The 72089-nt window shown below is 40.2% G+C and overlaps 3 protein-coding genes across 4 annotated transcripts; all 3 read right to left on the minus strand.

Annotated features, from left to right (window-relative positions):
* Positions 1–8507: 8507 nt before the first annotated feature.
* On the minus strand, positions 8508–20318 carry LOC126041560 (pancreatic alpha-amylase). The gene is made up of 11 exons (XM_049807415.1): positions 20229–20318; positions 15798–16013; positions 15057–15203; positions 14663–14860; positions 10691–10921; positions 10160–10293; positions 9959–10081; positions 9742–9841; positions 9405–9526; positions 9169–9294; positions 8508–8825 (listed from the first exon to the last, which is right to left on the minus strand). The coding sequence occupies exons 2-11, from the start codon at positions 15963–15965 to the stop codon at positions 8636–8638; spliced, it is 1539 nt and encodes a 512-aa protein (XP_049663372.1). The 5' UTR covers positions 15966–16013; positions 20229–20318; the 3' UTR covers positions 8508–8635.
* Positions 20319–20383: 65 nt separating this feature from the next.
* LOC126041559 (pancreatic alpha-amylase-like) lies at positions 20384–27919 on the minus strand. Its single transcript, XM_049807414.1, has 10 exons — positions 27749–27919; positions 26043–26189; positions 24149–24346; positions 22567–22797; positions 22036–22169; positions 21835–21957; positions 21618–21717; positions 21281–21402; positions 21045–21170; positions 20384–20701 (listed from the first exon to the last, which is right to left on the minus strand). Exons 1-10 carry the CDS (start codon positions 27914–27916, stop codon positions 20512–20514), a joined length of 1539 nt encoding a protein of 512 aa, XP_049663371.1. The 5' UTR covers positions 27917–27919; the 3' UTR covers positions 20384–20511.
* Positions 27920–34025: 6106 nt separating this feature from the next.
* RNPC3 (RNA binding region (RNP1, RRM) containing 3) lies at positions 34026–50545 on the minus strand. 2 transcript variants are annotated; one of them, XM_049807413.1, is made up of 15 exons: positions 50324–50545; positions 49020–49067; positions 47764–47882; positions 46532–46612; positions 45634–45745; positions 45077–45145; positions 43332–43477; positions 42240–42365; positions 41203–41339; positions 40190–40351; positions 39921–40015; positions 39785–39843; positions 39139–39271; positions 38105–38177; positions 34026–34254 (listed from the first exon to the last, which is right to left on the minus strand). In XM_049807413.1, the coding sequence occupies exons 1-14, from the start codon at positions 50543–50545 to the stop codon at positions 38118–38120; spliced, it is 1569 nt and encodes a 522-aa protein (XP_049663370.1). In that variant the 3' UTR covers positions 34026–34254; positions 38105–38117. The 2 variants fall into 2 exon arrangements, with proteins under 2 accessions (XP_049663370.1, XP_049663369.1); XM_049807412.1 differs by having other exon boundaries at positions 34026–35189.
* Positions 50546–72089: the final 21544 nt, after the last annotated feature.

The raw sequence follows: 72089 nt of genomic DNA on the forward strand, positions 1-72089 counted from the left end.
CGGATTTCGGTAACAAGACCACTTGTTTCCTAATCTTTTCAGGGTAGAGAGATACAGTGAAATAAGGTTATACCTGCAACGATTACAGCTTAACTAACAAAGTTTGTAAGTGTCACATCACGTGAGGCCAAAAATCTACTCAATCATGCAGGATTAGAAAAATTCTGTTACTAGATTTTTGTGTCTAGCTTGATAAAAATAAGGAAGGGAAAAATGAAAGTGGCTTTCACTTTGTGACAGTGTACTTAATTCTAATTGATTTATACTACACTGACATTCAGCACACACTTAGTTTCTCCACTACTGATAGTAAATATTTTCAGGGGAAAAACAAAGCATTATTTAAGGTGATTAAAGACTAATGAACTATGATAACTTAAAAATGTAAAATTTAGCTTACTGATAGAAATTTGCCTATAAAGTCCATTAGGCAGTAGAGTAGCTTTTCAAAAGGTGCATCAACAAAGCTGTATTCAAAGTAGAACAGATAAAACACTTGAGATAAATGGAGAGGATCATCTTGTAATTATGGTGCAACTCAAATGATCCCAATGGTTTTATCCAACCTTCTGATCTCTAAGTGTGGGATAAACAGAACATGGCTTTTGCATGTGAATCTCAAAAGAACAGAAAGCCACCTTTGACACTAGAAGATGAAATTTTTTTCCAAAGTTAGCAGACATAGAAAGAGAAATTGTATTGCATCCACGGCAAATAGAAAGATAGTAGTAATTCAGGCCTGGATTACATGATGTTTCCTTCTTCTAGAAAAACACAGCCCTCCACTGTGAAGTTATATCACTCCTCCAGTGTGTCAGCTTTATAAATAAGCTGCAGACTTGTTGAGACAAGCCTTCTCTAATCTCATGTGAGGTCAGAAAATGACTTGACTGATTGTACAATGAGTTCATCATATTCACACAGTGCCGTGAGGGAATATCAGCACAGACAACATGTGGGTTTCCACATGAAAAGGTGTAGAATGCATTTTTCCCACAATGTAGAAAAATCACAAAAGTGATTTTTATTGCAGCTGTTTTGAGTTCTGGTTTCGCATGTGTAGGGGCTTCTTACGCAGAACCACCACGTTGACTTCCCTTGGCAAGCAGCGGATAACTTATCTAGAGGCCACAACTTAATCAAGGCTGGCAATGAAAGTAGTTAGCTATTATATGTAAAAGATGAGTAATTTAAAAAAAAATAAAATCTAGAAGCAGATACTGAAATGGATTCCAAAGAAAAGTAGAAAACTAGATCCAATTCCACTGCTTAATGTTTTCTGCTATATTTCCTTCTGTCTTGTATCTTCTGAGGTCTCCTATCAAGAGGTTTTAACATCCCATTCGTCTTACAACATAAGGTCATTACTTTTATTTTCATAGAGTAAATGGACAATTTGCTACAGGTTACAGCCTTACAAATTTCTATCAATCACAGCTATTGTAAGAGAGATAAGAAAAGACTTTCTTTTCCCAGTTAAAGCATGAAAGTCCTATCTACAATTCATAAACATGATTCTTGCTGATCCACTTGCCTTAGTCCTGTCTTTTTGTTGTTTCAGTCATGTGTAATTCCAACTCATGGATACATAGTTTGGTGCTTTAGAGTAGTCATCCAGAAGCAGTTTGCCTATTCTCTGTTTGTGTTCTATCTTGTTATCTATCATTTGCATTTATTCATCTTGTCAATATCTTCTTTTTTGTCAACACTGTTATTCATTTTAGCTTACCACCCATCTAATTGTTCTGCCATGCTCTCTGTCCACCACTGACTATTGTGTCCTGTCACTGTCACCGCTGTTCATAGCAGCTCTCTATCACTAACTGTGCTGTCTAGTAAAGGGTATATTCAAGGCATAGCTGTACAAAGCTAGACATGTGCACAGAAGCCAGACTGAGAAAGCTCACGTTTTTCCTTATGTGTTATTAGCCTTTATTGCCTCAGGTACTGCTATACCCCATTATCTGTCCTGATTGATAGGGTTCAGAGGAACTTGAGTTGCCATGAGAGCACTTCACGGAAATCCACATTCATTCTATGCCACTTTAGCCATCCTAGGGTATATCTCAACAGAAAGGTTCTGACATGTTATTGATCACTCTATTATCTTCCTGCATCATCATAGTCATTGTCCTGCCAATTTCTACAAGCCCATGCAAATTATATGTGTTTAAATAGAATCAAAATGTAGAGATATTCAGATGTCCTTAGAGAGGTGTGGGTATATCTTTGTGAAGCTGTGTCATGGTTTCAGCCCAGCCGGTAACAAAGGACCACGCAGCCACTCGCCCACTCCTCCCACCCCCCTCCAGTGGGATGGGGAGAAAAATCAGAAAGGAGAAAAGAAAAAAAAAAAAAAAAGGAACCTTGAGGGCTGAGATAAGGACAATTTACTGGGACAACACAAGAAGAGAAGTTACAACAACAACACTACTATTGAAAGGATATACAAAATGAGTGATGCACAGTGCAACTGCTCACCACCCGGAACCCGACGCTCTGCCACTTCCCCCACCGAAAGTTGAGAGTGCTCCCCCCAGCCCGCTCCCCATTTATATACTGAGCATGATGGCACATGGTATGGAATAGCTCCTTGGCTAGTTCAGGTCAGCTGCCCCGGCTTTGGCCCCTCCCAGGTTCCTGTGAAAATTAACTCTATCCCAGCTGAACCAAGGGCAACTTGCCATCATTTCCAAGAAACTTCCTTTTAGGAAAATGCTATTCTTCCAATTGTATTGCTTTCCGATAAGCATTAGTAGTTCTCCAGACCAAGACTGCTACTGCATCTGTTGTGCTTTTAACAGCGGGCTGTGACCCTATCACTTCTTAAAAAAATGCTTGTTTACTTCATTATTCTTGCTAACTAAGGCCAAGAAGCTTTTTCCATTTGCTTTGGGTTTAGTGCCAGAAAAGAAGAAACAGGAAAAAACAAGAAGAAAACACCTGAAAAAAAAAAAAAAAGAGAAGAGAAGAGAAGAGAAGAGAAGAGAAGAGAAGAGAAGAGACAAAGAGAAGGGAAGAAACGAAGGGAAGGGAAGGGAAGGGAAGGGAAGGGAAGGGAAGGGAAGGGAAGGGAAGGGAAGGGAAGGGAAGGGAAGGGAAGGGAAGGGAAGGGAAGGGAAGGGAAGGGAAGGGAAGGGAAGGGAAGGGAAGGGAAGGGAAGGGAAGGGAAGGGAAGGGAGAAGAGAAGAAAAGAGAAGAAAAGAGAAGAAAAGAGAAGAAAAGAGAAGAAAAGAGAAGAAAAGAGAAGAAAAGAGAAGAGAAGAAAAGAAAAGAAAAGAGAAGAAAAGAAAAGAAAAGAAAAGAAAAGAAAAGAAAAGAAAAGAAAAGAAAAGAAAAGAAAAGAAAAGAAGAAGAAAAGGCAAAATTACCCTTTTAGTGTTAGTGTTAATCTGACCAGCTCAATGTTCTTTTCCTTTTTGTAAACATTATGACTGGTGAGATACAACTTGATTAGTATCTAAATTCAGTCAATGGTTATTCTGCAAGTCAATGTTTTTATCCTATGAGCTCAGGCAGCAATTATTTAAGCTTAGTCTTGACAACCCCCAAGACACTGATATGCTTACAAAAAATCTTATAGAAAATAAGATGTGTAACAAACAGTTCAGCTTAAATACAGATGAATTCCAATATTTTAAATATACCACAAGGTCCTGTAAGATAATGAATAAAAAATTTAGTGACTACTTCCCACACAGACTATAAGGGAATCACACAGCAATAATACCAAAGTAAATTAGGCCAAAATCTGAATGTTCATTATTGTAAACATAATGAGTTCCCCGCAGTCATCTTGCTGAAATTCTAAAGGTTAACTTTTTCCAAGGGTCTTCTGACTGACTTCATGCTCCACAGAATATTCAGACCATTGCAGTTATTACCATTTGTCAACTACGAACACTCAGAAATTGCTAAGCTTCCAAAGGATTTCTTCACAACTGGAAAGAAAAATAAAATATGATGGTAGCATATTTTTACCATGACATCGCCCTTTCTTTTTTCTGGAGGGAAGAAAAAAAATCCTTGTAATAATAAGGAAGTATAATGCAGTTAATTAACTGGGCTACTTCTCAGTCTTGGTGGCTGGATAAGGCTATCTAATTCATAGTTTAGGACGGAGGAAGATAATAGAATTTCATTGTGTGACAAACGTTTGGTATTTCCATTTTCAACTCACAAGTGCCACAGACACTCTCACACTTTATTCCTCTCCTGCAGGGTGTAAGTCACTTTCTTAATGGTACATTAAATGCTCTGCCTCTTTATCTCAGAGCTCTTAGTCTCCGAACTGGTTGAAAAAAACAAGCACTTTCACTTTGGCTCTAGTAAGTGGTTATAATTCTACCATTACCATCTCAAACAGAATTCTGCTAGGTATGGATAAAACTAGTAGTAAAAAGTTATGCAAGAAACAACTATGTTCAGTGCACAGGGTAACGAACGAAGCCATGAAATATATAGTATTTGAAATGAGTAATGTTTGTGAACTTGCATTTTATGGTATTACTTCTAATATATTTTTGAATGAACAAAGACACTGTCCATTTCCATCTCTGAGATTTTGCTATGGTCAACTGGCTACTTAAACTGAAGACATCTTTGTAAAATATAGCATATATAGGTCTCCTAATTGATTACCACTGGTTTAGTCTGCATAAGTAAAAGTATTCTACTATAAATATTCACTGAAAATATAATACTGCTGTGACCAGATCAGGCAACACAATAGCTGACAATTTATACCATAATAGGTCATATAGCTCTAGGCTCAACATTTCTTGTTAGGTTCTAAGGGAACTGACGATCTTTCCTTTTGTAAGGGCATTGCTATACTTTACTTTCCTCACATAAACTACTGATAACATTAAAGATGTCCAATTTATAACTAACCTAGATAGTTTCTCCAGTAGTAAAACACTGTGTTTTGTTTAATTAAGTGCAGTGTGTTTTGTTTACATGTATTCAGGGAACACATCAACAAAAGAAATGTACATAACAACAAAAAGACATTTATTGCTATGCTTCCTTTTTCTGTTCTTTCTCTCTTTTTTTGTCAGAAGTTTAAGAGACCAAGTGTTTTATACTTACAAAACTGACAAGATTCCATTGCCTTTCCCACCTCAGTACACTTAAAACACCTCATCACAACATTTATTTAAAAAGTAAAGGACATTTCTTTCTTTATCACCCAATTAAACACAAGTATGATTAATTAAATGAGAAAAATAGAAACTATTCCTCATTGATTTTGCAAGTGTTAACTGTTCAGAATATAACGCAAGCCCCTAAACTTACTTAGTGTAGAAATCACAGAATTTAAGATGGTAAAGTAGAGGACCATAATAAAATATACAGAAAGAATTGGTAAAATCTTAACCTTTCTCTGGAAAACCATTTAACTACTGTCCCTAAAATGTTCTCTAAGGGATACAATTGCCCAATAATGGATACTTATACACCATATGGTTGAAATAACTCAAGAAATTTTTCTCTTGAACACTGCAAATTAATTATCTCTTCTTTGATCTTCCTTCTGTTCCAGAATACATCCCTTAAATGCCTCCATATGTTGTATGGCACAAAACAAACCATGCTCAAACAATATGTTGATATATACTAAGTTCTGCTTAGTTTCAATTACGGTACCTATGACATGTCTCTATTCCAAATGATACCATTGTAGGCTTCATATTCCTTGAAGTTACAGTCTCATTCCACTCTCGCTCCAGCCCAGTATAAAGAAAATACCAACTTGTTTCTTATTTAACATTCAACATTGCTAGCTACTTCACGTGATCATTTGATGTAAAATCAATGCAAAAGCTTCCACAAAACAGTAATTGCTTCGGGTGTTGTTTGTCTTCTGCGTTATCCAAAAGGGCACTATAATGCTCTAAAAACATAAAGTTGGTCAAACAGTGGTCAAAATTCCCATCATACAAACATTTGATATGGATTTCTTATCTCACAAACTAAACAACTATAAAGAGCATTTCCTTTTCATGACTGCATAACTCTGAAACAGTTCCTCTGAACTTTACAAAAAGCACAAATGAAGATCTGACTAGGAACAAAATGGTACTTGGCATGTGACAGAAGAGACAGACGAGCACAAAAAGCAAAAGTGGGGGAAGTCTAGGAGAAGAGAGTAGAACAGAGGGGAGCTTGACGAGCCAGACCAGAGACAAAAGAAGGAGGAAAGAAAAGAAGGTTACTCAGCGGTGCTGTTTTCTTATTTCTCTTAACTGAGGATGGACAGATTTATCTCCTGCCTGACAAATGTCAGCTGAGTGGTGCCTCATGATCCAGAAACTGCATTCATGCTCTTCTGCAGTGAAGCAACTGAAAAGGAAATTCTGTAACAGAACTAGTTAAACTTCCCTGGAAGAGAAATCTCAGAGATCCAAAGGAAAATAATTTACTACTAGCCATCATTTTTCCTCCATTCACTTTAGAACTGGCCTGATAACCTGATCGTAAGTGAACCTTTCCTCAAAGTCAAGCTGTTTCCAATCAGCTACATGGCATAGCCCTAAAAAAGGAAATATTTAATTTTATGTGCTTAATCCCAGCCAGTTAGGATTGGAGGACTTTACCATGTTTAAATTCTAGACCAACTTTCAAAATAAAATATAAAAACAAGAAGACATTTTACCTGAAAAACTGAAAACTTGGTGTGAAAATAAAAAAAACCCTCTAATTCGAACCATTACTTTCTTTTAATTCTCAGTATTTGTAGAGTTTCAGATATTATTTTGCAAGGCTTGATACATGCGATATTGCAACAAAATTTAGAATATCAGCTATAAGAGGTTTTGGTAGTAGTCTGTTAAACTCAGATTGGCCAATGAAACTGACCACTACTTGGCAACAGAAGATGAAATATTGCATAATGCCCACAATATTCTAATATCTTACACTTCAGCAGATACAACCTATTGAGCCCCAGCAAATATCTTAGTTTAACCATGATAAGTTTTACAACAGGACTTGAAATTTTTATTCATTAACAGCATACAAAATTCCTTACTGACATAAATTACATATAGAAGACTAGCAAAAGAGATGATAACAATAACTACAAAAATTTGCTATTTCTAATAATTTCTAAAGAACTCAAAGATCAATGCGTTCATGACTAATCTCAAAGATATGGTGTTGATTTCTTCATCTTCTTTCCTCTCAAAATTATAAGGCAAAGTGTCAAAAAACTGAAATAAAAGAAACAAGAAACCAAAATCTGGATGCAGGTCTTGTGCTTTCACTTGAGTTAACATCTGGCCCACAATGTTCCCTTACACCTAAGGAAACTGTCTCACGATTGTTTTTTCTCCACCTTATATTTAAGTGCACTGTTAAAAAGGAGCTATTTTAGTCTACATCATCTCCTATTAATGGACACCTTGGCACAATACCTGTCATTTCAAACATTTATCAAAATACCTCGGTGTCCTGGTGGTGGATTTATAATTTTTTAAAGGTAGGCTGACTATTACATAGGGCTTTAGGTAATGTTCGAATAATAGATAGTACAGCGCGACATAGTTACTGAGGGTTAGAGCAGAATGCATGAAGTAAACACACAAGGGAGCAGTAAACTAGAAAGAGACAGCAGTGCTAATATATTTCAAAGAGGCAGGAGGGCTCCCTGGCCTGACCATGGCGGGGCGGGGGCAAACAACAGGTTTGCAATGGCTATTAACATCCTGCCACACGGGCGTCTCAATCTTTGACACCGCTCCAGTGAGCAGATCCAGGGGCTGCGTTTTGCCAGCAGGCCCCCTGCCCTCAGCAGCGCGGCGCGCTCTCACGTTTACCTCGGCATTTTCTCACGGCTGACAATGAAATTGGGAAAGGTGCCAAGTCCACGCGCCGCCTGCGTAATTCTCCGAGATATGACCGAATAAGCAAGCCTAACGCACCACAGAGACAAGAGTAGGCTGTGCTGCAGCCACCGTGACGAGGTCCAAGCGATGCTTGGATGTACAGCGTGCTGCTCCTCAGCCGCCTTTGGAACAGCCACAGCGAGCGCTAGTTTGCAGCAAGCCGTTGGGGCTAACGATGGAAGATCTGTTTCTCGATTTGTACAGGCACAAGCTGACTGTGAACCAGGTAACCCGCCAGCTTGACTGCTGTCGTAGGCTGGAATAATTGATTGGCACGGCCCAGCTTCCTCTGCTGACCCAGACCCCGGGTTTGGTTTGTCACAAGAAACAGATAAACTGCCTGTGTGCATAGGCACTGCACGCAGCTGACCGCCCACAGTGTGTGTGTGTCTGGCTGCTCTGGGATACAGAGGGGGCGGGGGTGTCTGTGTATTGGCCTTGGAAATACTGCATTTTAACCTACCCAGGTGTTGGTTTGGGTTCTTCTGTTCGTTTTATCGTCTCCTGTGTTTCTGTGATGCGGGAAGTGGAGTGCTGCACTGCCTTAAAACCCGCCACTGCGTTGCCACTAGTTATGACGTGATAAAGTTACAATCCAATGCACTACGGGAAAAAGCATTACTCTTCAATTTGATTGCCATTTATTATTCACTAGATACAGAGTCACTCATGCTCGAATACCAGGGAATCACATACAGGGGAAACAGTAATGCACAGGCCAAACGGAGAAGGACATTTCTCCTGTGTTACAACTTGGCATTAACATGAATTGCAACGAATGGATCTTCAGCATTGTTACTAATCTGGAAATTAGCCATTCCATCACCAGAAACATGCACCTCTTTTCCAGTGCATCGGTCGTCCTCCTTTTGTCCAGAAATAACATCGCAGTAGGTACCAGCAGGCAGTCCGGTTTGCACATTGACATTCATATTCCTGCGTGAAAATAAGTGAACGCTATTTACCCATTGTTTTCCAAAGAGGTACAGAATAATACAAGAGGTACAAAATAATACCAATCCTGGGTACAGGGTTTTTGAACCTGCTGCTACCCCCTTACTTTGAAGGGCAACGTACAGTGTGAGCTTTCTGATCCTATCCCCGCTTTGCTCCCTACACTCCCGTTCTGGCTCTCTAGACCTGGCATGCAACGGAATGACTAGCTCAGGCTGTAGTGATCACTCTCGTCAGGAGAAGAGGACATTCCCCTTCCCATCAGTATGGCGGATGAGGAACGCTGTGCTTCTCCCTGGGGACACCGCCTCTCCCACTGACTTACCAGTCGTCATTATTAAAGACGATGAAGCCTTTATCACCGCGGCCAAAAGCTACTTGATTGCTGCCGTTGTCCCACCAGTTGGAGAAAGGCTGACCGTCCACCACGTTGCGGAAGATAACCATGTTCCTGAAAATGCAGGGAACTGCTCTCACTGTGGCTGCAAGAGCTCTAAGGCCACAAGGAACATGAAGCAAAAGCAACTGCTTTCACTTATTTTTTTCTCCACAGTGTCCTACTTTATTTGACGCCAGCGATGTTCACAAACCCAGTCGTTGCCACAGGTAGTGTCTGCATTGATTGCAACAGGCTTTGTTGACCCATCCGAGTTACTCGGTGGTCCAACCCAGTCATTGACGTCCTGTAATTAAAAAGAGAACTTTAAAACTTCTTACTGAACATGCAGAGAGCCTCTCTGTAGAGAAAAGCTAGATGGAGCATCAGATTTCCACCTGCTAGATCCAACATGGGACAGAGAAATCACTTCACAAATTGAAATGCACTGGACTGCTTCTCCGGCCCTGTTCTGATCCTTACGCACCATGAATGTATCTATCTTCAGTGTTCCCAGCTTACCCGTCCATTCACAAAAGATCTTGGCCAGCGAAAACTTGACATCACACGTGTGAACCCATATGGGTGAGCAAGCATGAAACCAACGGCCATTTTATAAAGCCTGTTCATTAGACAAAGAAAGGAATGAGACGTGGAAAGAGAAACCATGCCAGAGAACAGAGAGACAAACAAGCAAAAGCAAGAAGCATTGCCCTGACAAGACCAATCCCTTCCTTACCTGGAGTCCCAGAAGGTTAGAATGGAAGCTCCACCAGCCCCATGGCCCCGCTGGTTGTCGTGATTATCCACAAAGACCAGGGCTCTGTCGGAAGGCACGAAGCCCCAGCCTTCTCCCCAGTTCCTAGCCAAAAACACAAAGACTTGAAGCTACCCTGTCAAATGGTGTATCCCGGATAAGTTGCAGCATCGTCATCCTTACTTTAAGTAGGCCATCTTCTCTCCATTCCACTTGCGGATCACTGTCCCCAGTTTTGCACCGTATTTGAACTCTGTCACTCGGCCGTTTCCAAAGTAGTCACTGCCCTTGATCGGCTCTCCACCCAAGTCAATTACCTGGTACAGGAAACAGAAACCGTGCATCTGTTCTTGTCTCAAGAGAGACAAAAATTGCAGTGGACAGTCCTCGACATTAGGTCTCGCTTTACACTGAGAGGAAAAAATACTCGAGTGTGTTTATTTCTGCTATGTAGATCAACTCAAAGTCGATTTAATACATGAGGCACACAGGCAAAGAGATGAGTCAAGAAAGAAAAGGTAAAGTTAAATGACAATCTCTTCTGGACCCATTTTTAAAAAGCAAAACTACTTGTGTTTGCAGGGCTGCTCCAAAGAAATGGCTAGCTTTTTCTGGGGTAAAGTTGGATCAAGATGTATTACTGCCCGTACTCTGAAGGAGGAAGGTAAAAGAGATAGCAAAGACAAACATAAAGGAAAAAAACATGGGGATTACCTCCTGGTAAATGAAAGGTTTTGCTCCTGCAGAAAACCATTTCGTATTTAGATCTTTCAGCTTGTCTAAAATTGCCTTCACATCCCCAGGCCACATATGCTTGGCAGCATCAATTCGGAAGCCTGCTACGCCGATATCAATGAGGTAGTTCATGTACTCGGCAACTTTTGAGCGTACGTAGTCCTTCTCTAGGGCCAGATCAAGAAGGCTAACCAAGCGACAGTCACGGACCTGTGTAATGGAAAAGAGAAAGAAAAAAAGTTTTGAGGTGCCAAACTGTCAGTTTGCAAAACCTTTCAATGAAATGTTTGCATGTTTCCAGCCACAGAATCAATTCTGCTTGGATATCCAATTTGCATAGAAGAGAATTATGCCAAGGTCTGTATGCTGGTTTGGGGTGGGATATAGTTAATTTTCTTCACAGTAGCTAGTATGGGACTATGTTTTGGATTTGTGCTGAAAAGAGTTTTGATAACCCAGGGACGTTTTCATTATTGCTGAGCAGTGCTTACACAGAGCCAAGGCCTTTTCTGCTTCTCACACCAGAAGCTGGCAGGGGACACAGCCGGGATGGCTGACCCCAAGTGACCAGAGGGATATTCCAGACCATATGACGTCATGCTCAGCGTATACAGCCGGCAGGGGAGAAGAAGGAGGCAGGAGGACGTTTGGAGTTATGGCATTCATCTTCCCAAGTAACCGCTATGCGTGATGGAGCCCTGCTTTCCTGGAGATGGCTGAACACCTGCCTGCTGATGGGAGGTGGTGAATGAATTCCTTGGTTTGCTTTGCTTGCATGCACGGCTTTTGCTTTACTTATTAAACTGTCTTTATCTCAACCCGCAAGTTGTCTCACTTTTACTTTTCCGATTATGTCCCCTATCCCACCACGGCGGGAGTGAGCAAGTGGCTGTGTGGTGCTCTAGTTGCCTGCTGGGGTTAAACCACAACAGTCCTTTTTGGCACCCAATGTGGGACCCAAAGGATTTGAGATAGTGACAGGTTTGATTGGAATCTGCTAGGTCGAATTTATAGCTGTGATTGCTGTTTAGCTATTAATTGGCAGGCTCCTGTGCTTGCCATGGGGCTTGCTTGCCTTACTGTATATTAGACTCTAGTGCTTGTTAGTGGCTGCTTTTTTTTTTGGTTTTGCTGTTTGCTGTACTGCTTATCATCTTACTCTACTGTACTTGGGAACAATTTGCTGACAGCAATGGCAATGTGCCTGGCCTGGCAGATGGCCAGGCCATCGCTACTGTTTCTGTGCTGCTGTGCTGGACAGGCTGAAACTCCAGTGTGAACTCGAGTCGAAGGGACCATGACCTGTGGATGAGTCCACGTGGGAGCAGGACACTCCGAAGCCTCTGTGGCCGTGGATAAGCCCATGCCAGAGCAGGTACATCTCGAAGCATCTGTGGCCATGGTTATGTCTGTGCCGCAGCAGGTATACCTCTGAAGGGATTGTGGCCCAAGGATAAGACCATGCTGGAGCAGGTGCACCTCAAAGCGACTGTGGCTGTGGATGAGTCTATGCCGCAGCAGGTGTACCCCTGAGGAGACTGTGGCTTATAAATAAGACTCCACATGGAGCAGGTACAACCCTAAGAAACTGTAGTCTGTGGAGAAATCCAAGCCAGAACAGGGGCAAGGGCAGGAGTTCATTGCAATGTTAAACCCTATGGCGTGGTCCAAAGGGACCAGGGGTGGAGATTGTAATGGAAATACCTTTAAATTTTTGGAACCTGAGATTTGAGTTGCACATTATAGGCGCTCCCATAGCAGGAACCACCTGATCAAATGGAGGACAAGCCTTACAAGAAGCAGTACAAGTGCAGCAGTGACCCAAACTGAGCTGGTTTTGGTGCCCAATAATCACACAACATGCCACCTCTCCTGTCTTGAGTGACTACCTGTCCTGGTTTTGGCTGGGATAGACTTAATTGTCTTTCTAGTAGCTAGTATAGTGCTATGTTCTGGATTCAGTATGAGAAGAGTGTTGATTACACACTGATGTTTTCAGTCGTTGCTAAATAGTGTTTATACTCAGTCAAGGATTTTTTCAGCTTCTCACGCCCAGCCAGCAAGAAGGCTGGAGGGACACGAGAAGTTGGGAGGGGACACAGCCAGGACAGCTGACCCAAACTGGCCAAAGGAATGTTCCATAACATGTGATGTCACATCTAGCATAGGAACTGGAGGGGGAGAATTGGCTGGGGAGGGGCAGATCGCTACTCAGGGCCTGACTAGGCATCGGTCGGTGAGAAATTGCATTGTGCATCTCTTGTTTTGTATATTCCAATTCTATTATTATTATTGTTGTTGTTGTTATTATATCATTGTTGTTGTTGTTGTTGTTGTTGTTATTGTCATTTGATTATTATCATTATTATCATTATTATTTTCTGCCTTTCTGTCCTATCAAACTATCTTTATCTCGACCCACAAGTTTTACCTTTTTTTCCCGATTCTCTCCCCCATCCCACTGGTTGGCAGAGCGAGGAGTAAGCGAGCAGCTGCGTAGTGCTTAGTTGCTGGCTGTGGTTAAACGACAACACCACCATAACAGATGGAGCCCAAAGTCATGGTCTAAATGAACTCAGTGGCCATTTGTGGACATTTTAAAGACATTTTACAGGGGTGGTCCACAGACTAAGGGAAGGATATCTGTGTATATATTAAAGGATGAGGAGGGTGGTGGTGGCTAATGAGGTTGTCTTGGATAGTGTGGTACCTGAGCATGGCATAAATGGTATGGAATAAGGGGTGGAGAACGTGCTGGTTTGGGGTGGGATAGAGTTAATTTTCTTCACAGTAGCTAGTATGGGACTACGTTTTGGATTTGTGCTGAAAAGAGTGTTGATAACCCAGGGACGTTTTCGTTATTGCTGAGCAGTGCTTACACAGAGCCAAGGCCTTTGCTTCTCACACCACCACCCCCACCCACCCCCCCCCCAGCGAGCAGGCTGGGGGTGCACAAGAAGTCGGCAGGGGACACAGCCGGGACAGCTGAGCCCAAGTGACCAGAGGGATATTCCAGACCATATGACATCATGCTCAGCATATAAAGCTGGGGGAAGAAGAAGGAAGCAGGGGGACATTTGGAGTTACTGCATTCAACTTCCCAAGTAACCGCTATGTGTGATGGAGCCCTGCTTTCTTGGAGACGGCTGAACACCTGCCTGCCGATGGGAGGTGGTGAATGAAGTCCGTGGTTTGCTTTGCTTGTGCATGTGTGGCTTTTGCTTTACTTATTAAACTGTCTTTATCCCAACCCGCAAGTTTTCTCACTTCTATTCTTCCAATTCTCTCCCCTATTCTGCCATGGCGGTGGTGAGTGAGCAGCTGTGTGGTGTTTAATTGTTGGCTGGGGTTAAACCATAACAGTCTGCAGCAAGACATAGGTAAATTTACTGTACAGCTCAATACTCAAGTTAGGACATTTGGTGAAGGATATCACCTGTCCCTGTGCAGGTGTCATCAGAACTGAGAATGAGAAAAAGCATGGTCTATTGTAACAAAGCGGCCAAAGGAAGAGCAGTAACCTTGAGAAAGTACTGCCACACATTCCATCTACAAAAAGAGAAAGTCACTCAACCAGGGTACCGTCTTGCACTGCTGTCATCTTCTGGGGGAGTGGACGGGGGGCTCATTCTCAAGATCAGCTGAGTTTAAAAGCTACAAGAAAGAGCTCACCAGCTGAGCTGAGTACACTGGGCTCAGTTCAGGAGCAAACTGCCGACATACATGCCAATGTGAAACATGCGGGAGGGTCCTTGATTTCTCAGTACTGAAAATATTTTGCATCATGAGTACCCCTCCTGTACCTATTTTCACTATTTCTGTCACTTGGCAGATGACTAAGCACAGGTTTTGTGAGAAACTACCCCTTTTGGACTTACTGTAACGTTTATGGAACAGGTTAAAAAAAAAAATAATGAAAAGAGATTTCAAACTTTTGCCAGAGAAAGTTACCTGATAGATATCGCCATAATTTTCAATTTCTCCACTTCCAGTTTGACATTTGCCATCATTGAAATCCCAGCCAGAGTATGGCACAGCTGGAAAATCTCTGTTCCCAGCATCAAAATAACTTCCACAAGTAGAATGCGTGCCTGAGCCACCCGCAGCCCCACACATGTGGTTGACAACAGCATCCACATAAATATGAACCTGGAAAAGCAGTAAGTGCATTTCAGTATGTTTTGTAATGATGGTGAAGTGATAGCCAGAGCTTTACCACATCACTATTAGTTCCACCTTTTTTTCCCCCTTCAGTTTATGCCTCCTTTGAGGACAGCAGCAATAACTTCCCTCAGCTGATGCAGCACTTCTTGCCGTATCAGATACAGATTTTCAAGGCACTTACTCCAACATTGTTGCATCTGGTCACCATGTCTCTGAATTCATTTTCATTTCCTGATCGAGTACAGAGCTTGTAGCTGACAGGCTGGTACCTCTCCCACCAGGGTCTGTTTGGGTTAGTAATGACAATATTTTCATTTGGAGGTGAAACCTGCAGATGAAATTGTGCACTTTGATAAGAAATCAGTTGGGTTTATTTCAACCTTTTAAGGGCAAAACCGGCGCTCAGCACCTCTGCCCTCAGAGAAAGGCTAGCGCCCAAGCCAGTCTCTCTCCCACAGCATAAGCTCAGGTCTGGGAGATGTCCGTCTAGTAGACAGGCAAGAAAGCTTTCTTTTCCTTCCTGTGGGCTGCCCAGATCCAGCATGGGCCTGCTTTCAAGGACACATGCATCAGAGGGTGAAGACACAAGAATTATTTTTACCTGGAATAGTGGCATCCTTGGGAAAGCCAAAACTCACTGCTTATGCACTTCCCTCAGGACAAGGTTAAAGAGGAAAACTTAGCTTTGCAGGGGAAGCATTTCAGAGGAAAGCATGCCCCTTTGTAACTGACCTGCTGGAGATACAATGTCACTGGCTGGCCCTGCAGGCTCTACTACTTACACACACACACACACACACACCCCGCCTCTACTTCCAACACCAAAGTTACTTGGAGCCGGCTATCTCTGACTCAGGCTTTTTGATTTATTAATCAAATGCTACAGTGCAATTTGCCTACCTACTTACAGGCAACAACTTACCTGAACGCCTCCAAATCCATTAGGCGCTAAATAGCGTTCACACTCAAGAGCAATATCCACCCAGCGCCATTCAAAGAGATGGACAATAGACGTCCTCCCAGCCTGAGTATTGGGGTCGTACTGCGCCCAGCAAAACCCTACAGCTGTGAGTAGGAGAAGGACTTGCATGATGCCTTCAGTATGAGGCTGTGATCTCTCCACTAGCAGTTTATACACCTGCAAGAAGACAAAGTTCCTATTGCAGCTGTCGAAATTCACAGAGATCAATGTTATCAGCTATTATTCAGCTAGCTAGCTCGATATCATTGTTCTGTTTTGTTTTTTCCTGGATTGCCCAACAGCTGAAGATAAAATACCTTTTCACAGTGATTATACATTATCATAAACCCAGCAGTCTGTGAGCAGTGCACCCCAATTCAGAATTGTACTCCTTCCAATCATGTAAACAAAGATACTTTATCAAAAGTATTCCAAAACATAACACATAGGCCCTCAAAGAGGGCTCTGGAAGGTGAAAGGAAAGGGAGGTAATTAAAAGACAACTGCAAATCTAACAGCTATAGGAGAATGAATGAGTTTGCCAGCACCCAGGGGTATCTAGCTCTCAGGACTGGTCCAAGCTCAAACCAGGGTACCTGATCAGCCACTCTCAGTCAATAGCAGCTATAGCATGCAACACGTCCTGGGGCTTCACCAGGTGAATCACACTGGTAACTAGAAACTGACCCCTTCTCATGCCTGAAGTTTTTCAATCATCGTTGCCCCATCCCTGCTAGGAACTGTTACAGGTTTTCTTCACGTGGTCTTGCAGAGCAACTTTTGCTCTACCTGATTGAAAGCGATCAGACCTGCCAGTGTTTTCCTCTCCAACGGAGACCTTGCATAAGCTTTCATCTCACTTTGAATGACCAATGAGTCACCTGAATCAAGGCAGGCAACCCAGAATCAGAGGTAAAGTGATACTGCAGATGAATTTTAGCTGCCTGACATAAAACTGAATTTGAAAGCGAGAGCTGTGGCCCAAGTGCCTTCTGGCTTTTCCTGCAATTTCCTGCTTCAAAAAAAACCTGCTGACTTTTGCTGATGACTTAATTTCAGGTCCTCATTTGGAACTGACTTATAGGATTGAGGTCTAAGCACCAATGCTTCATGAATAAGCTCAAGTCATGCCAGTGATAAAACAACACTCTGAGAGAATACAAAGACCAGAAAATCCCTGACGTCTGATGAATATCTGGGAGGAAAACAAAAAGTTCACAAAACGGCACATCTACTCCAAGAGAAAAGAAACCTCAGTGCGCTTTGTACCCGAACTGCCTCTAGTATGTTCTTTCTGAAAGTAGCCATGCCATTGAATATGTCACATGCATCCTTCTTTTTCCCAGAATTTGTCCTCAAGGACAAAACGCAGAAGCAGCTTCCATTTACCCACCTGTTCATTTCCATATCCCAGACCATCTGAAAGGTCTCTTTTTTCACTACAGCGATGAAATAGTAAATTACTGCAAATGATCTTGCCTACTCCCTAACAGTAAGGTACCAGTGAGATGATTGCACCTTGTGATTACTAATTCAGTGAGAAGAGACGCGCCACCCCCACCCCCTCAATATTACCAAGAGCAACCAAATGTGCCTGAGGTTAATTTTTACATCACCATTCCCTGTGGGGTTCCACTGATGTGATAGCATGTCACTGCATAAAATTCAGCTTCCAGTGTCATGCATTTGCCACTGAAATACATTGCTATCAGCCCAGGAGGGTAAGGCCCCATCCCTGATAGCCTGATGCGATGGATGGCCAGTCCACTGGCAAGGGAACTGGGAGCCTTCACGTGACAGGCTGCTCAGCAGCTCAAGCTGAACAGGCTGCAATATTTTAGCATGCTGAGGAAATGCCTGAGGGCAGGAGAGGTGGCCATCCAGCACCGATGATTTATGAGTCTTTCTGAAGTATAACCCCAAGTAGAAAGTATTTAACGTGCAGTTTCAATCACAGCATCTGTTGTGGTATGGTAAAATTGTCAGGTGCTTCACAAATTGGCTCTGATCTTCAGGGGAGTTGAAGCTTTGGGCAGACAAGACATTGGAGGGGTTTGGCTTTGTTTTGAAAGCCCATGTTTTAATTCATTTGATCCCCCAGTATCATTGGAAACCTGGTTGTGAGAAACGGGAGGATGTGGGTTCTAGACATTGAAAAGAGAGCCTTTTATTTGCAAGCTTTTGCACTGCAAACCTAAAAAGGCAGGCCTGCTTTTATATGTCCTTATATGGTCATGGCACAGCTCTGTCAATCAAACACACAATCGATGCCTTGCTGCAACGCCAGCATTTTCCCAACACGCTGTTGCAGTTTCACAAGACCTACCAGCATGTGACTGACCGATAAGCCCCTGTAAAGGAATAAGGCTCAGAGGGGACAGGCAAGAGTGACTTGCCCAGGAAGCTCAGGGAATAATGCAGGCTGAGACTGTCCACAGGTGTTGCAAAGAATGCTGACTTTATCTCAACACAGAGAGGGCTGGAAGGTGGCCTTTATTTTAGATAAGCAGCTATGTCAGCTGCGTGCGTCAGCTGGCAGTGTAACTATTTCTCCCCGAGTTAATTAAAAGAGTGACTGTCTCCCTGGTTTAGCCACACCAGCATGGGGAGGAGTGTACACATGACTCAGCACAACCGAAATTATAAAAACTAAACAATTAACAGAAGATTTTTGGAGATAGCAACAGGCTTTAGCTGGATTCAACCCACATATTCCTTTCCAGTGACTGGGAACATCCAGCATCCTGATGGTGAGTATATTATAGAGATCACATCGATACTGTGATTGAACTGTACATTGCAACTGTTTTATTCTTGCTAAGTGTAACTTACATTTGTCTTGTGATTTCAGTATATTTTGTATCACACTGCTAGAGGAAGTATCTAGCACCAATTATCTTAAAGTAAGTGAATTTGACGTTAAACTTGACAACCTGCACATGTGGAATATCTAAAAGGAGCTGATCAGAGCATATGGGACTCTGACACAGCCAGAGCAATCTCAATGCAGTTGTCTGCCTCCCTGCTGTTTAGCTTGACCAAATGAATACTCAATATTGTTGTGCTCTGTCATAACAATGGCTTGAGGGGCTTCAAAGATGGTTAAGTGTCCCTGTGTATTAAACACAGCATTCAACTATTCCCAGACAGGTTGTTAAAACCAACGTAAAAGACTAAGGGAGATGACGGTCTTAAAGATGCCCAGTTAGTGATATTAGATTTGAATTATCATCTTTTAAAAGAAGAACATGTCTACATTTATTGCTACTCACCAGACAGGTGAGTATCATAACATGCTGCAAAGTTAGAATTGTCCTCCTCTCAGTAAAGAAACAGTTCTCAAATTTCAGTGGTATCTGCCATAGCAAGTCCACTGGAAATCCCAGGAAGGGTGGGAAACAGTTGTTTCAGAGAAGCAGAGAAAGAGCCAGTACAAGAAAAGATTAAACCATCATAGCTGTAGGACCTAAAAAATCATGACAATTTCCACAACATCTTGACTGTAAATTCTCAGCCACCAGGATACTGCCACTATCGCACACTACGTGAGAGGTCATGCTTTTGGACCAGCTTTCCCAAAAATTGACTTTGGGGATGTTCTAGCACAACATAGGTGCAAACCCATCCCTTTATCACCCCAGTTTGCATGAACAAGTGGAGCCAGTCTGTTTCAAAGAGGCAGGAGGGCTCCCTGGCCTGACCATGGCGGGGCGGGGGCAAACAACAGGTTTGCAATGGCTATTAACATCCTGCCACACGGGCGTCTCAATCTTTGACACCGCTCCAGTGAGCAGATCCAGGGGCTGCGTTTTGCCAGCAGGCCCCCTGCCCTCAGCAGCGCGGCGCGCTCTCACGTTTACCTCGGCATTTTCTCACGGCTGACAATGAAATTGGGAAAGGTGCCAAGTCCACGCGCCGCCTGCGTAATTCTCCGAGATATGACCGAATAAGCAAGCCTAACGCACCACAGAGACAAGAGTAGGCTGTGCTGCAGCCACCGTGACGAGGTCCAAGCGATGCTTGGATGTACAGCGTGCTGCTCCTCAGCCGCCTTTGGAACAGCCACAGCGAGCGCTAGTTTGCAGCAAGCCGTTGGGGCTAACGATGGAAGATCTGTTTCTCGATTTGTACAGGCACAAGCTGACTGTGAACCAGGTAACCCGCCAGCTTGACTGCTGTCGTAGGCTGGAATAATTGATTGGCACGGCCCAGCTTCCTCTGCTGACCCAGACCCCGGGTTTGGTTTGTCACAAGAAACAGATAAACTGCCTGTGTGCATAGGCACTGCACGCAGCTGACCGCCCACAGTGTGTGTGTGTCTGGCTGCTCTGGGATACAGAGGGGGCGGGGGTGTCTGTGTATTGGCCTTGGAAATACTGCATTTTAACCTACCCAGGTGTTGGTTTGGGTTCTTCTGTTCGTTTTATCGTCTCCTGTGTTTCTGTGATGCGGGAAGTGGAGTGCTGCACTGCCTTAAAACCCGCCACTGCGTTGCCACTAGTTATGACGTGATAAAGTTACAATCCAATGCACTACGGGAAAAAGCATTACTCTTCAATTTGATTGCCATTTATTATTCACTAGATACAGAGTCACTCATGCTCGAATACCAGGGAATCACATACAGGGGAAACAGTAATGCACAGGCCAAACGGAGAAGGACATTTCTCCTGTGTTACAACTTGGCATTAACATGAATTGCAACGAATGGATCTTCAGCATTGTTACTAATCTGGAAATTAGCCATTCCATCACCAGAAACATGCACCTCTTTTCCAGTGCATCGGTCGTCCTCCTTTTGTCCAGAAATAACATCGCAGTAGGTACCAGCAGGCAGTCCGGTTTGCACATTGACATTCATATTCCTGCGTGAAAATAAGTGAACGCTATTTACCCATTGTTTTCCAAAGAGGTACAGAATAATACAAGAGGTACAAAATAATACCAATCCTGGGTACAGGGTTTTTGAACCTGCTGCTACCCCCTTACTTTGAAGGGCAACGTACAGTGTGAGCTTTCTGATCCTATCCCCGCTTTGCTCCCTACACTCCCGTTCTGGCTCTCTAGACCTGGCATGCAACGGAATGACTAGCTCAGGCTGTAGTGATCACTCTCGTCAGGAGAAGAGGACATTCCCCTTCCCATCAGTATGGCGGATGAGGAACGCTGTGCTTCTCCCTGGGGACACCGCCTCTCCCACTGACTTACCAGTCGTCATTATTAAAGACGATGAAGCCTTTATCACCGCGGCCAAAAGCTACTTGATTGCTGCCGTTGTCCCACCAGTTGGAGAAAGGCTGACCGTCCACCACGTTGCGGAAGATAACCATGTTCCTGAAAATGCAGGGAACTGCTCTCACTGTGGCTGCAAGAGCTCTAAGGCCACAAGGAACATGAAGCAAAAGCAACTGCTTTCACTTATTTTTTTCTCCACAGTGTCCTACTTTATTTGACGCCAGCGATGTTCACAAACCCAGTCGTTGCCACAGGTAGTGTCTGCATTGATTGCAACAGGCTTTGTTGACCCATCCGAGTTACTCGGTGGTCCAACCCAGTCATTGACGTCCTGTAATTAAAAAGAGAACTTTAAAACTTCTTACTGAACATGCAGAGAGCCTCTCTGTAGAGAAAAGCTAGATGGAGCATCAGATTTCCACCTGCTAGATCCAACATGGGACAGAGAAATCACTTCACAAATTGAAATGCACTGGACTGCTTCTCCGGCCCTGTTCTGATCCTTACGCACCATGAATGTATCTATCTTCAGTGTTCCCAGCTTACCCGTCCATTCACAAAAGATCTTGGCCAGCGAAAACTTGACATCACACGTGTGAACCCATATGGGTGAGCAAGCATGAAACCAACGGCCATTTTATAAAGCCTGTTCATTAGACAAAGAAAGGAATGAGACGTGGAAAGAGAAACCATGCCAGAGAACAGAGAGACAAACAAGCAAAAGCAAGAAGCATTGCCCTGACAAGACCAATCCCTTCCTTACCTGGAGTCCCAGAAGGTTAGAATGGAAGCTCCACCAGCCCCATGGCCCCGCTGGTTGTCGTGATTATCCACAAAGACCAGGGCTCTGTCGGAAGGCACGAAGCCCCAGCCTTCTCCCCAGTTCCTAGCCAAAAACACAAAGACTTGAAGCTACCCTGTCAAATGGTGTATCCCGGATAAGTTGCAGCATCGTCATCCTTACTTTAAGTAGGCCATCTTCTCTCCATTCCACTTGCGGATCACTGTCCCCAGTTTTGCACCGTATTTGAACTCTGTCACTCGGCCGTTTCCAAAGTAGTCACTGCCCTTGATCGGCTCTCCACCCAAGTCAATTACCTGGTACAGGAAACAGAAACCGTGCATCTGTTCTTGTCTCAAGAGAGACAAAAATTGCAGTGGACAGTCCTCGACATTAGGTCTCGCTTTACACTGAGAGGAAAAAATACTCGAGTGTGTTTATTTCTGCTATGTAGATCAACTCAAAGTCGATTTAATACATGAGGCACACAGGCAAAGAGATGAGTCAAGAAAGAAAAGGTAAAGTTAAATGACAATCTCTTCTGGACCCATTTTTAAAAAGCAAAACTACTTGTGTTTGCAGGGCTGCTCCAAAGAAATGGCTAGCTTTTTCTGGGGTAAAGTTGGATCAAGATGTATTACTGCCCGTACTCTGAAGGAGGAAGGTAAAAGAGATAGCAAAGACAAACATAAAGGAAAAAAACATGGGGATTACCTCCTGGTAAATGAAAGGTTTTGCTCCTGCAGAAAACCATTTCGTATTTAGATCTTTCAGCTTGTCTAAAATTGCCTTCACATCCCCAGGCCACATATGCTTGGCAGCATCAATTCGGAAGCCTGCTACGCCGATATCAATGAGGTAGTTCATGTACTCGGCAACTTTTGAGCGTACGTAGTCCTTCTCTAGGGCCAGATCAAGAAGGCTAACCAAGCGACAGTCACGGACCTATATAAAAATTCTGAAATGAAACATTTTTCACCTAATAAACTAAATGTAGTTTTCTACATACTTTTTTAATTTTGTTACCTACAGGACAATGCCAAGTAAAACCTTCACTAGCCATTGTTCACCATGCATATCTTTGCCTTGGACAGTTATCTTGCATCGTCACCTACACAGAAGGTGTATTAAGAAGTCTGCAGTCACCCAGCTTACACAGCTGTAGGTGTTGAAGGATTATAATAGAGCAGCAAACCATTCAATCTATAATCAGCTTTTAATGAAAGTATAGGGCAAGAATATGATAAATTATTTTTACTACAGTGTATTAAGGCACAGATTCATTACTATTTCAAGTGCACGCATTTGTTCTCTGATGTAGGAAAGATTTCTAGAAATTACGTTTCTAAATCTTTTAAAGATCTTGAGTTATTATAGCCTTACAAAACATTAAACTCCTGGTTTTGGTCCCCTTTTTGTCTTTGTTTCCAGTAAATACAAAATGATGGGCATCAATTTTCATCAAAAGAATACTTTAAACATACACTGAATATACTGAAGTGCTTTTTTTAATAACTTTCACGATGGGTTTCCATGGCTATCTGCCTGGAGAGAGCAAGGTGCATCAGCCTGTGTTGCACACTGTACTAAAGAATTGGCTATAAAGATGCTCCTTTAGAACTTCTCAAGAATTCAGGGACATTTAAAGTCTCCCCTTCTGTCATTCCTCCAAAATCCATCTCCCCTCAACTCAGATTCAGGAAAGATCAAATGCATTTCAAAGGCATAAGACATTATTCAAGAAAGATAGGTATTTTTCTTTATAAAATAATTTTTCATTCTGTGGTAGTTTTAAAGTCCTGACCTCGTAATCTGATACAGAGGAACAGACAGACTCCTAGGAAGAGAAATCTCTAAACAGAAGGTTGATTTTCAAGATTTTAGCATTACTATTCTTTATGAAATTCTAACCTCTATCTTCTGAAATGGAGACCAAAGAAAACTTCCAAATTACAATAAAAGGCAAGTAATAACTCCTACTTTTTCTTTTAAACACAAAAAACCCCCCACAAGATAATCCCTAAATAGATTTTATGAGCTTTAAAACTGTCTTTACAAAGTATCTAAGCACATTTGTCTAAATCTGAAATTGAGCCATTGGCTCAAGTAGAGCTATCCCTTTAAGAAATGATGTTCCTGATAGCAACGCTAACCTCTATTATCAATTTGGATGGTTTTCCATGAGGGTTTTTGTTTTGTTTTGTTCTTTAAAAATGTCTGACAGTAAAGGGTAGCAAAGAATCCACAGCCCAGGAATGGATGTACATGAAAAATATATTTATAATTCTAGGTTTACCTGAGATATATCATGATAGTTCTCAATGTCTCCACTTCTAGATTTACATTTACCATCATTGAAGTCCCAGCCAGAATATGGCACAGCTGGAAAATCCTCAGTCTTTGCATTGAAGTAGCTTCCACAAGTAGCATGGTTGCCTGCACCAGCATTAGTTCCGCACATATGGTTGATTACTGCATCCACATAAATATGTACCTAGAGAACAGTATTCACATTTTGAGAAAGCTACTTCCCAAGGCACCACTAATTAACGTTCTCTCTCTTACCTCCTGCCCTATGCCCCCTCTTGCTGCTTGCTTGCTTCTGCCAACATTTTATTTAAAATATTTCTCTTTTATTAATATACAGCAATGGTGATACAACATCCACCTCAACAGATAGGCAGATAACATTGCACCTATTTTTAAAAAGGGTAGAAAAAAGGACCCTGGGAACTGCTGACCTGTCAGCCTCACCTCTGTGCCTGGGAAGATCATGGAACAAAACCTCCTAGAAGCTATGCTAAAACACATGAAGGACAGGAAGGTGATTTGAGAAAGCCAGCATGACTTCACCAAGGGCAAGCCCTGCCTGACCAACCTAGTGGCCTTCTATGATGGAGTGACTAATCAGTGGACAAGGGAAGAGCTATGGATATAGTCTACCTGGACCTCTGTAAGGCCTTTGACACGGTCCCCCCACAACATCTCTCTAGATTGGAGAGAGAAGGATTTGATGGGTAGACTGTTCAGTGGATGAGGTATTGGTTGGATGTCACATCCAGAGGGTAGTGGTCAAAGGCTCAATGTCCAGATGGAGATCAGTGACAACTGGTATTCCTCAGGGGGCTGTATTGGGACCAGTACTGTTTAACACCTTCATCAACGACATAGTGGGATCGAGCACACCCTCAACAAGTTTGCAGATGACACCAAGCTGAGTGCTGTGACTGACACACCTGAGGGACAGGATGCCATCCAGAGGGACCTGGACAAGCTTGAGAAGTGGGCCCATGTGAACCTCATGAGGTGCAACAAGGCCAAGTGCAAGGTCCTGCACCTGGGTTGGGGCAATCGCCAGTGTCAATCCAGACTGGGGGATGAAGGAATTGAGAGCAGCCCTGTGGAGGACAGCTTGGGGGTACTGGTGGATAAAAAGCTGGACACGAGCAGGCATGTGTGATCACAGCCCAGAAGGCCCACCATGTCCTGGGCTGCATCAAAAGAAGTGTGGCCAGCAAGTCGAGGGCAGTGACTCTCCCCCTCTACTCCTCTCTGGTGAGACCCCACCTGGAGTACCGCACTCAGCTGCAGAGTCCTCAGCACAGGAAAGACATGGACCTGTTGGAGCAGGTCCAGAGGAGGGCCACGAAAATGATCAGAGGGTTGGAGCACCTCTGCTATGAAGAAAGACTGAGAGAGTTGGGGTTGTTCAGCCTGGAGAAGAGAAGGCTCCAGGAAGACATTATTGCAGCCTTTCAGTATTTAAAGGAGGCCTATATGAAAGATGGGGACAAACTTTTTAGCAGGGCCTGTTGTGGTAGCACAAGGGGTAATAGTTTTAAACTAAAGGAGGGTAGGTTTAGAATAGATATAAGGAAGAAATTTTTTACAATGAGGGTGGCAAAACACAGGAACAGGTTGCCCAGAGAGGTGGCAGATGCCCCGTCCCTGGAAACATTCAAGGCTGGGTTGGATGGGGCTTTGAGCAACCTGATCTAGTTCAAGATATCCCTGCTCACTGCAGGGGGGTGGGATAGATGACCGTTAAAGGTCCCTTCCAACCCAAACTATTCTATGATTCTATGAAAAAAACCTCAACTTCACTTCAGTGCTACCATGTCTTCCCTTTTAAATTACTGGTTGTCTATATCCTTGCATTGTTAACACCAGAAGGTTTTCAAACCACTTACTCCAACATTGTTGCACCTGGTCACCATGTCTCTAAATTCAGTTTCATTTCCAGATCGCGAGCACAGCTTGTAGCTGACGGGCTGGTATCTTTCCCACCATGGTTGCCAGGGGTCAGTAACAATAACATTTTCATTTGGAGGTGAAATCTGTGAATAAGATGGTGTCTCTTAGTAACGGGATACTGATAATGGTTTATTTGTTTGCCCAGTATTGTTAGAGAAAGCATATAAAATAGAAAATCAGGTTCGTTTAATGGAAGACACAATACCTAACCCATGTAGATTCTCAGTATCCTCTGCCTACACTGTACCAGGCTGAAAATAAAAGACTTAAGCGTGTATCTTCAGTGGGTAGAAACATACTATAAAAATGATGTCCATGGACATAGTGTCCTAATTATCTTCGTGAATGCAGGCCTCAAAGATCAAAAGAAGGGTCTGAAATCTGAAGGACTAGGTCAGTAGAGATAGCCCTGAATCAGGGAGGAAGTGACTGCAGAACAACTGACATAACATCCTGCCCTTACAATTGATCTAACTTCCCACTTCCGTAATGTTTTGGATAAAAGTGTTCTTGACGTGAGACTTGTCATAATTTCCAGATAAGCTATACCTCTTCCTTTTATAGACTCTTTCCAGGATACTTTTAAGGCAACAAGCTTTTGCTGCTACCTCCAAGTCTCTGGGCATAACCACCTGGTCCCACCATTTCCCACAAAGATTCCTAGACTGCAGCCTACTTAGCTGCCATGCCTTTGTGACCCGCTCAGCAAGTCTGCATCTGAAAAAAACTTTCTGAGACCCTGTCACACCATGGATTAAAAAGATATCCAAGTGTATACCATAGTCTGAGAAATCAGTTTAAAATCAATCAGGCCTGTGCCTTGAAAGAAGGTTGCAAAGAAAAGATGTGGTATTTGAAAATTATGGGAAAGTTCTCACTGAGGCCAACTTGCAGACTCCTGAGTTACAAGAGATAAGCAGACTTCTCTCGCCAATTTTTCCTGAGCAATCTGACAAACAAACTGAAATAGTTTAATAGGTGACTGCTCTCCAGCCGTACTACCCCACCCATCTGATACTACTGGTTCCACAGGAACGTGTGTCTGTTGTTCAGATAGAACAGATTCACATTGACACATCTCCACCAGAACCTGCGTTCATTCCATTTCTGCCTTCTCACACCAGGTTGCTGCAAAGGAGGGTCTCTTAATGGCTTACTCTGCCACTAGGCTTTACAGAAAGAAACTTGCCAGTCTGGGTGAACACAATTAGCAGCCTTTTATATATATTTATTCAAAACCTTCAGCCCTTTGGTATTCTCTTTGAGAGCCCGTTTTCTCAGTCATAGTTTCATTTTATGGTTATCCAGCTCTTAAGAGCTTCCCTTGATTTAAATAATATCAAGCAGATAAACGTAGGTTACTCTTCACAGCAGTAAAAAAAAGATTAAACAGTGATATGCAATTCTAATTCATCAAAATGTAATAGCACAGAGTGCAAAACATGCACTTTGGAGCAATGAAATAAATTCACGCTTACATGATGATGGCTGAAGAATGTATTTGTCAGCATTTACTACTTCCATTACCCATTTCTATTTTTCTTTCTCAGTACCTGTCCTTTGGTGAATTGAACATTTTCTCTGAAAAACAAATTATCATCTATGTAGCAATTTTACTACCTACTGATAGGAACAGACATACCTGAACTCCTCCAAATCCATTAGGAGCTAAATAGCGTTCACACTCAAGAGCAATATCCACCCAGCGCCATTCAAAGAGATGTACAATAGACGTCCTCCCAGCCTGAGTATTGGGGTCGTACTGTGCCCAGCAAACCCCTACAATTAACAGAAGAAAACAGATACCCATCCTGTGCTCTGTGGCCCGTTGCACTCTTCTTACTGCCTATTTATGCTCCTGCAAGAGAGTGAAGTACACATTACGAAATACACATTTAAAAGTAAATGCCTGTCATGGTTTAAGCCCAGCCAGCAACTAGGCACCACGCAGCCACTTGCTCACTCCCACTCACAGTGGGATGGGGAGAAAAATCAGAAGAAACCTAAAACTTGTGGGTTGAGATAAAAACAATTTAATAACTAAAGTAAAATAAAGTATAATACTAACAATAATAACTGTAACGTAAAGGTATATAATAATAAAACCAAACCAAACCCAAGAAAAGACAAAGTGATGCACAGTGCTGACCAATGCCCACGCAGCGATTGGCCCCTCCTGGCCAACTCCCCCCAGTTTATATACTGAGCATGGCATCCTATGGTGTGGAATATGCCTTTGGCTAGTTTGGGTCAGCTGTCCTGGCTGTGCTCCCTCCCAGCTTCTTGTGCACCTGCTTACTGGCAGAGCATGCGAAACTGAAAAATCCTTAACTTAGGATAAGTGCTACTTCACAACTACTAAAGCATCAGTGTGTTGTCAACATTGTTCTCACACTAAATCTGAAACACAACACTATACCAGGAGGTATACACAGCTGAGTGTATACACAGCTATACCAGGAAGAAAATTAACTCCAACCCAGCTGAAACTAGGACCATGCCCATCTCTGGCATCCTATTTATTTAACTATACTTGACTGTCATTTTGTTTGAGAATTGTATTCTAGCTAAGCTGTATCAACCTCCCATACTAATGGTAACTTTGTTCTTCCAAAGTTAAAATTCAGATATTGTCTAATACAGGCCGTGCAAAAGTTGTATTTTTGTTAATATAAGGCCAAAAACAACCCCAAAAGGCAAAGGAGTACTTACATAGACTGAAATGGGCATTTCATTTCTCATTTTAATGTATAATATTTTACATTCCTATTTATCTTTGAAAGGCCTCTTTTTTTCAATCTGGTTACCATGACTTGTGCATACTTAGACAAGGCCTTGGACAAGCAGTATGTTCCTTATTGCGAGTTGCCATGAAACCCCAGATATTTTGAAGATCTAACATACGTGAGTCTGTCGTTTGTGATATGCATGACATCTAACATGCAAACAGCAGCCCTAATCTTGGAAGATCTCTCAGATACAGAAGTGACTATACTGACTCAAAACCAGAAATGCTGTTTAATCTCTGCACACCTGCACAATTTGTGTGGAGATATTCTTCTCCCAGAGAACACAGCACAATGGCATGCAGAGGTTACAAGTGCTGTGAAGCTCCATAACCAAGAAGTCTCCTTCTCAGTGCCCAGGTACAGAGTTCTACAAGTGCACTGAAGCTTTCCAGAGGAAGAAAACCAGCTGCATTACCTTCTGATAAGCTAGGCTAAGAACCATACTTCCCAATTCATACTGTATTTCTGTTTACTTATATACGAACACAGCTGACAAGCCTATTAAAATTGTCTCTCCCTTTTCTCATCTAAAGATTGATACAACTTAAAACAAACCAGAAGTTAAAACAACTATCGGGGTTTATGTTACACTATTTAGGATCTCATTTTGCACTCTTCAGGTTCATAAGTTGATTTAGAGAGTCTCAGATATAGAGGAGTCCTACAAGGAGATCTTCTGCAAACAAAAGGCTGCACTACTACTTCCTTTAAATAACAAACCACGGAATCTTCTTACTTTCTTCTAAGTATCTATTTTTTGTAAAAAGCTACCTTAACACCGAAACAACACTGGGCAAAGAGGGAATAAGGGGATTCCTGGGTGCTGTCACAGGGGACACCAAACACTTCAGTGAAGGTTTAAACATGAACACAAGGGCCTTCAGGTTTGCTACATGAAAAAAAGCCTGCACCCTTTCCTGATTTAATACACATTTGGGAATGCATGGCTAAGAACTCCAGCCTGCTATGATACCGATACCCAAACAAAAGTTTATATAAATTCTTACGTTACTTCTACAAAATGACCCTCATTTTTATTTCAAGGAAAGGATGATCCCTATGTCTCAGTGAGGGTAGCTGCACTCTTTGGAGCAAATTCAAGCACAAAATATGCCAGTTCATGAAACGTAGAACCTGCCTTCCAGAGCCTGTTGCTATCACCTGTCACTGTACTTCACAGGCAGCCAGAGTTATTTAGAATGAATCACTTGGTAAATTTAGCTTGTTTTTCTGCTTGTGAACAAAATAATTTAAATGAAATTACTTATTTGTAGATCTTTGGTAGAGCATACAGCTAAATTTCAGCCGTAAGCAGTACGTGCTTCCATTTTCATGAAAGAAAGCTTCTTTGCCCTGACAGGAAGAACATACATTAACAGAAAATGAGCTGAGACAGTTCGATCTTCTCTGATGAGAAGCCATTCATCAGACTGGCAATTTTTAGTTAGCAGTAAGTACGCAAAGCAGTAAATTACATGAAGCAGTAAGAACAATATATTTTGACTCAACCAGCTCCAAGGCATAGTGCTTGAAGAGAAAATACAGTTTTTCATTTCTTTGAAATAGGTTTACAGCTGCTCTGGCTTCAGTAATAAGTATTGGTAAGAGAATGGAGATGTTGAAATCCCCAACACACTCTGAAGGCTTTAGCTTCAAAATGCTTCTGAAACTTGGAAGCAAGAGGCCCGTATTCCCCTATGGGAGAAAAGAGAGCACAACTGATGGCAATTCAAAGAATGTGGGAGAGAATCGTTTCTGAGGAACGCTACTGCTACCTCGGACAACGTGAGAGCTCAAGTCAGTTTGTCTTCCGCTGGGTTAAAGCCTGTGGTACGAAACTCGGCTGCCATCTCCAAAGTACTAGCAACGGTATTTAAATTCACGAGAGGTCTGACGCAGGCCTGCTGAAGCTCCAAGACGTTAAACGCCGTTACGGGAAAGTCGCTTCCCCGTGAACGTCTGCTCACTCCCCACAGGACCTCCCTCAGCAGCTGCCCGCTCCGCAGACCGCGCCACCCCGCTTCGCCGCCTCTTCAGAGACACAGCGCTGCCCCTTACACAAGCCTCCCCCTCAGCAGCAGCTCTACCGGCCGCAAATCCCGCCGGGCCTCTTCAGCACGGACGGGCCAGAAACACGGCGGAAGCGAGCAGCAGAACTCAACACGTACGGTTTGCGGCTAACCTGGGCCGCCTCCACGGGCCCCGGCAGCGCCCCCAGCTCCGCCGGGGCCGCCGCGACGGGAGCCCAGCCCCTTCCGCTCGGGGCGGGGCGGAGGGCGGGGCGGCGCCCCCCGCGCGGCTGCCCACCGGCAGGAAGCGGCCTCCAGCCCCTCAGCCCCGCGCCAGGCCTGCCCGCGAGACACCGGCGGACGGCAAAGTAAACGGGTTTCTCCACGAGCGTTGTATCACACGCCACTCCGTTGATTCAAGATAAAATTACGGTCCGGAATGTATTTGTTCCGGAGGGTTGAGAGAGGAAAGCTCTCTGCATACACACTCCTTTGAGCAGAGCACCAGCGTGCTGTTACCCTGCTTCCCCGGGTTGAAAATGTACGTAGCTGGCCTCTGCTGCGCTGTTTTATTAGCTTGGTTCTGTACTTGTAACTCAACGTGGGTGCTGGGACAGAGTGCCCGTTTCCTCTCTTATATACCTGCTTATGGGCAATAAACTGAGTACAAAGCTTTGTAAAGCGGCTCCATCCAGACACATACCAAAACTGGAGCAGGGCAAGGAAGGGTTCTGCATCCTTCAAGGCTACAGGGGATTACCTAGTATTTTCTACTTTGATGTTGCTACATTGCAACAGTGGCTTTGCCGTACAAAGTAACAAATGGAGTTCTGTCATTATCACAATAACGTTTCTTCCGGAACGGTCAAAACCCCAACCAGAGTAAATACTCGTCCTATATAACATAAAAGGATCTCATGCCAGAAGCTGCTTGCTAGGCTGGAGTAAAAAGACTCCAGTAGGAGTCACAGGACTCAAGCGTTTGTCCTACACTAGGAACAGCAGCAAAGCTACTCACGGAAACCAACGTATTTACAATAGCAAATGCGTTCTCTTCAGTCTCGTATCAAGTAGGAAGATATGTTGAAGAAAAAGCTGGAAGCAGTTGGAAACGTCCTAGAAAATTCTCAAGGAAAAACGATTCTCTGTTTGACATTAGGTCCCCTCTTAGGCTGTCAATTTCCAAAGATATGAAGGGATAACAAAGATGCAAACTACGTAACATGTGAAATGTCTTAGTGAATTTTCCAAGTTACTATCATCATAAGGATAATTTAGCTAGAAACCGTTCATTTCTGAATGCACGTTAACTTCACGCTGTAGATGACATTATTTTTACCTTCTCAAAACCAAAATTTCTTTTCACTACCATATAGTGAAGTCCCTAAAATTCAATGTTTTTGAGGAAAAAAACACTCAAAAGATTGGAAGTGAAGATGAGCCTCATATAACAAACTCACATTAAGGACACTGGAGAAATGTGCATGCTCTTTTAATATCCATCTCTTTAGAATTAAAAGCATATTAGAATGACTTTCTGAATATGGCTTTCAATGAAAATTTTGACAAGGCACACAACTCGCATATACAGAAAATGAATCTAATTTGGCCTGTTATCACAAGATCTTTCCTATATCAAGGAGTCAATTTATACAAGAGCACTATAGTAAAATTCATGATTATTACCTGAGTCACTTTGAAAATTATAGTGATATGAGCATATTCAAAAGTTTAATTAAATAAGAAATGTTGCTGTGTCTGTATGTCATTAGCTAATGAAGAAAAATTGTGAAATAAGCCTGCATTCACTGCTTATGTGCAACCACGGAAGCTGGCCCTAGTGACTTGTTAAAAAAAATAAGAGGTTATTTGATCTGAAATATCAGATCAAACAAACATTCTGAGTAGGGAAAAAAACCCAACAAACAAACAAACAACAACCAGCAGAAATGGGTATAGAAAAAACCCCAGTTGATTTAAGTGAATGAAAGCTTTGCCTTCTGAATTTTAAAGTTCTCTCAACTGGCTGCATAAGTTTTCTTGATAAATTAGCAGTACAGGATGGTGGGGAGCGTGTTTTATTTGTTCTTTAATAATATAAACCCACCAAGAACACAGCTTAGCTTTATTCATAATGGAATGGCCACAGAACACAAAAAAAAAAAAATCATTCTTCTTTTAAGCCACTCTTTTTACCCTCTTCTAAGCATCATAAACCCTTCAGAAGTTCTCATAAAACTTCCTCTCAGTGTATTTTTCCTAGCCTACCACTCCAAATACAGATAAACGAAGAACTACACAGTCCACATGGGAATGCAGCAAACAAGCTAAGAATTCCAGTAAAAGCATTTTAAAGTAATCTGCTAAGCCAGTTCATACTGAAAAAACAGCAAAGATACACTTATTTTGGTCCAGCAATCAATACTAGTGAGTTAGGCTGTTTACAGCTGGAATGATGACAAAACAAAAGTCTTTACACCAGCCTGTTACCACACCATCAACTACGATTGATATTTTATGGAATAATTTTCTCCTTAAATCCATTGGACTCTTTTGCCAAGTAAACATCATTGTAATGTTTCCCACATGGTTTTAGAAAGTTACACTAATCTTCCTTGTATGCAACAAATCTTACTGTGTGACCTCCACAGCATTGATTTTTATTAAACACAGATCAACAGGGCAAGGAACACACCTACACTGGTTTAACACTGTTTTAACTGCTGCTCTTGTTTTAATGACTTTAGTCTCACTAGTGATATTTTAAGATGTGGATGAACAATGCAAGTTAATTACCGAGGGAAAAACAGTGCCTAATTTCACAGGACAAATTCATGCCAGTGCACTCTGCACTATTCCTCCTGCTTAGTCTCCAAGACAAGTAGACTTACACTAAAATGAGATTATCCTTAGATTTTCTTATCTTTTTACCCTGAAACACTAACACCTAAACATCATACTCTAGAAGCTGCGTATGAATATATACTCTGAATCATCTAGAACATGGTGCACAATTGCAATCGGACTGTTCACCTTTTCAAAAAAACCAAAGTGTCTTCCTCCTCCTTCCCAGTCCTAAACCCCACAACAAAACAGTCAAAATGAAGAAAAAAAGGCAAAAGAAGAGAAAGGAAATAATTTATTAGGAGATTTCACAGGCAAGCTAACATACATTTATCATATAAGTCTTGTGACAGTTTAAAGATATCTGGAATCTTTAAGATGAGAAAATTTATGCTCTGCTTAAATACTTTAGAAATGCTACTACGCACAGTTCAAGAGTCCTGATGATTACACTGCTTCTTTCCCCAGCTTGATAACACTTGAAAGAGATGGAACACAAAAGGGACCTGGAACATCACAAAGGCATGTTAAAAGTAAGAACAACCAGAAAATAGTAATGTTATGCTTTCTTTTGACAACTAAATTGAAAGATGTTTAGCATTTAGAAAAGTGCTGAATGTCTGAAAAAAAAAATCTGACTTAATAGATACAGGCTGAATTAATTTTATATTACAGTAAGTTAAACAATAATGTAGTATGAAACCCAGAAGAAAAATATGTCACTGGCAACAACACTACCTCAGTGCAGAGAATCTAAAGAAAAAAGAAAAAAAAAACAAACAAAAAACCAAACAACAAAACCAACAAAAAGGCAGCAGTGATTAATAGTTCAATTCCAAATACTTCATCACGAAATACTGTTAGATTTTCTTCACTACTCAAAAAAGAAAAAGTAAGGAATGTACAAAGTCAGCTACAAATTGTTTCTCATATATCAGGAGAACAGTAATCATCAAATGATCTACAATACTGGTTAACCATTAAATATTAAGAATTGCTCTGCAACATATTGTAATCAATGTATTGTTATTGCTATATTTATTTAAAGAAAAACAAGACATCCTCAGTGTGAGCTCAGCCACAGCTCCACACACATCAGTGGAACACTTCTAGCTCATACAAACTAAGGAATTGGACCACAAATTAGCAAGTTATATGAACTCTGAGGAAGAAGGTATAGGCCACCTTTTAAGACTAGGAACCTTCATTGTGTCTATTCACACACCACAGACAACTCATTGATTTTTTTTTTCTTTTCCCCACCCCCTAAAAAAGTGCCCTTTGCTTTTAAAATTACCAGATCAGTTCATCCCCACACCTACTCTATACAAAAACTTAAATGTAGTTGAGTGCTATGGGAAACATTGCACAAAAAAGGATACAACAAGAAAGGATACACTCTGCATGACAGTATTACTGCAGTATTTACGCAGGAATGTTTCTAAAGAAGAACAGCAGAATGTGGTTTAATTTTACTTGATTCTCAGTATTGCATACATATAACTTATGCTACCTATCAAAAGCAAATATGCCTCTGATAAAATACAGTTTTGACCCCTTATGAGATTTAATGAGGGCTGATGAGTCCACCAACACTAAACTCCATATTCAAAAGTAAAGACATTTTTTGATAACTTGAACTACTAGGACAACACCAGATTTTTCTCTCTCATTAATTCTCCTTCAGGTCTTTGCCATTTTACAGACTCACTTTCTCCATCAGGTCCAAAACCCAATCATGTTTCCATTCAATGCAGGCTTTCAAGTCGCTTCTTCCCTATGAAGAAGCTGGAGACCTCTCAACATCAGTTTCTTCTACATAACCTTTCTCCCAAAAAGTTGTATTTTAGCTATAGAAAAAATAGTCACCCCAAACACTAACTGAAATTTTTGCCAGTCAATCATGAAAAAAGACATTTCAGCCAGCAAGGAGTTACATTGTGTTTTTATAAACCATATGTATTATTTTCTCTACAAAGGATAAAACCTTTGTAGAGAAAATACTAAAAAATAATAAAAGTATTTGCAATAACATTCATTAATTTAACACAGCTTCTTCCTGTTTAAAAATAATCAGAAGTTTAACTTAAGTCAATTTAGTTGTTAAAAAAAAAATGAACAACAACACTGAGACACAGGATACAGATCAAATTTGAAGTCCCTCAAATGTTTGCATAACCTTGTTTATATGCATATTTATGTTTCAAACAAGATTCTAACACTCTTCTTTCTTACACACTCAGATTTCTATCACGAAATTTGCATCATAAACCAGCATCCATACGAAAATTCCAGCAGGAACAGGAAAATATAGTCATGCAGAAATAGGGTTCAGTTTCATCATTAGTTGGGGAAGTGAAACAAATATTTTTAATTAAACCTCAGGGATCCCTAGAAATCTGTATTAGTCTCTGGCACATTCTGTGATTATTACATATAAATGGTCACGGTAAGGAAGAAGTTCTGCCCATGATACATTAAACCAATGACACCAAGGTAATTCATGTAAGACTTTCAGGTGCACAAACAGGTCTTGCATAAGTACATATTTGCTCACTCTAAAAAAAGCTTCTGAGTTGACCATCAACATAATTAATAACCAGGTAAGGACCTCATTATTTTCTTTTTGCAGTTCAAGTATTATTTAGCATGTTTAGTGAAGTCAGAATTAGATTTACTGTACCAAATTAGTTGAAAATACATGGAATTCCTAAAAGAATAAAAGTGTTCAGACTTCATTTATAAGGCTTTCCCATAGCTAAAATACTTCAGGTTTCTTTTTTGCATTTAAAGAAACCTTAGTAATTTTCTCCTTATTAGACACTGGATAAAATATAAGGTTTTTTTCTAACAAGGAAGGAGTAATAAACAAGACTGAAACATTCCCATAAACCCTTATTCCTAATAGAATACTTCAGCCAAGGCTCATTTGTCTCTTTTCAATGACTAATACTGAAGAATGCCTGTAAAAAAGTAATCTTTAATTTGATAAAATAAAACACAAATTTTGCAAACCACAAATCAATAACTCAAAATAGGAAGTGGTAAGACCAAATAGCATCTCAGAAATGAGGGAAACAAGCTCAAATATAATCTGATGGAAAAAAAATCCTTAGACATCTGACAGAATAATAAACCTATAATTTAAGTAACTAATAGAAATACAACCCTTACAATAACCATACTGCAGGGTCTCCAAACAATTTTTAAAAATCAAAACCAGCTGTTCACATCCTTTATTTCAAACTTCAGGGGTTTTTCCAAAGTAACAATGATCAAAACATCCAGATTAAAAACACATGGATTAATTAGAATGTTTCAGAAGTATTCAGCCTAAGCTTTGAGTTCATTTGGTCTTAGGTGGAGGCATAACCAAAGTGATGCCCAACTGTAATCTGCAATTAAGCTAAATGCCCTTTAAATTTGCGCTAGCTGATCTATCAGAGGGTGCAGATTGAGAAATAAATGCTTCCAATTCTTGCACCAATTACTTCACATGCTAATTTGAGACAGTTCACTACTCAAATTTTTTTAGGCCATGAAACCCCTCACAGTTAAATTAGAGCTGATTTTGCTTCAGTTACTCTCATATAAAACAAATAGTTAGAGTAAGCAGTAGTGAAGTAAAGCTATATGATAGGAAATAAAGTTAAATAGTGATTACTTTCTGCTAGAAGTTACTTTCCCATCAATTTTAGACAACAATGCCAAAAATCAGGACCTATGCACTCCACGACAAAGGAAGCCTTGATCAATGCAACATTAAGTAGGACTTCCTGACACAATATCCTTTCCTAAATCAGACAAGTTTCAGGAATGCTGCAACAGCACTAAGACCTCATTTTTTCAAAGTTAGCAAAGCCAAAGGTCCTTTACAAGCTAGAAGCGAGTTTATTGCTGGGAACAGTTCTTCAGGATCGTTTTACAACGGCAGGGATGGAAGGGAAGGAGAACAGAGGTAACTCTCTTCAAAGCCAAAACCCCAGAAGATTACTAAGAAGTAAATGGTCCAATTCTACAGAATTATTCTCCTTAGCTCACCAGAATAAGGATTAGAGAAACTGACAACTACCCTAGGATATCAGGATTAGGGAAATGGCAGTCTCCAAGTTTCTAAACAGGGGAAGAAGCAACATTTTAAACTTACACCAACTGTGTATCTTGCATTCTGGTTTTCTGATATAAGTGCACATTTAAGAAAAGAAAATTGTATGGAACATTTCCTCTCCACCATCACTATGCCTAAAGAAGCCATTAAAAAGATAATAAATCAAAACAAACAAGAAACCCACAACAAACCAAAGGAACGAAGAACCCCAGCCTATTTATTTTTATTTTTAGGCAGACAATCCATACCTTGTGCAGTGTTTTACTTTTTTCTTTTCCCTTCATTGGCATCCTGTTTTGGTCTAGCTGAACGAGCAAATTGCTGAGATTCTGTTAAGGACTACAAGTGTCAATGACAAACAGAAGCCAATCAAGAAGCAAAAAAGAAGTATTATTTCAGCAAAAGGTAGTTTAAAAAGTGGCCTTTATCTGTGAATCAATTCTACCACAGTATTAAATATTATAACAATAGCATCTATTAGTCAAAGATTAGGATCTCGCTGATTTGCAGTACAAAAAATTTTAAGGGAGCCTGTCCAAGAGTTTACAATACTAAGTAAATAAGGAGGATTAACCAGGAATGGGTTAGGTGCAGAGTAACTACAGCAGGATAAATACTTGACATTTATAATCCTACATCGCAGCATGTTACTTTCATAACTTTGATGTCTCAGTAGGTATTTGCGAGGGAAAAAAAGCTAAAAGGAACAGAGGTTGGGGGGAACAAGAGTACAAAGAAAAGAAAATAAACTATGAAATCTTTAAGTGAAAAATAAGAAAGGACTTATAGGCAAAACACAGGGCAATGCAATCAAAAAGTGTAGAAATCCCAACATGTTACACAGGCCCAAGAAGTAACTGACAGCTCCAGCTAGAGAAGCAGTCTAAACAGAGATCACTGACCCTGACAGGAACATTTCTTTATGTTCTTAATTCTGTAAACACAGGCTTGACCAAAAAGCCTACTTAACTTAAATACAGTGGTCATACAAGTTAAATTATCTTTTGTATTGTGTTTGCAGGATTAAAGAGGTAAAACCAGAGAAGACAATTTTACTGTCTTAAATAAAGCACATTTACCTCCATGTTTCCGAAGAGGTGCCCCTATTTATTTTTCAGTTATCATAAAATTAACAATAGTGACCTATGCTATGCTGCCTGGTTTTCTTAAGATATTTCCTCTTTCCATAGATTTCTAATAAGTAGAACACTATAACAGCAAAACTAGTGATTAACTGACAGATTACGAAGAATATAATGTAAATGTTTGAAGAAAAAGATACAACCACCATGGGTTTTTCAAATAAGACATATCCATTTGCTTCTTTTAAAGCTTTAGCAGCTGCTTTTTCATTAGGAAGTCCAATGAAAGCCTGTCCCTTCATACGGCCTTCTTTCATCAAACGTATATCAAACCTAGAGGCAAAATTGAGAACCAGGAATTACTAATGTTTAACCACACTTATTTCACAGTACAAATAATTCTCATGCTTCAAGTTAGAGAGATAGCAGAAACAGGAGCAGAGCCAACAAGTAGGAATTATGTCATCAGAGACCATTTTGCCTGGGGGAACTGCCTAGTAAAAAGTGGTATTACACTGCAGGATGGCAAATTGGTGTGCAATTGTAGTAAACATGATATATGCAAAATGATCAGATACACACAATCATCTACACTGTTCATTCTATCTCGCTCAGCCAATAAACAGTAAATTTGGCAAGGAAAATAAGGGCAAAACAGCAGAGTGTTCAAAAAATAATTCTATTTCTCTACTTGTGATAAATGAAGATTTTCAGATGAAATAAATTTTTTCTTTATGCAGAAGCATAAAGAGAAAAGACGGACTAGTTTTGAAATCGCCATTTTCACCAGCATTATAGAAGTTAAGATAAAATGTTTAACTTTAACCAAGTATCAAATTAACTTACATATTTCGTTCCACTTCTGACTGGAAGTCAACGTATCTTCCAAAAATGAACTTGAGATCCTGAAATTAAAGTGTAGGTGTAAGGAAAGCTGATAAAAAGCCCTTTTGATAAATACTTAATTTGCTTGTTTACCTACCTTTTCTTGAACTTGTTTAGCTAAATTCTTCACATATATCCTGCAATTTGGATCACCCGGCTCATAGTTTTTGAAAACAGAGAATTTTTCCATTTCTTGAACAAGACAGAAAAACAGATAATATTTTAGCTCATTTACTTACTTTGTATTTTTGCTCAGTATAAAATAACTAAATTTAATGTATGATGAACTAATAAAGGAAATATTTAAACTATTAGTTACAACAAAGCAAAGAGCTATTATTAGATAATTTATTCTCACAGTTATACCTTCTCTAGACAGTCTGTTTTTTTCTAGGTCCTTTCTAGAAATAAATTCTGATGGTATTTCATCATCTTCCTCTTCAGTTTCCATTTTATCATTTGAGCTAGGAGCTGGGAAAATCCTTCCAAAGCCTGTATTATTGATTTCTTCTGTGGCTGCATAAAGGTCTGAAATTTCAAACACATTACATAAGTAGTGTTTCTTCACAAGAGGATCAACAGTAAGCAAAAAAGTAACATTTCAGTAACATTTTAATATAGTAAACTTTGGAAAGTAATTTGAACACATTCTTAAAGAAATTTGTCTTAATCCCTAGTTTGACAAACACACCTGCTGTACATGGTCCTATAAAATCAACTGTGCTAAAAATAACAGCCGTGGCACATGCCAGTTAAGGTAAAACTAGCCTTGCTGTTCAAGCCTGTATCCATTTCAATGGTTTAATTTTCATTCAAAGAAAGAAACTGCATATTACTGTAAAGCATCAAGAAACACAGACTGACCACAACCCTGTAAGAAACCATCACACCTCATTGCTATTATCACCCAGCATTTTTATAGCAGATAATCAGTGTATCACAGAGGAGTAGGCAATCACTTGAATGCTGCTCTCTAAGAGCTGGAAAAGGAAAATCTGAAGTTAGCCTTACATATTCAATTATACTATATAATACTGAGAATGCATCTGTAACATAGTTGCTAAAAACACCTTAACATTTAAGAGTGCAATTCACAATAAAGCCACAGATCACATAGGACAGAAAGAGACCTTTAAAATCCTCTTAATCCTTTACTGTACCAAAGCACAGAGTCCTGTGCTTTAACATGGGAAAAACAGCAAATGCAGACACGACTCATGTTGATGTTCTTAAACACATCCTGATGTATACTACTTATGAAAGCTCCAATACACAAGAAAAAAAGAATATAATTCCCTGGCCTAAATTTCAGCAGCCTTCTACACACTGAAGTCACATGAATTTAATATTAAATACATTTGAAGTATGAATTTTCTTACCATTTTTTTCATCTTTTTCAGAGTTTATCTGAAGAACAGCTGGTATGTCAGTAGTAATATGAAACTCAATTTTTTTATGACCTACATGGTGTGGCTGCTCAAAGACATCTGAAGGTGACAGTGTAGGGTGCAAATTACTGTTTAAAAACAACAACATGTTAATTAAAGATTCAGACACCAATGAACACATAGTCAAATAGAAGATTTCTTCCATACAGCTTTTATACTGTTTTTTACCATGAATATAGATGAGTTGTCCATTTCATAAATTTCACTCAATACAGTTCAAATTGATTAAAACACTGCAAATATAGTAGGTATGGCTGGCAGCGAGACCAAAAACAAGAATTACATACCACATTACAATATATACAGGCACTTATGAAAAACTTTAACAGTAACTTAAATATGAAAAATAAGCGGCCTTGCTCCTGCTCTTACATAGTGTATAAAATATACCAAATCTTAAAAGAAAAATATAGCAAATCACATGGAGGAAGAAGGCTATTAGTAAAAATGCATTCACAATTGATCATCACTATATAGAAATACTACACTGGTGTCTACTGTGCCATAGCACTGCAGTTTCAAAAACCAAACACATTTTAAACAAAATCAGTTTTTATTCTTCCAGTATCATACTTTTTTTTATTTTAAATTTTTATTGTAAAAAGAATCCCAAACAATAAATCCAGATTGCTTCTGTCAGGGCTGTGATATAAAAGTGTTTTTCTTTTTTATGCAAAAGGGATTATTATTAGTTTGATAGCAAGAGAAACACAGAGCTTGAACCAGGCAACACTTTAAGATTAAGGTTGTTGAGCAGACTTTAGTTCAAATTACACAAAAATCTGGACTGTTAGAGCAAGAAAACCAAGCATGTAGATAAGGGAAGACCAACTCCACTACAGAATTTAAATACCAGTGAAGAATGCTTGTTTTAAAACAGCAACACTAAAGCAAGATGATAGAGAAAACAATTTAGTAAAAGGATTTATCTTCTCAAACAGCGCAAAACCCACAGAAATAATACAAACCTGTGAGGAGTGCACATGGGAACATTCAGTAAGTCTTTAATTCTCTGCTTTTTTCTAACACCATGCCTCTTTGTGTTTATTGGTCTTTTAGGCTGAAGGGTTGCTAATTCCATCAACTTGGTCATTCTATTTTAAACAAAATTTTAAAAAGAACTGAAACAGTTTACAGTTTATTAGAAAATACTAATTTTGAAAACCCTTCCTCCCCCCCTCCTTAAAGCCCTTGAAATACAACTTTTCAGAGCATGGTTATAAATCTAGCTACCGTAAGACCAAAACTACATGAAGAAATTATAACACATAGCAAATCAATATACACATAGCAGTTAAGTGACTGATCAAAACTGTAATTAGTTCAATGATGCCCCTCCCTTCCCCAAGCATGCACCTGATCAGGACACTGAAGCTGTAGAAATGCTAAGAAGCCCCAGGCTGAGCCTTTTTTGTTAATAGCATTTCGAGTCAACAGGAGTGCCTTTCTCCAAATACATGTACTTTTCTGAATATATACAGCATAGTGACTTTTTGGTTTACTTTTCAGTTCAAATAGCAAATTAAGAAAAAAATGCTTCTTCATTTAGTATTAGTTTAAAGATTAAAAAAACAGCTATGATGTAATTCAGTCCCAAAACTGCAAGAGAATCCTCAGCACACACAACCTCCCATTATTACTCCTAGCAATAGACACTGATGTACAAAGAACATTTCGCAAGTCAGAATGCATGTATGATTCAGGCTGGGTAGTTTACTCAGTAAAGATGTGAAAAAATGAAGAATCCAGAAAACAAACTAATTATTGCTTCCTTATATCTGCACTCTCGCTTCATTCCATGTTTATGTTTTGTTGGGTTTTTGTTTTTTGGACATGGGAACAAATGATAATTTGCATACCATTTAGCCATTTTCCTTCTCTTACTGTGATTCAAAACTGCACTGTCCTGTTTTTAAGCCACTCTGGAGCTTCCTTAAGTATCTGGAAAGATTATCTACATACTGCAAACATTAACAGATTCCACTATTTGATGAACTAGAAGCTAGAAAAGTAAAACCACCACTTTAAGAGAGCCCAAAAGCTTGCTGTAAAATGCATACCTCTCCTTTTCCTCCTCATTATCACTTTCATATTCTGATTCATCTCCAGTAGATAGTTGCTCTTCCTCTTCAGGCAAAGGAGGCTCTTCAGGAGGCAGAGGTGGGACTGGGGGAGGTGGCACAGGCACTGGTAAATACTCTTCATACTAATTATGGGGGGAAAAGTTAAAAAAGTAATTAAACATTTCAAGAAAAAAAATTGCATATCTTGTTTTCCTTTACATAATAAAAACAGTCAAAGCAATAAATTAGAAGATGACAAGAAGCATTTTTTTTAAAGTATGTTTATAGGGATCTAGGATGCTATTTTGCTAAACTACATTACTAATGAAAACTTTCCACAAGAAAAAAAATTTGCTGCTTTCTGAAGCATAACAGTGATGTTTTCATTCTTTCAATCTGAGGAGATAAAAAACCAAAACAGCAACCATGGCCCTGGTTTTTTTTGGTTGTTTTTTTTTTTACTTTGCACTCAGCTTTAAGGACCTTCCTGAGAAGAATATAGTCAAAACATATCAGAGGAGACCTAAGCTCCCAAACCATCTCAGTTTCTACACTGAACCTTCCAACACCTATCCAAGTTACATTTCTATTTTCTGTAAGGAGTGCGGATTTCATGAAAGGAATCATTTTTTTCATTGAGACTGCAAAAACCACATATAAGGAATTCCTATGTACAAAATCATCTCCATTCCTGCTTTCAACAATCTTACTACACTTAACAGCTACTTTTACGTATCATCAGTTCCTTAAGGCACTGATGTCTTCTTGCATTAGAAATACTCTGTGCCCTTTAGAAACTGCTCTAGGAATTTTGAGGACTGGCTTCTCACCTTGCTACTTTTTTGCGTGACGATTAAATTCACAGTGCTTAACCTGGCCCAATACCAGGCAACGAATAGAAACTGCTCTAGGAATTTTGAGGACTGGCTTCTCACCTTGCTACTTTTTTGCGTGACGATTAAATTCACAGTGCTTAACCTGGCCCAATACCAGGCAACGAATAAAATTCTTCCCAGAATATCAGTGTGAATTAATTTACTTGATTTATTTCATAGTTTTCTTTACCAGCTAGCTTCCCTGTTATTAGAAGCAGGTGTTCTGTTAGGGAAAACACAATGTGTAGTGGAGCACAACTTCACTATATCCAAATACTGTAGCTATCACTGTTAATGCAAGTCCTCACTTGTGCCGACTTCCACTGGCAGTCAAACTATCACAGCAACAGAGAACTGAGACCACAGAGCTATTTCCCTTCAGAAACAGCTCCCCCTAAGCCTCTTCCAGTTTTCCTCAACCCTGCCTCTTTCAAAAAAGATCCTGAAGACAGGGCAAGTTAAATCCAAAAGTGCTGTATAGTCTCATTAACAATCGGAACCTAATCGGAACTCCAAAGAAACACATGGATCAAAGAATGCATCTTTGTAAGGCAATGGGTTAATGGTGTTCTTTATTTCCTGTATGTGTAACATGATGCTATAACCTCCCTTTTTTTTATATTCAACAGTTTGAAATATTCCAGTGCTACTGTCATATACATATATTTATTTGCCCTAAGCGTAGTTAAAAGGATTTCTTTAGAAGACTAACATGCCCATCTTTACCCAACGAAATGCAGCAGTATTTGCTATCCTCTAGAGACTTATCCAACTTTTAGAAGTTTGAACTTTGATCTCCTACCATGCTGCTAACATTCTAACTTGTGAATCTGTTTTACAGTACTTAAAACATATTTTAAAAGTTACCATGGGAGGGCGAGCAGTAATTGGTCCAAAAGGTGGAGGAAGATTCATTTTATTCATAAGATGAAGTACCTGAAATGATTCAAGATAAGTAAAATTTCATTTAAACAAATGACAACAGTTCCTTGCTAGGTATCATAGCTGGTAACTTCTGGCAGGTGTAAATCAGCATAGTTTTAATGAAGACACAACTACATTGGTTATTAAACAATGTGAAAGCCTGCTCTAGAGATCCAACGCTAATGGTAAATGAGCAACACCCTAAAAAGGCGAATCAAAAAGGAAAGCATCTTCTCATAATGAAATTCCAAGTACTCAAGTAACATCTAATTAGAAAGATCATATCCAGTTAAGTCTGCAGTGCCAATGAAGTAAGTTAACTTCTGGTCAATGAAATCTTATTATCTCAACATAGTAAAAAAATTAACACTGGGTAACACTATCATAGGAAAACTAAGTTATTATTTACTATGACAAAAATTATTTCTATGGATAATTAAAAGAGGAAAAAGGAGATGGTTTTATTTTTATACTTTCTTTTTTTGCTGTTTTTTACTTACCTGGACATAAAATTTGGGCACGCTTGCCAAGGCATTTGCTATATTTGCTAGAATTGTACTTGAAGGCGGTGGATACAAATATTTGAGGCAAGAATTGATGGGAAAGGTGAGGCTGAGGAATAAAGTTTAAAAACAAGACATCTTAGCACCATTGCCACATAACAACTGATAAAAATTAATGATTACTAGAGGTTTAACTCTTGATTACATTTGAAGTACCACTGAAATATTATTATTTCCCCTAGAACAGGTTTGGGCCACTTACATTATGTCTTTAGCATCAGGGAGCAGTCCCCTAATGCAGGACAGACTTCCTGGGCTTGGGCACAATGAAAGTACCAACACATACAGAAAGCCTAAAGCACACAGAAACAATCAAAGTGCCCCAAACAAAAGCACAGCATACCATGCTGTACAAACATCATAAACTCAAAGTTCTGGATTTATTAGCCCAGCAAGAAGTTTATTCTTCATGTATGCAAAAATGCAAGGGGGGGGGGGGGGGGGGGGGGGCGCGCGGGGGAGAACAAGAAACCTCCGGAAAAACAAAAGCCAACAGTATTCTGCTGTTGGGACAACATACACTGGGATAACCTACTCAGTCCTCAAACTGTTCCTGAGAAAGCAATGGATAGTGCTAGAAGGCTATTATGCAATCCACAACTTCACAGCTCAAAGCACCAGTTGCTACTCAACTTTGAGGGTTCTAAACTCGAAGAACTAAAATTTCATCTTTATGACAATTCCTACAGCTATGCATGTAGTCCAGTTGCATGCTATGAAATAAAACAAGAGAGAATGGAGCATACTGCATTCTCTCTTGTTCAACAGTGCATAACACTTATTTAAAAATAAACTGTAACAAAATAAAATAATTAAGACGAAAAACAACACTAACCCATGGCTGGGTGCAATTCCATTCTCTATTTTAACACAGCCTGGTTCATTCTTCTCTTCTTCTTTCACTGGTTCTTCTGAACTGAAAATTAATTTAGCATTAATTAAAACCAGGCAAAATTTAAATGCCTTACATAATATATGAAATATGTTTAATCCTGTCTATTAAAAAAATATAATAGACTAGTATGCTATTTTTAACATCTTTCTTGAATGTCATTACTACAGCCCGTATTAATTCTTAAGAATTAATACATGTGATAATTATAGTAGCCAGACTTCTAAAATAAATATTTATGCAGATTTCAGTCTCCCTATATTCAAACACTTCTGACTTAAATCTACTCACAGGAAAAGAACTAAAATTACTTCATGTTACTCTCTGTTCAGAGGCTGTATTAAATTACTGCTTTGTTCATATTTAGAGTGGAATAAATAACTTAAAACCATACAATTGACTTTAATTAAGCACTATCACATAGCTTCTATCACTTAGTTACGTATTACACAGGTGAACTTGAGAGCCTAACTACGAACCTTATTTTTTTAATTAAGTGCTTGACAGACAATTGAAACCCAAACTATCACAGTTCTTGGTCACACTAGCATTAGGATTCATTGATATTTAATTTTTATTTTTAAATATTACATATGCTTTAACTATTTGAAGACAGACTCAAGACAGTTTTATGTTTGTTCTGCTCATGCTTCAAGCTAGATACATGCGAATCAGCTCCAGCTTAGAAGCCAGTGGCTACAATAGTATAGTCTTATACAGTTATGCTAGCAGGTATCAATTCTGCCTGAACTCTTGATTAGATTAGAAAGAAACATCAGGAAAACATTGCATGCACTGTTTAACAACAAAAGAAAATTATAATCCTGACAATAAAAAAAAGTAGAAGAGTCTTTTTTAAACACAGGGAACCTGTGCAACACAGAGGTCAGCTTACGCACACTGGAGTCTTGCTCTGTAAATGAGAACAAACAGGACCATCTGCTGATTAAAGATTATTAAACTACAGGAATAAGGATGGGAATTATTTCATAATGATATTGAATGAAACAATACTAATGTGAGGAATGCAGTCACTTATCTATAGATCTCAACCTGCCTGTTAACACTTTTAAATGGTTACAATTTATCCTTTGACTTAACAGTACTATGAAAGTATCATGAATATGGAATTTCCTTTCCTTGACCACACAGAAGTCAAATTATTATGCACATACCTTTTACACTTCTCTGAGACAGAAGGCTGGCTAAGTACCTGCACGCTATCTTGCTCCTTTGCAAATTCAACAACTAAGGTGTGACCTAAAAGTTTCAGCTGATGCAGTCTTGACAAAGCCTTCAAATAATTATAACAGAGAAAAGAAAGGAAAGAGGAAAAACATCAGAATTATTTCTAAGCATAACTGCTTTTTCTTTGGTTGGTAAACTAGCCACAGTTTGCACAGGATGCAGTCCCAACTGCTTTAGGCTAAGTCTGTGCAACTACAGACACAGGTAATTCTGCACCATTCCTGCCTTCACAGCCCTGCTTTTAGCAGCCTCCTTTCTGCTAGCAGGAAGGAAAAAGATAAGGTTGCACAGCTAGAACCATTACAGAGACTTAGGTCATCTGAACACATTAGCAAGACTGCAGCTTTATCAATGACACTTATTACACAGCCTAGTAAATCTCTGTGATTTCAAGTAACCAACCTCCTGCTCATGAACTACAAACACGGTGAAGTCCACCAGTAATGGACTGAGAATTTTAAAATCAAGATTCTTAACAGTGACACTAGGAAGCTCCATCATTCTGGAATTCCAGATCCTGCTAACAATTGACATGAAGCAACCTAAATTCACCACTGTTCATCCCACACAGTCTTTGTAACTTTTTGAGTAGTACTTTACAGCATGGCCTACAAAAATTAAAAGCAACACCAGAAAAACAAGGGCATAAGAGGGAAATTCAGGACACAGGCTTTTTTTACCAGATTCATATTTAAAAAGCATTATTAGCTTTACCTTTTTGGCATCCATGTCCCCCATTAACATGGTAGTTTTCCTTATCAAAGTTGGGCATTCAAGGCAGTCTTGAATTGTGTACATCACTACGTCTGAATTTTATGGCAAATATGCAATTATGCAGGAGACAAATTATGTTTGGTTTATATTTTACGCATAAATGCACACACACCCTAGACAAAGCCCTGCACAGTCTCAACTCATTTAAGTGTGCCATGCTCTAAGTGACAGGTTGGATCAGACGACTTCCACAAGCCCCTTCCAACCCACCTTTCTTATGACTCTATAGAAGTGTTTGTTTCATCAAATCCCTCAGGCACCTCCTGAAACAGAACTCTAATATTACACTGCTAGATTTTTTTTTCTTTCCTGACACAGAGTACTAGATGATGGTAAAACATTTCATAGCACAACTGGCAATTCAGAAAAGTGCTTTGCTAAAGCACTGAATAACAAACTCAATACAAACCTTCACAGCTGCATTTTCACTGGGAAAGGTAGCAAAAGCAGTATGTTTCTAGAAAACAAACAAAAAAAATTGTCACACTGAATTCAAACCGAAAAGGTAAGAAATTGCATGTAAAACATACACCTTCAAGTAATTTGTAAGTTCAAGTTTACATATTTGAAAGCTTCTAGGTAGTGGTCATCTAACTCCCATGTGGGGCAAAGATGAAGGACTACAGAATGTTTCTCTTAAGAATTTAGGACAAGCACCTCCTGCAGTCAAAAATTAAGATAGGAACTGAGGAGTTTGGGGAATACAGGAAAACAGTATTATTATTTTTTTTCTAGTGAGCAAAAGCCAACCTAAACTGTGAGAACGTACACATTGATAAAGAAGTTTAATCCTCTTTGCAAAAAAGGAAGTTTATTTCAGCACCTCTCAGCAGAACATTTTCATGAAAGCGACTCGTAAGAAGTAATACTTTTCCTGCTACGGAAGTCATAACTATCGTTGTGCTCCGGAAGTCCGGATGGTTTCTAACTAGCATTTTCCCTTTCTTTTTTAAGTTTAAAAAAATCCTTAAGCTTTCCAAATTGGATTAAATCCTCACAGAATACACAGTTAACCTTGAACTTAAATTTGTTGTAAGAAACTTTATTGCTTCTTCTTGCCACTACCTGATTCGGTATGAAAACCCCAAAACATTAATACGGTTATAAGAGCTGCTGTCAGGAAAACCATTGTAACGAAGTCAGTATTCTAAATATCCTATAAAAGAAAGCACGACCCTGACACAAGATGCGGACATCATTTATCTGCAGTTCTGCAGGAATACAAGGTTCTTTCCAAACAGCATTCGCCACCAGGCAGATACTCCTATGGTTTTGTAATTTGGAAAAAAAAAAAAAAAAAAAGATGATTTCAAGAGACAGACCTGTGAAACCGCATCCCTACACCTACCAACAGACCCCTCTGCGCTGCTCTTCCACGGCCTTATTCCTAAGAACAAGCGAAGCCATAAGCCGCGGCCAAGGGCCCAGGACTTGCAGCCAGCGGGGAGCCGGCCCACCCCCGTGTCAGAGGCTCTCCCAACCGCTCCGCCCCTGCCCGGCCCAGCGGTGCTCTCCCGGCGCGCAGGGCCACCGCGCCGCAGCCCGGCCCGGCCCAAGCAGGGGGGGGGGGGGGGGGGGGGGGGGAGGCAGGAAGAGCCCTGGCCCCGCAAACACGCTCGCCCCCTCCCTGAGGCGCGGCAAACGGCCCGGGGCCGAGGCCGGCCTCTCCTCCCGTCCCCGCCGCCCGGAGCCGCCCCAGGCCCCGGCCCTCACCAGCCGCCCGTGGTCCGACAGGACGCGCACAGACACCGCCCCGAAGTGCTTCAGCAGATCCTCCTTCTCCGCCGCCGTCAGCTCGGCGGGCAGATGCCGCAGCAAGAGCGTTCGGCCCCGCCGCCGCGCCACGCCGGGGTGAGGCGGGACGCCGGGGTGAGGCGGGCCGGCACCCAGCGCCACGGCGGCCGCCCGCTCCTCCTCGCAGCCCGGCGCCGCCATCGCAGCGCGCAGAGCCGGCGCCACAGCCGCGCGCAGCCGGAAGCAAAGGGACAGATCTCGCGAGAGCGGAGGCCGGGGCTTGGGCCCCGAGTCTCGCGAGATTGGCGGCGCCGCGGGATGGGTTGTCGCTAGCGGCGGGGGCGGGAAGCGCGCGCCGAGGTGGGCTCTGCGGGTTCGGGGCCTGCGGCGCGGCGCGGCGCCGCCCCGCCCCGGCCCGGCCCGGCGCCGTGCCGCGGATCCGCCGGCAGCTGCGGGGCGCGAAGGGGCGGCGCGGTGAGCTGCTGCTACCGGGGGCGCGGCTGTTCCTCCGCGTGCTGACGGGCGGCCGGAGCCGCGACCTGAGCCGGCCGTCGGGGTCTGGCGGCCCCGTCCGTCTCGCTGGTGCCGGGGTCGCCGCAAGCGCTGGGGTGGGCTGTCCGCGAGGCGTTCTTCAGGGCCGTGTCTCTGGCAGGTGGCGCCTTAGACGGACGGTACACGGAATCTGCCTTAGTCAAATCTGAAACCACGCTCCAGAGGGAGAGATGACCCTTCCCTTCTTCCCCTCCCTTGGCAGTTCGCAGGTTGTCTTCAGGCGGAATTGTAAGAGGTTGTACTGCTTTCAAAATAGCATTCTCATTAGCCTTTAGCTGAAGAGACTTCTCTTTTTCTCCTGCCGCTTCGCCTGCACGGCAAGGTATTAGGATCCTTCTGGCGTAGACGTTAATATGCTGCGTCGGGATAGCAGCTGCGTCTGGCCAAGGCAAGCAGCGTGGGTGAAGCACAGCCGTGATTACGACCTGTAATTACAGGCATGAGGTGGGATTCTGCAGCGTGAGTAGTGAGTACAGACGCAGTCACCGGCCAGCTACTACTGCAACCAGACAGGCTGATCCGAAGCCTGCCTTCTTTCCTGAGGCCAGGCTGTGATCTCAAAAGCGGGGGTGGGGGGGGAATCGCCAAGCTTGACGGATGGAATCTCAGGTCGTACCATATCTAATTAGCTGTCTGCTGGCTGGCAAAAACACCAGCTGCCTACATCCACTACTGCCGCTGGCTCTGGGTCCGACAGCCACGGCGCCTGATGCCACTCTGCGGAGCCTGAAGGACTTGCCCTGCCGCTGGGCAGCAGGAGCACGGAGGGAGACCCCCAAGGTCTGGGACCGGTGTCTGAGGTACACTGAAGCCAGCCACAGTAAAAACGTGTTTTGTCGGCTGTGCGGTGTACCTGGTGAATAGGGAACGGTTGTTTACTCTATCTTCCAATAGAAAAAATAACGCCTTCAGTCCATAAAGTCCTCAAGGCTGCTTCTTTTCCTTGAAGACCTGGCACTGTATGTGCAGTACACCTGAAGGGTCTTAGGCCATGCTCATTTCATGACTGAACACTGACAGTTTGGGGAAAGATCTGGCCATTGTGGGTGGTCACAGTGGTCTAACTGAGTAGATCGGCTGGCAGTCCAAGCTCCTCCAGATGGGTTTGGGAAGGAGTTGGGGGAAAAAAGACTGGGGAAGCACAGGATGTTCCAAAGTGATCTAGGAGAAAAGCAGAAATTTAGCAGCAATTTCTTACAGGATCCATTACTGCATTTTTGTTGCTGTCATTAGTATAAGCTAGGATATATCTGCGAACTTGGAAACAGGTGGAAGAATTGGCACGGTGTGCAAATATGGCAGTGTACTTTCTCTTTTGATGACACCAGCACTACTGTTTTTTCTGAGGCTGTTGAAACTTTAAAAGTAATGCTGGCCGACTGAGTAAGTTCCATGGGTGGCTTGTAGTTTATATATAGTCTAGAAGACTTTCCGGGATATGCTGGTCAACATGCAGCTGTAGCAGATGGAGTGTCAGGATTGCAAAAGAAAGTCTGTGGTAGCTGTGCTGCTGCATCCTGTTTAAATTGGCCTGACTTTTAGTTCACTCCTGGGTAATGACATAGGAGAACTTTTTATGCAGCAGGTCCCTGAAACTTGTAGGCAAACCAAGCTTCCCTGTTTCCCTTGTAGCTCTCTAGTACATTCCAATTGTCAATCTGCACATCAGTCACCAGATGGTGAAATTACACTACAACTTCACATATGTTTTCCTCTCAGAACTAAGAAATGCTGTTCTCAGTTCCGGTCAGGGTAGGCTGAGAAAAATATGTGTTTTCCAGTGATGTTGAACACTAAAGTGATAAGAACAGTTTCACTAGAAACAACTCTTAATATCTCATGGCTGTTTAGCCCACCTGTCCCTCTCAGCACAGAATCCACCTCAAAGAAAGAAAAAAGTCTGTTCACCCTGATGGGCTGGGCCACTGAAGCCGAGCATCTCTAGAGCAGAGGTTTAACAGAGTATCATGTCAAGGTGATAAAAATGTGCAGTTCTTTCTTCTAAGATGCAGAAAGCCAAAAAATTTAAATTTTCCCTTTCTCTCCCCTCATCCCCACATTCAAAATAGCTGACTAATGTGTTGGGTTTTTTTTACTTTCCAAGATGTAAAATCTGTAGATACTTGAACAATAGCATTCCTCAACACAAACTCATCATGTTTGGCGGTTGAAATTCTAGGTTCAGGAGTTCTTTGCGTATACAGAGAGAAATTTCAATGCAAGTGTTTTAGTAATACCAGTGTGAGTCAGAATTTCAGACTCATTCAGGTCAGAAAGGAAGGACTTCCTTTTGTGGACATCTCTAGTCCAGCCTCCTACTCAAAGTGGGGTCAACACTGAATTCCAACCACATTGCTCTGGACTTTCTCCAGCCTGGCCTCAAAAGGCCCTAAGGGTGAAGATTCTACAGCCTTCACAGACACGCTTCTCCACTCCGTAATTAACCTCCTGGTGATTTTTTTTTTTTTTCTCCCCTTTTATCCTCTTGGAAGTGACTGTATTTGTATAAATGTGTTGTAACTTCATAAAGACAAAATTTCAACTTCCTAATTAAAATATTGAGGTGGTAAGAGGCACAAGTTTGAAAAAAATTAAGAAAGCTAACTTTGCAGAATACCCTAGAAAACACATTTTTCTCAGCCTACCCTGACCAGAACTGAAAACAGTGTTTCTTAGTTCTGAGAGGAAAACGTACGTGAAGTTGTATTGTAATTTCACCATCTGGTGACTGATGTGCAGATTGATAATTGGAATGTACTAGAGAGCTACAAGCACCATTCATTACCCGCCCCATAAAGTTTCCATTAGTGACATCAAATCAGCAGTAGCCAGGGCAGATACAGTTGTCTAAAGTAAAAGAACTCCAACTCAGCCTGTCCATTATAGTTATTTATGAAAGCAGAAAATCGGTGACACATTAATGATAAACTGGTTTATTTAAATCTATAAAAAAATTACGTAAGGGTCCACTTGAAATAGATGAGTTTACTTTTGTATGGTATGAGTTAGCAGGCTCACAGTTTTTTGACAGCAGCAATGCTACTGTTTCTTGGAGCAATTAAGATACACAAAGATGCTGTTAAATCATCATCCTGATAAAGTGAGACTAGAAAGAGGCTAAATGTTGAAGAAAAGCTGCAGTGTGGGATTTCTAGACCCTGCTGTTATCATTATGGATTATGTCTTTTTTTTTTAATATATATATTCCTCTAGGTATTTTCTGTTGTCTCCAGTGGTTGTTCCAGTTGGCTGGACACAAGCAAGCTCTTAAGTGAGGAGACAAGTAGCTGTGTTAGCATGAAGATAAGCCCAAGGTAGTATGGCTTGTTTTACCTTGTCTGAAAAATACTGTATACCCATGTACTTAATGAATATCCAAGGGCAACCTAGCATTTTGGAACTCTCTTGTATGGCTAAGACCAGAAAGGCCACCAGCATCAGAGTTTTAAATGGCCCACCAAAACTGGTTGCACAATCCACAGAATAAGTAACACTGTATAATAGGGTCACATTCTTTCATTAGTGAAATTGCATATTAGAATTAGCACTACAGAAAGACTGTACAATTGAATTTACTGACTGACTCTTCCGGTTTTGCATGCATCCTTTACTGAAAGAAGAAAAGAGGGTTTTTTTAATTTTCAAGAAAAAAAACCTTCAGATTACAACAGCAGCAACTCCAAATAACCTTAATTCAAGTTCCTTCCCCCAGAAAGAACAGTCAGAACTTTTAATACAATTTGAAAGGCTGTCAGAAAAGGCTCTAAGGAAAACAGTCTCTTCAATAAAGGAAAGAAAAAAAATACTTTCCTCAGTTATTTTTTTTCAAATGATACAATTGTTTTTCGGGGGGAGGGGAGGGCTCTGCTTTTAATGAAATACATGAAAGACTTTTGTTACTCTCTATATATTCTGTACATTATTCAGACTGAGGCAACTGGAATTCTAGAGAAGTCTCAGCAGCAAGTTCTAATTATTTCTTTTCATTTTAAATGAAGTTCACAGACTTTGTTCTAACAGTGGTGTCTCTTGCCTTTCTCTCCCTATGCAGTTGTGTTCTGGTTGCTTTTCCTCCAAGCCTTTGTTTGAATAAAAATTTTTGTAACAGTGTTTAAGCATGTCTGGCAGCATAAGAGTAAGAAACCATTTAGTGTAACACTTTCTCTTTATTATCAAGTGCTACATTTTAACAGTGAAGTGTCAATCAAATCAAATTACCTTTTGCTCAATATGTTGAGGGGAAGAACTACATGCTGCATTTCATCAGTTTCCAAAGTCAGTTCTCAGGTTACATGTCTAATGCTGAGGTGATGTATTTCATATCTTAGAGCAAGTGTGAACAACCTCTCAGATGAAAGCATAAAAGACTCCTCTGCATAAGCTGAGTGCCTGGTTTTTTTACCCATAGGGGATCAGGTTCAGGACAAATGCCTTATTATATGTGTTATACTTCTATGTAAGATACTTAGTGTCTTTTTCCACCAAATACAATCAATACTTTATATGCAAGTACAATTTCATTCTAGATCATTGGGCTATGGGTTTTCAGACATGCTACCTTATACTGAAATGAAGAGCCTCTACACTGCCATTCCAGAAGTAATTGACATTTTACCCTGAGCAAGTTGCTCCACACTGCAAAATCTGGCAATTGCACTCTGCAGTTTCCCCTCTTTCTGTCCCTCCTGCCTTGCAGAATGATAACTACAGCTATGTAGGACGTAATTATAGGTGACAAAAAATAGCTAGGGGAGGGAGAATCTTTGGTTTCCTTCAGAAAGAGGAATGTATAACAAGCAAATGGCTTTTAGAATGATAACATCCACAGGAATATCATTTTAGTTCTCCTGAATTGCAAATTTGGCACTTGTCAAATTTCATTCTTTCACTCTCATCCTGTTTTTTTTTAACTCGTATATTTTCTGCCTTATTTCAAAAGTCATCAAAAGAAACTTGGTTTAATCAAAGACTGTATAGTATAGGATATTTACTACTTGTGAATCAGAGTTAATTCATCGTATAGGATTTGGAGACATCATTAGTCTGACTTCAGTGTTAAAATTGTCTAGTGACTTTAATATTTGTATACTAAGTGTTTGGCACAAGAAACCAAAGACATTCAAAACTATAGATAAATTTCGTTGCATTCCAATTGTGTGTTGATATGTGGATTTTCTCAAAATATCAAAAATGTTGACCTGTTCAGCATTAGCTGTTCTTTAGGACAGTATCTGTGCTGAGTTTGCTGTTGCTGCAATTGCATCCGTTAAAGCAGAACTTCTCAGTTTGTGGATCATGGTGCAGAGTAAATTCTATCAACCGGCTGATAAGCAAATATATTTCCTCTGTGGAAGAGGATGAGTACCTCATAGGAAAATAAACCATGTAGTTACGGAATATGCCTTTATGACAAGTAGAAGTCTCTGTATCAAACCATATCCAACACTACGGTACACAGCCTTATTCCTGGGACAAGTGTCAAAGAAAGACTAATATAATTTCAAACTGCAGGTTACATCTTGGCTCTCAAACTCCACATGAAACAGCTGATCTGTAACTATATAGTGACTCACAGAACTGTAAAATGTGCAGCCAGGACTGTATGACTGATTCTCTGAGTGAAGTCTGCTTTTACTTTTCCTTGATAGATTCAAAATACAGGTTACAAGTACTGTATAGCACTCCAGTTTCTACAAAGCTTCTACAACCGCTCTTGTATGTTTGCATACAATTACAGACAAATTGAGAGGTTGATAAGAATGGCTCCATACACTTCATTGATTTCAAGGCCTTGGCTGTCATACTAGGCCTGTATTTCTGCATTCAAGTGACAAGTATTTCATTCTATACAGAATGACTACTTGTTACTACAGTTTATATCAAATCTATTTTTCAGTACAGGGCTAAACAAAAGTAAATGAAATTAGGCATAGCCACCTGATAAGAAAAATTGATGTTACATCTAAAAGAAGTTAAGACAAAGCTCCAGACAGGTCTAGATGAATACAAGCAAAGCAACTCTGACATGCCTCAGTCCTGAGGCTTTGCAAACTCGGTGAAAGCCTGGGGCTTATTATTAGTAATGACAATACTGTATTTACTGGCCTACAGGGTAATCCTATATTACTAGGTCATTATTGTAGTAACAACTCTGTAGATCAAAAATATTAGAGGTATAGGCAGTATTATGTGTTATTCAAATTCAGATATCCACCTGCAGCCCGTGGAGGACCCCACGCCGGAGCAGGTGGGTTCCCGAAGGAGGCTGTGACCCCGTGGGAAGCCCACGCTGGAGCAGGCTCCTGGCAGGACCTGTGGACCTGTGGAGAGAGGAGCCCACGCTGGAGGAGGTTTTCTGGCAGGACTTGTGACCCCATGGGGGACCCACGCTGGAGCACTGTGCTCCTGAAGGACTGCACACCGTGGAAGGGACCCATGCTGGAGCAGTTCGTGAAGAACTGCAGCCCGTGGGAAGGACCCACGCTGGAGAAGTTCATGGAGGACTGTCTCCCGTGGGAGAGACCCCACGCTGGAGCAGGGGAAGAGTGTGAGGAGTCCTCCTCCCCCTGAGGAGGAAGGAGCGGCAGAGACCAGGTGTGATGAACTGACCACAACCCCCACTCCCCATTGCTGTGCCGCTATGGGGGAGGAGGTGGAGAATTCAGGAGTGGAGTTGAGCCCAGGGAGAAGGGAAGTTGTTTTAAGATTTGGTCTTATTTCTCATTATCCTACTCTGATTTGACTGGTAATAAAATAAATTAATTTTTTTTTCCTAAATCGAGTCTGTTTTGCCTCTGATGGTAATTGGTGAATGATCTCTCCCTGTCCTTATCTTGACCCATGAGACTTTCGTTGTATTTTCTCCCCCCTGTCCAGCTGAGGAGGGTGAGTGATAGAGCGGCTTTGGTGGGCACCTGGCATCCAGCCAGGGTCAACCCACCACAGCTACGTAAGCATACATATAACCTCAAAGAGACTGCAAAATAATGGCTAAATGTCATTTCACTTGACTTGTACATTTTGTGGAGGATTTTATTTCCATTCGGATTATATCTGAATACAGTTAAAGAAAAAGCGAGTACATGATGTTTCCTCTATTAGTATGGTTTATTAAATTTCTGTTCTATGAAAAGAGAAAGTAGATATTTAAAAAAGCCTTAAGTCAGGTAAGTGCTTTCCTGGGCTTTGTCTATAATGCTCCCTGAAGTGTAAGTAGCCATTTTCTTTATGCTTTTATTTTTTCTGTCTGAATAAAGTACCAAAACAATGGATAATTCACTTAGAATTCTGCTTTTCATATTTGACCACTAGATGATGCTGTGACTCTTAATTGCAAATGATACTGGACTGTTAATATTTCGTTGTTATTCTTTCATTTTATAGAATTCTGCAGCATTTTCATATATGAAAAATTGATATTTTCTTTCTTGTTCTTACATGCATTGTAGCTGTTAACATATATAGACTAGTTATATTTTATGCGAATCCATATAGATCACACAGCTTAGCAGTAGCCCTTTCAGCTAATACTAGCAGAAATCATGTGAATATCACATGATTCTAGAAGCTATGCATATATATATTCTGCATAGATGCAGATGTGGACTGCTTTGAGTAAAGTTTTTTGCAAAAAGTGGAAAGCATACTGAGAAGAGATTTGATATATTTAATTCAGAGTTATATTTATATTTCATTCTGTTTATCTGTCCCACATAATTAGTTAGAATGGTGGTTTTAGTTTCAGTTTTAGAATTTATTTTTCTATGCTGTAACTGCAACTAGAATTAAGGGTGACATTTCTCTTTTGCAACTATTGCTAAAAAATGAGATGGTCTTACTTATTTCCATAGGCATTATTTCCAATTTCTGTTGCCATAAGTTATTTCCCCTTTTTATTTTAAGCAGCGCAGTGGCTTGATCGACACTGTTGGGTCTTTTAGCCAAGAGCTCCATTAGACTTTCAAAGATGACACCATTTTACTGAAGAACAGCATTCTGACATGTGAGCTGATTGTTTTTCAGCATTTGCCATTTCTATGAACTCCTACAAACACTTTTTAATTTCTGCAGTAACTCTTCCATCTTCTTATGGAAAATGTTAACTACAATAAGGTTAAATTGATTGCAGCAGACAAAGCATACATACTCAACTAGCCGCCTCCTGTGCAGGAGTATTAAAGGCATGACTCCATTCGGGTGATCCCCATATGTCAAAAACAGCACAGGAATGAAAACAGGTTATACAATTCAGAACAGCCTCTAAGCTAGTTCAGCACCTGTCAGTTCCAGCATAAAAGAGGTTTGGAACTAGCTTACTAACAGCTTTTCCCACTTCTAGACACACATGTAGTATACTTCCACCAGTCAGAAATCTGGATCAGATTTTCAATATGTAAGCAAGGAAATTATGCTCTTTGAAAGATAAGTAGTACATAAAGCCTATTTTGCCCTCACTGAAATAGCATCTGCTAGTCACACTAGGGTCTAATCGGAAAATGGCTACACTGCACTACAATGCCAAACTTACCTTAATGTTGTTATTGTCACAGCAGGCTCTGAGTTGAGGTGTAATTCAACATTCATTTTAAAAATGAGCTTTCCTTTTGCAAACTCATTAACAATTATACTGAAACTGAGCTCCTGTAACACAAGCATGCTAACCCTTGTTTTGGTGTGTGTCTTTACTAATTTACTTTGAGGTAGGCTTCTATAATAGACACCAAGTTGCAGTAGTTTCACTAAATATATAGGCTATTACTCATTTCACTTTCAGGTATAAGCTTACTGGCACCTTCAAAGACCTGTAAAACTGCCTTCCAAAAAGGAAGTGCCTATACAGGCATCAAGTACATGAAGTAAAAGTCCTTAAGTGAAATATTTGCCATTAAAATTTGTTGAATTCTGTGCCGCTAGAATGATGGTGTTAGGGACCTCAAATCTGCAGAGCATGCTTACATAGTTGCAGTGTGCATGCAGTAACACATTCTAATGAGGCAGCACGATGGAGAATCATAAGGCTTTCTTCAGGCTTAAGCAGAGGCCAGTCTTAGTTTCTAAGAGACTGAGAGCAAATACTAAGAGCCACTTGTTTTAATTCTTCTATCCCACGACCAGGCACTTTAGACCCTTGTTTCACTAATGGTCCCACTGATATCCAGGTACTGCATGAAATATTTATTCAGTATTAGTAAGGATATCAGCATTCTACCAGGACTTTTTCTGGTCTTAAAACTATTGGTGTACAACTGTAACATTTAAAACTGATACAAGAGGCTTCATCACCAGAATTTCCATTTAAATAAATCTATATATTTCCCAAACCCTGAAGAGTCTTCTTGGGTTGCAAAACACTTCCATTTTGTTTGAGCGTGTGATTTTTATTCTTTCTTAAACACTTTTTTCTTTGAGTCTGAACTTTATTTTTAGATGCTAGTATTTATATCCGTTTTTACTCTGGCAGAACTTCATTGGTTGGAAGAAGCTTCCCTGCTACAAAAAGAATTTTCTTTGATAACTTTAAAAAGTCATCTGGAGATCTATTGACTTGAATTACAGGAGCTTACTTATCACTAAGTCTTTGTGTAAATCACAGAAGAGGATGACAAATTTCATAAGGGAATATAGTAGATTTCATTCATTGTCACTGATAAATAGAAGAGCTCAAACAGTATTAGATGTGTACATCTACTTTATATATTGGTGCCAAAGTCAGCCTGAGATTGGAATCAGGTCATATTTAAAAGGTGGAACAGAGAAGAATGAGAGGGCACCATCTTAAGCCATACAAACATAACATAGCAAAACATAAGGAACATTCACTAGTGGTTAAATTCTTTCCAGTGCAGAGTGTCTATAAAAGTTCTTCTGCAGCTCTGCTTCATTTAAGACATGACTATAAAAGGCTGTATTTCCCCTTAGGTTCTTCTCCTTGTTCTACCCTAATTAGAGTTTTTATCTAGCATGTTATTATTCTGATTCTACTGGCTAAGAGCATGACTGTTTTGGAAGGCTTTCAAGTGCACACTCTCCTAAGTCCACTCATTTTTTTCTGGCTTTTATAAAGCAAATTATTTTTATGTTTTTATGATGATATTTAAGTATTAATTCTCCCCTTAAGACAAACATTCTTTTTTCCTTTTGCACACTAGTTAAAAAAGCTGTGGGGCTAACAAAGAATTTTATACATTCAGAACAGTATTTTTGTAGTGTAACTTTGATAAAATCTGTGCAGTGAAGCATCACAATGCCTTCATCTGTATGCTTCCAGAATGATCCAGCAGAGGTCTTCAAGTGAAAGATCATCATCTTACTAGACCTTTTTTCCTATAAGGTTAATACTTTTCAGACCAGTCTACCTTAGGCCAAGACCATTCCATGCAGTTTCGTTGAATCCTAATACTTGCAGTAAGTGTCACACATAGATTGTTCACTTTGCCAAAAGCTTCTACATGGATGGTGCTGAGCACTCTACCTCAAGTAAAGCACGTCAAGCACAAGCTGTAAGCACGCTAGTCTCATTAATTACTGGCTGGATTAAGGTCTAAGTATTCAATATAGTTCAGACTTGAAACCCACTGGGAAAACTGCAATTTAAATTTACTATCCATTGAAGGAGAACATGTATATGGCATACTCTGGTCTAGGAACCACTGGAATTTCCTGTTCTTAGTTCCTTAACTTAGGAGGAAGAAAGGACATGCTGCTTTTTGTAATACTACAGTAGCCTTTGTGCCTGCTATAGGGAGACAGCAGTGAAATGAACTGGTAGAACAAATGGGATCAAGGCACTGTTGAACACAGCCTTGGGAGCGTGGCAGTCAGGAGGTCATAAAAATAAGAATGATAATGGAAAGAGATTTGGAACTGTAAAAACATTGGCTACTGTGGTTTGATTCCTGTCATAGTCATAGAAAAAGAATTTGTACTGAAATAATACCTAGCACTCTCAGAAAACTTTATGATCTCATGTTCAGCAAAACACTTGGATTGGAAAGATGCAAAAATGAACACGGGGGTGGGAATAAATTATTTTCTTCATGAGAGGGCTGCTACTGTGACGAGAGTAACAAGAGGCAGTGTCTTTGGTGCTCAGAGCCACGACTTCCAAGAGTTGTGCTGAGGCAAAGCCCCACACTGTCCCTGTACTGCCATAGTCAGGTGTGGTTGAGGGTTTTTTGTTTTGCAGTGGTTTGGCTTGGGGGTTTTTTTGTTTGTTTTTTAAACACATAACCCTTTTGTTTGCAAATCAGTTCATCAATATGGAAAATAAAGCATGGTACTTGGCAAACAAGGCCTGCATGGGTTTCATAAAATCTACTAGTAATGTTTCAGGTTTTGTAGCCCCTGATGGAAGGAGCAAAGCAGCAGATCCTTATTTACGCTTCTCAAACTTCCATTAGTGGAAGAAGCTACTTATCTGCTCTGAAAGAAGCACATCTGTCAAACAGTAGATTTACTGCAGAATATTATTCCAGCTTATTACTTATTCCAGAGTCTTGGCCCAGAAAACAAACAAACAAAACCCAACCAAAACCAAAAAACATTGGCATTTTCCTTTCTGTTCATTCAGCATTAGGTTTACCACGTCAAAGTTTACATCAGATTTTAAGAGGAAGAGCTTGGAGTTTGTACACCTAAAATTCTATTTAAGGAAGAGCTTGGCATTTTAGTTCCTCCCCGCCTCCCCTCAAGTGCAGTGACCTTTCTTGGATGTCATTAAGAGTTTCTACTAATTCATTACTTATCTGCTAACTCCCAAGATTTTTCTCTCCCTTTTTTACTTATTCTGTGAAATGATTCTGATGTATTTTGCGAGAAAGTCACCTTTATTTATTTAGGGACAGATGAGGTCATGAAACCATTTTCATCAAGGATAGGCATGAAGTAGTTCTACTGAAAACAGCTGACAGATTTCCTACTGGAAGGGGATAGAGGGATTTGAGAAAGAAGCGAGATCCACAGCTAGGAGTCCTAGCGAGGACCTGAGAAGAAGGGTATGAAAAGAAGGGCAAACCAAAAGTCAGCTGGAAACCTGAAGAGAAAAAGGGCCAGAAAACCTAAGGAGAGATACAGATAAAGCATAAGGAAAATCACTTAACACTGCGTAATAAGAAAGCGTACTCAAGAACACAGAAAAGCTGCACAAAAGTAAGCATCGGGGAACAGCACTGGCTAGCGAGTCTCCAAGAGAAAGCAAGCTAGGAGCTGAGCAAACAGAGCCAGCCTCACCAGCCAGGGCCCAGCCCCACAGCACCTCAGCAAGGGAGGCAGGGCATGTCCAGAGACAGCTACCATATCCATATCAACCAGGAGCCCACATCCCAAGACACGTGCATTGTGATGATACAGGACTAAGATCAAGGGAGAGAGTCAACCCGCACACATCAGGATCAGTTCCAGCGGTCGCCCAGCAGCTCCACAGCAGCATGATAGTCCAAGGTGAAGGCAGGAAGCCAGTTTGTAGGTCAAGGCGTGAATCAAGGGGCTCAGTAGCCAAGCATAGGTGTGACTTGCACTAAACCAAGACCGCTACTCCTCCAACAGTGTAACTCAAGCCACTGAAGGGCCAAGGCTGAGCTTAAATAGAGCTCCTGGGCCCACGGGCAAGGGATGTGAGTGGACGTTCCAGCTGAGGCTGATCAGGGCTATTAAAGCCTGTTAGTTCCTTGAGGAGTAGGCAAGTCCTTTCTTCTCTAGAGAGAGTGTAGTGATAGCGTGAAGAGTAAGGCTGACTGATGGGCATGACTAGTTGAGACCCAGTGCAATAATGGAAGGGTTTATAGAGGCTAGAGAGTATTCTTGACAATGAACTGCTGCCTGCATGTTTTCTACGTGCCCTTTCACGAACTGCAGGTGAATTTGGTGCAAACATATCTATGGAGTTTTGGAAGGAAATTTCTTGAAGGGAAAACTTCACAAAATGCAGTCATTTCCATTTTTACCTCTTCACCTCTATTTTTTTTCTGATAAGTTTTGTAAAAATATTGTCAAAGAGGGAAGTGGAAGAGGAATGGTACGGAAGGAAGAAACGGGAAAAAAAAAGATCTTGGATGTTCTTGTATGACTTGCTCAGATGGAATCTTTCCCTTGCTTTCTTTTCTATATTCTAGTAATAAGTTATATCAACTTTTTCTTTAGATGAAATTTTTTTAATCTACTCACTTGTGAGTACTTACCCTAAAACTGTATGTGCTGGGATTTTGTTGTTTTTATTTTCTCTTGAAGTGCTTTATGCCACTTCCTCATGATGGCCACTGAGATATGCATAATCCCAAATTTTCTGTAGTATTTTCTTCTTCTTCTGGATCTTCCTTATAGTAAATCTACTTTCTGTTAAGTATCTTTATTTTGTGGTTTAAAAGACAGATTATTAGGTTTTTCATTTTTGTGTCAAACTGTGTTAACCAAAAGATCACATGGTTAACATTTTCAGTGATCATTGGTGAATAGTTGCGTGTTGCCAACGTCTTCAAGGTTCCTATTATATTTGTGTACCCTCTCAAAGGCCAATACCAAGACCAATACCATATGTGCAAAACAGTTAGACTTTTAAATGGATGGAATGTTTGACAGCTGTTAAACGGTCTTGTTTGGTGTCTGCAATGATTAGAATTGTAAACTCTACCTATCTTGGACACATATTTTGAGCCTTGAACTGTAAGTCTCAAACAATTTATTGTGAGATAAATGGATCATTTAATACAGTAAAATACATGTCCCTTCACATTCTTAAATGCAGCACTGGTCTGTCCACCTAAAGGCACCTGGTGGAGGCTAGAACAGGTAGAACTGAGGAACAGTCTGGAGTGGATGAATACATATTAGACTGACCAGTTTTGCAGAAGGGTCATGTCATCTGCATAAATTGAAGAGGTGTTGGGAAGGTAGCTTTAAAAAGATGTTTTCTGTGCAAGGGAAACTTTTCTGAATCAGAAGGTATTTTCTGCTTGAGTACTGAAATCAGCATGTTCAAGTATTTCAACCATACTTGGAGTAGACTAACTGAAAAAAGTTGCAATTTACAGTAGGGAAATGGAACTGGTATTGTGTTGTTTGGTTATGTAATATGCTTATACTTGAATGCTGTACAAATAACTCTTTGCCCCTTAATGATAATAGATTAAAAATTAATATGACCCTCAGTTAATTATAGAATATGTCAGTTTTTCTAAAAATTATTCAATTTGATTTTTAAAAAATTTGTTTTAAATGTCAAGCAACATTTCTGCTAAGAAAGATTAATTTAAACTGATGTAGCATAGCCAAGCTCCTGAGTCATGCTTCTGCTGTGAAGAAGTAAACTTACTTTCTTTTTCTTTCTATTTTATAGAATCTGGTAACATCAAAGGTAAATTTCTATTCAAAAATTCCGTTGCAAAAAGCTGTAATACCTCCAAGAAAACATGATCTAAAATTCCCAAACTGCCTTTGATAAATTAAAAAGATACAGTGACCTTGACATTTGTAAATCCTTTAAAATGTACCATCTACCCTCAGGAGATGAAAATCCATTTTAGAACTAATTTTTATGTTTGGCACTAATAGGTACCACTCTAGCCAATTTAAAATTAAGTTGGTGTGCAGCAAGAATGCTGCAAAACATCCTAAAAAATGAAGCACATATCAAATGGCATTGAAATGAAGATGATATTAGTAACTGAAACTACATACAAGTCCAAGTTTTAGTCATCTGTTTTCTTTTGTGTCTTCTTTGTGTACGTTACAAGCATATGATTGAAAGCTGAAGACTTCACTCCTCACTCAGGCGGTATTCCCACTGAGGTCATGTAATGACAGTGGAACTGGACCTGAAATGTGTAAATCTAGGGTAAATATATTTCTTAATGTTTTTTGAGTCTGTATGGTAAAACCAGATTATTTAATTCTAAGTGGTCAGGCAGTTCGACTAGACAATCATTGTAGGTCCCTTCCAACTGAAATAGTCTATTCTATTCTGCAGTGTTTGTAAGCAAAAAAGAATGTAAAAGTCATGGCACAACCCAGGTGTCCGGCCTGTGCCACGTGCCGTTCTTCCAGGAACTAAGGACTGCCATAAACCCTAGATGGTCTCCCCGGGGAAAGTAGAAGACATTTTGACTTTACATCCTGTGTATTTGACAAATGGCGATGAAGACCAAAACCAGAACCAAAACATATCCTTCATCCAGATCCTAGAAAGCAGATCACTGCACTTTACACAAAAGGGTAAACTGGGAATCTGCTTCTTGTGCCTGAAATCTTACAGCCCCTTTTATAAAGGCAGATAAAGAGCACTAAAGCTGTATGGCTAAAAGTACCTTAGCAGCCACTGTAATTCAAAAATTGTATTAAATAAATTATTTCAAACCCGAAATAGGACTAAGGCCAATTTAGAATTAAAAAGTGTTGAAAGCCATAAGACTTTTTCTTCAAGGCTCTGGGAGTGCCCAGCTGAGATTCAGCCCACCTGACTTTTGTAGGCAAGGAAGGCACTGCATTACAGTGCAGACATATATCTAAACTAGCATGCTACTCACAGTAAGAAGTTATGTCACTTGAAATGTGTTACAGCAGTCTCCTAATAAATGTTTCTCTGAGCAGTTATAGAAGACTGAGGTAAACTACACTGTATGCAGAATAACAAACTGTGAAAACTGGTATTAGAATCAGGCTTGGAAGTCACTTACAATCCACTTTTTTCATTCTTTAAATAATTTTTCAAACTTATAAAGTCACAGTACACTTTTGGTTTTGTGAATGAAATACTCTACACAAATTAGTGACACACAACTGCCAGGAGAGAAATATAAACTTCCTATGCAATCCAAAGGAGAGTAAAGGAAATGTTATAGCAAATAGTCTGGCCGGATCTCTAATGGCGAAAGGAGAGTTCAAGCATATTATCTGGAAGTCCTCTAGTGCAATTTGGGTGATTGCTTTGGCAGGTTGGCAAGAAAGGGTTATAGTGTCATAATCAGCTTAAATTCAGTAATGCTGCTGTCAGAAGTGGCATTCCCTCCACCCTAGGCCGCATGTTCTGCTGTCTTCCCTGTGCTGGCAGACTGCTGATATGGTTGTACCGCTGGATGTTTCTGCTTGCTGATCTGGCTGAAAGCTAACCCAAGAAGAGCAGAATTGTTTAACTTTAGACATGTGCCCGAGATGCTCCTGCTACAAAACAAGCTTCCCTGTCCTAGAAGAGAGGTACAACCCCTCTGGGGGTAATGCAGACCACTTTCAAGTTAGTAGCTTTTTTCTGCATTGGCTTTAGGGATCATAATGTTAGACTTTATGAATAACCCCTCAAATAGATAACTATGAACATTAATATTTACTTTCATTTTGAATACAGTGTTTGCAGAGTGCCTAAGTGATGTGTCTACATGTTAAAAAGCAGACAGAGCTGTTCGAGATAAAATTATTCCATGCTAATGTCATTTGTCCCTTGGTAGTTGTTTCAGTTTTCCATCGAAGCTGAGCAAACAAATCATATGCTCTACTCATGCTGCAAGCCTCTCCTTCTGTTCATGAAGAAGGATGATTCTTTGGCTATTAACCGATAGAAATAACAGGTCATTGTGTGTCAGAACTCCAAATGGCTTGAATAGCTTTTACAGAAATAGTTGGATAACTATGGGCAGGCCCTTAGAGTATGTGAAAGATGATGTATTTTGTTTCCAATTCATAAGTTTTCTATAATCCACTTAATCCATCTGTTTTGAGCAGATGTCATGTTACAATATTTATGAGGGGGTTTGTATTTGTATTTTTTTTTACATTGAGTAGGCTTCAGGAAGAGCAAACTAAAAGTTTCACTAATATATTTACCAAAAACTTTGCTATTCTAAGTATGTTAAACTTTTTTTTCTTTCTTTTTTTTAATTTTGGGTAGGCCTTAGGAATGTCAAACTAAAAGTTTCACTAATATTTTCACTGAAAGTTTTCTATTCTAAGTATGTAAACTTCTTCTTTTGTTTTTCCTTAAACATTAATAAAGGTCATATTGCTGCATGCTGAATCAACTATAAATATTTCCTGTGAGATGGATTTTATTTCCAGAGTTGCTGACCTGACTTCTGTGTATGACTTTGTATCAGATGACCATCTGGGAGACATCTGTTAAGCTGTAATATCTCCCAGACAGGGAACATATCCTACAGTACAAATGTAAAAAGCTGAGGTAACCTTCCACCTCTGTACAAGTGTTTTTTAATAAATAGCAAACAGTAAATAATAAAACACTGATCAAGTTGCTTGGATTCTCTCCATAACTGTGGATAAGACCCACTTATGAATTTGGTGACCTTGTATTTGATTACAATACACAATAGTTCAACATTTTTGTTGCATAACTGACACTCTTATAACTCTATGCCCCCTTATCTTAGAAAAAACTAAAAACATAGTTCATGTTGCAAACTGAGTTGCTTCCTTGCTTTCAGATATTCCAAAAGGCTTTAAGAGATTAATATTTCAGAAAGCAACCATATAGATATATATTCAAATGTGTTTGCTGGTTCTCCAGATGTATTTTTACAAGTTATATTAGTCTTAGTTAAAAAAACCCAAAACAACACAAACAACGATCTCAGAGCACTGCATACACAATATAAGAAAAAAGAAAAATAATCTCAGTGGAGATCCACAAAATGTTGAGTTTCAGAGAACTATCCAGTGGAAAAAAAGTCTCTGTTAGCCATATTTTTACTTTATGCCAGCACTTTCTGTAGACATATTCATGCCTTCCCATTATGAATCCATTAATTTGGCTTGTTTTATTCTAGCATTATAAAAGTGATGTAGTTGGAAAAAGCTCACTACACCACAGATATTGTAAGGCTTAGAATAAGTTGTATCTTTTAAATTCAATCAGTAGGTTTCAAATTAAGAAAATATATGTTTTCCTTGAGGAGTACATTGGTATAGCACATCTTATGACATTAGCTAGTTAGTACCAACCTTATCTTGTTCATTAACTTGGCATAATACATAGTCTTTTTGCATTTAAATCCTTCACCACTGAAGAACAGTAATTCCCAGTGAATATCACTGAACTAGAGTAATTTCCTGGTGTATTATACTGTGAAATAAATCTGTCATTGGCACTTAACACTGTAGTTTATGCAATAGCAGGAATGGACTTGCTATTGAACACATAATTTTAGTAAGTATAATATGATATGTTTGCTTGGCTTACTAAGAACATATGGAAATGAGTTACAGGAGTATTTTTATTAGTAATTGTACCTCCATATGATTACATTTAAATAAAACTAAATCCAAAATTAAGATCTTTCAAGTAGTTTGATACATAAAAGTACTTCTTTGCAGTGTACACACTACAAATTTATTCAGTGATGAGAGAAATAAAAGTAATTCACAGAAACCTAATAGTCAGTGAAGTAAAAATGGTGTAGTTCTCTATTATTTTATAGAGTGAGAGCTAGTACTACAGAAAATTAGAGAAAAGCAGGAGTCTAGAAAGCATTATGTCTCATGTTGGTGCTATATTACTAGAAAACAGGGGAACAGACAAAATTTGATTTCCAACTTTCTAATAATCTTTTCTGCTCCCTGGTTACTATTTAGCTGAAAAGTGTGAGGACATTAGTGTGAACATGATCAACCTGCAGATGCAGCACTGCAATGTCCTGACCATACACTAGACTGACCATGCTCCAGATCTGCTAGGATTTTCTTAATCGTCTTGGACAGATGTACTTTCCATGGTCATTAGATTACACTAAACTCTTCTCCTGTACAGTGTCTAGTACAGTCTGTACCTTTTTAATTTAATTTTAGAACACTCAGAAAACAGTTACTGTTCCTATTCTTCAGGAAAATCATGCTACAGCTGACATGTCACCAGAAGTAAAATCTGTAACAGGTCTTCATCTTGCTTTAATATAGGACTGAATTGTCACTGGACTTTGCTACTTTTGCATCAAAAATCCAGTTAAACAATGTTTTCCAGTCTATCCAGAAAAAAGCTGGTTTTCCCTTCCTTTTTGCTGCAGGCATCCAGAAATGACAGGATATTGGGTCTGTGGGCTTGCCTAAACTAACGTCGCATCTAAGAACTGAGGAAAGCATCAGGAAGCAGTTATCTGAGTGAAACCAGACATAACAGACATCATTTTCTAAAATGTAGCAACAGCTAAGAAGTCTGCTAAGAAAGTTATGTCTTGCTGATGCTTCTCTTTTGCTGACCAGGTACATAGCAACAAAGATCAAAGATGTCTCAGCAATCCGGAAAGACTTACTGCAAATAAAGCTCATCCATCAAATTCAATACAGTTTAAGCCAGTTGGCATTGGGAAAAGTATCTACACAAGGTAAACAACAGCAGGGAATCAGTGCCTTACAGGTGCAAGACAAGTACGCTTAGAACAGGTCCGGTGAGTTTGTGACAGGCACACTCACTAAGTGTGAGCAAATGCCATGGGCAGGTAGTGAAGTCTGGTGCTATCACTAATTTACCTTATTTACATATAAATGTAAAAATACCTCTGACCTGTAAATTCTATTCATATCTAGTCCTTGTATCTTTACTTTCTTATCAGACGTTCTCTTCTCTGGCTTGCTTACCTTGCCAATTTGTGATATCACATCTGAAATTAAGCCATAGTCCTACCATCAGAATGGCACAGAGATCGAGGAGCATTTATGGATTGTGAGGCTGAAGCTGCTCAGCCTTATCCACCATCTGCTGAAGTATAAAAAGTTCCTTCCATTAATTTTAATGCATTTTTGGAAAAGTTGTATTTATTTTAAATATGCTGAAGCAAGACTTTCTTTTACACGATGTTTCTGTAGAATCTGGCACAGATAGTTACAGTCTGCAGGTATTGCTTTGAGACAAATGAACAGTATCATGTAAAGGAAGCTTAAACTGGAGGCTGTCAATATTGAATATACACAGTAGAGTGTCCAGTCTAATCCAAACATCAAGATAGTAAGAGTACATTGAATGAAACTTTGGGGAAGTCCTAAAAAAATGTATTAGTTTTTTATGGACATTTTTTGCAGTTGTTTCTAAGAAAATGTTAGCTTATCTGTAAAAAATCTACCCATATGCAGTATGGTTTCTTATCTCTTTGAAATTAATTAGGTATTGATGAGATATTATGTATGCTTAATGAGAATGTGTGTATTAACTTGCCTCTGGTTCAGAATAGAGTGTATAATTCCACTCTGTAAAGTGATAAAGTTTCTGCTTTAATCTTTATTTTGATGGCTTTTCACCATTTGAGCCAACAGCTGATGGAAAATGAAATTAATTCTCTTTGGAGAAACTCAGTTTAACTGCTAAAACCCCCGATCAATTTAGCAGTATTTTAACACTATTTAAATGAATCTCATTGACCCTTATTTAAAACTGTTCTACCATTGAAAATGTCTGGTTTGCAAACAAGAAACAGAGTATATTCTGATTTCAGAACCTGATTGTTAATGGTAATACAGATCCAGAAAGAATTCCAGTTAGGATGAATTTGCTGACTGTAGACAGCCAAATTTAATACGAAATTTGGATATATATCACAGTTACTGAAACAGGCACAAAACTTGTTTGCCTGACTTATCAAGAGTATTATCTAGGGCTGACTCGCACAGCCAAAGTACTTGAGGTCCTCTTTCAATCTCACAGGAAACACAGCAGTCAGCATCTCTTGGCCCCAGGCATTAAATGGTACTACATGGAAAGGCATATTCCAAATGACTTCCTGAAATTAATGATACTGTACCGACATGCAATTATAACCTGTTATGAAGCAGGTCTTCTGATATTGTAGAGCATATAGGAAAGAACATACTATATCCTATTGCAAAACTGAGAAAATTGGCAAAGACAGTAACTGATGGAACATCAACGCTTTTCTGATTAATGAAATGCATTGTGTCACCCAGCCTGTGCCAAATTATAGGCGAGTAGGACTACATGCCATAACAGCTTCGTTGACTTGTCCTAGCCCTAAAAGAAATCCATTGCATCGTTTGCATCTCGGGCTTCTGCTTACACCAGTTGCTGGCACTGGTGGTGTATGGCAGCAAGGATCAAAAGTCCAAAGGGGAGGAATGCACAGAAAGTGGGAAGAGAAGGCCACAGCTGGGTGGTCCAGTTTTGAGATTTCCCAGCAGCTTTCTCAATTAACAGTACGTCTCTGTTCTACTCACTGTAGAATCCTGTGTTGTTTAACTTCACTTATTCATTCAG

This window comes from Accipiter gentilis, chromosome 8, assembly GCF_929443795.1.
Source record: "Accipiter gentilis chromosome 8, bAccGen1.1, whole genome shotgun sequence".
NCBI lineage: Eukaryota > Metazoa > Chordata > Aves > Accipitriformes > Accipitridae > Astur > Astur gentilis.

Bases quoted from the DNA above. Each gene is read 5' to 3' on its own strand.
- LOC126041560 (XM_049807415.1), bottom strand. From the start codon at position 15,965: ATGCAAGTCCTTCTCCTACTCACAGCTGTAGGGTTTTGCTGGGCGCAG. The intron at 10,082-10,159 runs GTAAGGATGACG...GTTTTTGGCTAG, and splicing joins GAGAAGATGGCCTACTTAAA to GAACTGGGGAGAAGGCTGGG. The intron at 9,527-9,741 runs GTAAGCTGGGAA...TTTTAATTACAG, and splicing joins GATCTTTTGTGAATGGACGG to GACGTCAATGACTGGGTTGG.
- LOC126041559 (XM_049807414.1), bottom strand. From the start codon at position 27,916: ATGGGTATCTGTTTTCTTCTGTTAATTGTAGGGGTTTGCTGGGCACAG. The intron at 26,190-27,748 runs GTATGTCTGTTC...TCTTATTCACAG, and splicing joins ATGGATTTGGAGGAGTTCAG to ATTTCACCTCCAAATGAAAA. The intron at 21,403-21,617 runs GTAAGCTGGGAA...TTTTAATTACAG, and splicing joins GATCTTTTGTGAATGGACGG to GACGTCAATGACTGGGTTGG.
- RNPC3 (XM_049807413.1), bottom strand. From the start codon at position 50,545: ATGGCGGCGCCGGGCTGCGAGGAGGAGCGGGCGGCCGCCGTGGCGCTG. The intron at 43,478-45,076 runs GTAACTTTTAAA...CCCCATAATTAG, and splicing joins TTACTGCTCGCCCTCCCATG to TATGAAGAGTATTTACCAGT. The intron at 40,352-41,202 runs GTAAGAAAATTC...TTGAAATTTCAG, and splicing joins TGAAAAAGATGAAAAAAATG to ACCTTTATGCAGCCACAGAA.